The 72,089-nt window shown below is 41.2% G+C and overlaps 1 protein-coding gene across 1 annotated transcript; it reads right to left on the reverse strand.

The window, feature by feature from the left end:
• Positions 1-23,444: 23,444 nt before the first annotated feature.
• TBX18 (T-box transcription factor 18) lies at positions 23,445-54,597 on the reverse strand. The gene is made up of 8 exons (XM_022562360.2): positions 53,908-54,597; positions 52,489-52,693; positions 50,204-50,305; positions 47,011-47,182; positions 39,443-39,610; positions 36,147-36,211; positions 30,478-30,572; positions 23,445-28,397 (listed from the first exon to the last, which is right to left on the reverse strand). Exons 1-8 carry the CDS (start codon positions 54,212-54,214, stop codon positions 27,673-27,675), a joined length of 1,839 nt encoding a protein of 612 aa, XP_022418068.1. The 5' UTR covers positions 54,215-54,597; the 3' UTR covers positions 23,445-27,672.
• Between the last annotated feature and the right edge of the window lie 17,492 nt (positions 54,598-72,089).

The following is a 72,089-nucleotide window of genomic DNA, read 5'->3' on the forward strand; positions in this document are numbered from 1 at the left end:
TTGGAACTGCCTTCTACACAATATACTTCCTATTTGTTACTTAAATGTTCTTGTTTCTTCAAACAAAATGTAAAAGTAAAGGAGTTTGATCAGCAGGGCAAAGTTGCTCTCTGCAAAAGGGCCCAAAACACACAGTCTTGAAATCGGAAACTTCCAAGTCTTTTCCTCCACTGGCCCTGGAGTTAACCATTTTTTGGACCCAGCTGCTTCGGGAGGAATGAGGACTGAAGGAATCAGAGTTGGCAGAAAAATGTCTCTTCTCTGCTACTTCCAGCTGCACATTCACTAAAGATGGGACATTTGAAGTAAGAGCATAATCTACCTGTCAGAAACACTTTGATTTTGCTTAAACACCAGGCAAACCGACAACCACTTTTCCCATAACTGAGAAGAATCTCCTAACATGAGAGGCACTTGAAGACGTGTTAAAATTTTTGCAGCTATTAACACATTCCTAAGAAAAATACTGCTGGAGACACAAGAAAGCCAAGGATAACAACCTCCTCTTTCCCATGAAAATGTTCTGTCTGTTTGATTAAAGGAGGATAAATGATGAAGGGGCTAGGCAAGCTCACCTCACGTTTTGTACTACAGTTTGGTTCGCCTTGAGACCAAGTGGCCTAGCTTAGGAAACATACAGTCTGTCCTCACGTCCCTGCATTCCTGGAGTGGAGGATCTCACAAGGAGCCACTTACCTTCAGCAGAAGAGCCCAACATTCCCTGGCAACCTCTGCCAGGGGAGGCGGGAGAGAGAAGGCAGAGCAGAGCCGTAAGTGTATGTGTCCTTACACTCATCCCTGTTTCAAGGGATTCAAAGTGAGCCGCAAATTGTCCTAAGAGAACATGACCCTCTGGACCAAGAGAGCTGAGCTCTGACCCCAGCTCTGCAATAACAGTGACTTCGGACAACTCTTTTCTTGTCTCTGAGCTTCAGTGTTCTCTTCTAGTAAACAGAGGGGTTGTTCTAAAATAGTATTTTTCAAGCTGTGAGTTGTAGCCATTAGTGGGACATGAAATCAGTTTAGTGGATTGCAACAGGCAATTTTTAGGAAGAAAGGGATAGGATAGGATAGGATAGGATAAAAAAATTATACTGTATCACATATTGTTTCATTAGACTTTTGTTTCAGTTATTTGGTTGTGTGTGTTGTTAAATATAGTTCTCACTATGTATTGTGTTCTTTAAAAAGTTTTGACTGTTTTTTGTTGTATGCTCATCTTTATAATTGCTTCCTTTTTAAAAAAAAAACATTTAAAGTTTAGTATTCCATGGAGGTCCAAATCTATTATTTGTTCTTTCTACCACCTCTGCTTCATCCTGGTCTTCCTTCTAGTGTGTTTGGTAATCCTTGCATGTGACTTTATGGCTTGATTGTATTCTGTGGAACTCCTACAGCCCTAATTTGGGGAAACATTCCTTCAGAGAAAGTTTTGTTCTGCCTCAACTGGTCATCAATGAGTACCTATGGCCTGGAACTACTTCAGCCTTTCTAAACAGTTTTAGCTCAGAGCCAGAGATCCAGTTCAACTTCTCCTCAGTCCTATTCCAGTGTTCCTCATTACAGAGTTGCTGTAGTAACACAGCCTCAAAGGTATAGGGATTCTTCCCTCCAAGCTACTTGCAGGATCTGGTATACTCCCTACTACTCTGACACCCTGTTGTTCCAATGCCCCCATTGCTTTGGCCCAAGTCCCCACCTCTGCAGTGTTGGTCTTAGTCACCCATGCTCAGCCCAGCTCACCAAGTCTTCTGGCTGCCTTGAACCAAGATCAGGGATGCTCATGCCACATGTTTCAGGTAAGGCAGAGAAAGTAGCATACAAATAAAATGCACTCAATTGGGCAAAGGGCAACTCCCTCTGCCTGAAATGGTCTCCTGCCCCAGCTCCATGCCTGACTCTCATCTACTTGGAAGCTTTCAAAACTCAGCTTAAACTTCACTTTTAGAAAGACTTTGATGACCATATTCTATTTGTTCCCCTACCTACCCCAGTAGGATTTAGGATTGAATCCTTCCTTGCTCCCAGGTGGTATCCTTTCTGTTTTTGTTTGTCTGTTTGTTTAATTTTTAATTTGTTTTAAAAGAGGAAATGCTCACAAAATTATGGGCAACTATGCCTAAGATTAATAACAAATTTGAAAAACTGCTCCCATATGCAACAAAATTACCAATAACATAAAAAGAAGTAATTGGGAATCTTAACTTCTGACCAATTCATTATTTTACTAAATATACCCTTAATTTATTTCCTACCAAATTGTTTTGGATAGAATCATCACCTACTCTCTCGTGACTCTACTGGATCCCACATGTATTTTAATCATAGCACCTTCAACCTTTAATTTCTGTATTTGTTTCCTAAAATACTAAATTATAAATTTCTTGGAGGCAGTCACCATTTACCTCTATTCCCAGCACGTAGTAGAATGTTTAGTATTTATTTCTCACTTAATATGATTAAAGTAATGAATGAATTATGTCCAGAATGATCCCTTTCTGTCTAAATAAAGTACACTAACTCTGTAAGAAAATAGTACATACATTTTGTACACTCTGTTTATGACATAAATTTGGGTGCATGTATTAATGTTAAGTAATTGCTTATGTATAAAATGTCTTTGGACTATTGTGAAATGATGATCTTGAAGCTTAGAATCGTGATCCTGTGTATAGTTCATAGATTTTACAAAAGAGAGCATCCAAGGAAGAGAAAGCTGGTTTCTCTTCACCCAGATTTGCCCTCTTGAGGACCACAATTCTCTTAATTATTTATTATAAAAGTATCTATACCCTGCCAACTATCAGAACTTGTGAGATGAACCTAACAGTGACTGGTCAAGTTCCAAAAAGATGAAAATGAATTCTAAAGCTCAGAATTTATAGTATTTCACTTGCTTTGCTAAATCCTCCTTTAATCTATTTGTTGCCAATTTTCTTAATTGAATGCTTTTTTCAGATGGAGGGAATAGGGAAGGCTGTCGTTTTTCCCAGAATGTACCTCAATAAATGTTTACTGAATTAATTATTATTCATCTTATTCATCTTCTTTCATATTGATTTTTTTGAGCAACTGAAAGGAATAATTTAACCTATGCATTCTATTAAAAGCCATTAAAAGCTGAACCTAATATACAGGACTCTCCAAGTATTGTCTATCACATCCTATAGTGATGGATTTCGATTTGTGATACTGCAAAGTCTCTGTATTTGATTTCAACATCTTGATAAGCATGGTTCATGACTTTGTCTGGATGTATTTCTTTAAAATATGTGTAACCCTTTCTACACTGAAATGTCCAACTCATTAAGCAGAGGAAACTTAATTTCATTATTATCGATCCCATTTTTAAAAATAAGTACGGTGGTCAAATAAATTTTGAAATAAAAAACTGAAGCCGTCTTAGACTGTATACTAATGTTCGCAAACACAACGGAACATTCAGATACAAATCCATTTGGGAAGCAACTGCCAAACATTTTTTCAATTCATTGATTTTCTATTTTGAAAACACAGTTTCCATTTTGATGTTATATAGTGGGGAGCAGAGTGATAAATGGTGACAGGTCACCTTTCCTGGGGATTCTCAACTGGATTCAAGGGGAAGGGGTAGGAGATGATGAGGGAGGGGCTTATCAGGTTGATCTGTGGAGGATTTTTTCACAATATACCTGTTGGACCCCAGGAAAATCTGACTATGGGACATGTAAGAGAGATGGCTACCTGTGTGTTTATCTCCACCTCCCAAGTTTGAGAGCTGCCTATGTTCAAAATCTAAGCTATCCTGGGTAATATTTATGCACACTCCATATTTTAAAGGCCCTCTGGGAGATTGAGATTGACATATACACACTACTATATATAAAATAGATAACTAATAAGGACCTACTGTATAGCACAGGGAACTCTACTCAATACTCTGTAATGACCTATATGGGAAAGAAATCTAAAAAAAAGTGGATATATGTATAACTGATTCACTTTGCTGTACAGCAGAAATTAACACAACATTGTAAATCAACTATACTACAAAAAAATTTTTAATATAAATAAAGGCCCAAAAGAAAATTTATATGCAAAGGAATACCCCTTTACAATGAAGATACAATGGTCTCAAACATAATAGTTTCCATACTGTATATTGTATAGTTGATATAATGTCAACTTTTCCCCTGACCAACTCTAGTTGGTCAAAAACAGCCTAGACACAGCAGAAACTAACACAACATTGTAAAGCAACCATACTCTAGTAAAAATTAATTTAAAAAATAGCCTAGAAAACTTGATAGTCATTTTTCATGTCTATTGGCAACCAAACTTCTTTATAGAAATTCTGTTAGTTGGTAAATATACTTAAGTTAGTGATGCTGTGATTACATAATGCTGATTTCGTACAGGCACTGTTCTAACTGCTTTACATATATGAGATGATTTTACCCGACAACATCTCAGTGAAGTAGACACTATTATTATCCTCTTTTTTAAAATAAATTTATTTATTTATGTATTTAGTTTTGGTTGCGTTGGGTCTTCGTTGTTGCGTGTGGGCTTTCTCTAGTTGTGGTGAGCAGGGGCTACTCTTTGTTGCGGTGCACGGGCTTCTCATTGTGGTGGCTTCTCTTGTTATGGAGCACAGGCGCTAGGCACATGGGCTTCAGTAGCTGTGGCAATCGGGCTCAGTAGTTGTGGCTCGTGGGCTCTAGAGCACAGGCTCAGTAGTTGTGGAGCACAGGCTTAGTTGCCCCACGGCATGTGAGATCTTCCTGGACCAGGGATGGAACCCGTGTCCTCTGCATTGGCAGGCGGATTCTCAACCAGTACAACCAGGGAAGTCCCTATCTCCTTTTTTACAGATAAAGAAACTCAGAGGAGTTATGGAACCTGTGCAAGGTCTCAAAGGTAGAAAGTGTAAGGATCTGAACGTGCACTTGCAAATTTAGCACAAAGTCCCTTTCATAAGAATGTGATACAGAAACCAAATGATTTTTTCTGTACCTATAGAACCCAAAGAACTATCCAAGAATGTCAGATGAAAAACATGATAATTGAGGTCATTTTAAAAACAGGTAAGGAAGTCAAAGCTCAGGAGAATTTAAGTTATGTGGACTATCAACTTTCCTTGATTTTCTTTCTCTTACGGGGTCTTCCATTCTCTATTTATAAGAATAGGAAAGCTGAAAGTATCCATACAAAATTAAAAACAAAATACACATTCCTTGTTGAAAGTTGGGGTGAAATCAGGTATCTTATATCATCATTATTCTTCCCACAGAGCTATTTCAGAATGGGTCCTGAATAATTGCATGTGAATAGCATAGAGTAGTTCAGGAGCCATTAACCTAATTGTAGGTATACTTTAGGATTTTCAGAGATGAAACAATGTAACTCCATACAATTGGACAATAGCTTCCACATACCAGGTAAACCTCTGTCCCACAATAGTTTTATGCAAGAGGAAAGAGACAGGGAGGGGATGCTTAAGGACAATTCAAATACCATCAAAATATGTTATATATATATATACATACATATTTTTTAGCCAAATATTATCATTATTATTGCTAATGTTATATTGTCTTGCCCCCTTCTTTCCTCACCCAATGTGAACATGAAATCCTTGCCACCAAGAGGATTGGCTGGAAAGGAAAGGCTAGACTGATGACACAAAATCACTCATCTTCACAAGTGTGGACCTGTTCTATAGAAGCATCATTGTTGGAATATGAGTACAAAAATCACCTTAGAGGCAACATGGGTGACAATGCCTGGTAAACAGCCTGTGATGTTGAATTTCTGTATCAGTCAAAGTGTATATTCAAGATGCCAAAGCTATAAAAGAAAACATGTTTTTGGATCTCAGCCACAGATTGATCATGAGGGAGAGAGGAAGGGCAAACACTCTTTAGACAAGACAAAAAGTAATGAAAAAGTATTTCTAGCTTAACAATATTTTGAGGGAATTGAGGTGGGAACTGGATTTCTGATGGACAAGCATTTGGGTCAGCCAAACAATCAACAAGACGTAATCCGGGGAGGCCACTTTGTCCTTCATTCCATTGGAGGCAAAACTGTGTTGATGTATAAATGTGTCTCCTGGCTTCCAACTGTTGTTCTCACTCAGCAGTGAGGCATGAAGCCTGGGAAACCACACATATTTGGATCTAAGAAGGTATTTTATTTCCCTTCTCCAGGGCTGTAGAGTGGAAAATACACAAGGGTACTTTATCTTAGTCCTGTGAGTTCTCATAGACCTATAGCTCTCTTCATCTGAGCTTCAAGGTTATTAACTTGACCTGTATGTAATTTCATTATCAAGTGGGCTCCCTCATACACACATCCTGGGCCAGGAAGAAGATGAGTGAATTTCTTCCCTCGTCAAAGGCCACACACCTTATCCTTCTAGCTTTTCAGGTGCCAGAAACAAACCACCGTAAAGCAAAGCAGGAACAATCTCTTTGCCTAGTTATTTACCCTCCATAGGCTTTGTTTGAGTAAGCTTCTCACTGAAAAGGAGAAAAATGGTCCTCAGCCCTCCCAACACACACACACACGTGCACACACGCACACTTCTTTTCCTGAAATCTCCATATCATCTTAATCCCTTCAGGACCTAGTCAACCCCAGTGTCTTCTATGGGGGGGTTGTGGGGGGTGGGCGGAGGGGAGACAGAGCAGTGGATTCAGGGCTTCCCAGCATGGTTTTTATTTTCCTGAATCCATAGAGACTTCCCTCCACAACTTTTTCCCAGCTGTACTTGGAAGCAGTAACAGATCCAGAGACCATTTTAGAACCTCATTTGCATTATCCTGACACTTAGGAATCCAGTTTCTCTTACAGGGATGTCATCAAAGTTGGTGGGCTCAAAACATGACCTACTTTTTAAAGCCCATCTGTTAGGAGCCTATAGATTTTCTTGGTTTGTTTGTTTCTGACTGTCTACAGAAAGGGCAACAAAAATGTTCTCACTTTCCAAGCCCACCCCCAAATAGCAATCAACTAAATGCTCACCATGAAGGGGATGAATGCCTTCCAAATATGCAGCAGGACAAAAAAAAATCCAGAAAACAGTGATTTTCCTTAATCTGGAGGGAAAAGGGTGAGGGCAGGAAGTAGTATTCAGTTTAATTTATGCACATGTAGGCTACTTCCCGTCAAAAATTCACTCCAGACCAAAGAGCAGTATTTGAAAGTAGAGCACGAGATCTACCAGTTAGCTTGCCAAGCTTTCACCACCGTGGTGTCATGAGGTTATGGTTCCAGCTAACAGTGAAGTTCCGAACATCATGGTGCCAAAGAAGGAAGATTTGGGGACTGTAAATTGATGTTAATGAACGTAACATAACATAAACCACTAATGACCTTGGATAGTATCTCTTTGGTGTGTCCTATCAATCGATTTTTACCCTAGTTCGATGGCTAAATGTACGCATGTGTGAATACACACACACACACACACACACACACACACGCACGTGCATGCAATGAAATCTCTAAGTTCCCCAAAGTGATCATTCCTGGATTCGAATAAAGCTACAAATAAGGAGGGTAAAGAGGAAGTAGGGAGGGAGACAGAGAAGGAGGGGGAACACAAGAAGGAAAAACAGGACTTTCATATATAGTGACTATTCAGCTAAATTGTTCATCTCTACCTAAAAGTCAGGTTCCAGATTCTATTAACAATCAATTTTACATCAAGGGCACCCCAACCCAGTTTTAGTGATTCAGGCGTTCACCGTAATATGGTTCAGGATCCTAGTTTAGAGCCTTTTGATTAAAGCCCAGCCTCCTCACGTTCCTACCTCCGACCTGCAATTCTGTAGCATCTCCCCTCTCTACAGCTGACCCTACACGCCACTTTACCCTTACGACTCTTATGCTTAAAGCTGTCAGTGGTTCTGTCTGGCCCTCTGGGAAATGTCTGCAGTTCATGGTCTGACATACAAGACCTCTGCATCTTGCTCAGATCTTCCATTTTAAACTTATTTTTAGTATGCCTTGATTTTGATGTTCACAAAATGTCTCTTCCACCTCTGTGATTATATCTGTGTTTTAAGTGAGCAGAAGAATAAAAGTGGAAGGGAATAAGAAATCAAAGGTGGTACTTGTGGCACAAAGGAAAGCAAAACTTTTTCAAGTTTTTTCAAGCACATCAATTTATATCTTACTGTCTTAAAGTCTTCACATAGTCAGTAACAGCTGCAAAGGAGTCTGGCAAAGCAAATAATTCCCAAAAGAAAACTGAAGTTCTGATAGTGAGGAAGAAAGACAGAATGGTTACTGGGTAGGCAACTTGCAATGTCTCCCAAAGAGCCCAAAGCCAATAGTGCAAAGAGGTTACAATATATTTTGGTAACAGAAATTAGACAAATACATCAATCGAGCAGGGATAAGCTCTGCATAGCAGCCTGCAAAGTGACATAGGATTTTGTTATAACCAGTCAACTCTAGACAGATGGGATGTAAAAAAAATTTTTACATCCAGATATAAATATTTTTACAATCTTTTTGTTCTCTTTTCTGAATTCTGAGACCAAATCGTGAATTGCTAAGAAACAGAAGGTGGTATACCCAATGAGCTAAGTTACCAGAACATTGACTACTCAACTATTCTTTCTAATTAAAAGAAACCTAGTCCAGGAATAAAAATGAATATCAAAATCACTCAGCATTGTAGCAAACTGCTTGAGCTCAGGCACATTGAGGTGATGGATATTTTTGCATTGAGCCAAGCAAAAATTGTATATTTACATAGCATCAGTCTGAAGGAAAAGAATCAGAACGACAATAAATCAGTTTCTATATGAGAATTTGCATTAAAATGGAAAATAAATGCAAGTGTGGTATTAAAAAAAAAAGTATCCTCCATCACTTTCAGATAGGTCAACCCTAGATGTGACGATGGGCAGAAGCAATTGTTTTTGTGATCTGGCCTGCAAGCTCAAGTGAGTCACATTCTCTAAGAACTCTGGTAGACGATGCTGAAATGTGACCTGGAGGGAAAAAAAAAATGGAGTTTTTTCATGACCACCTTGAACTATGCGTAAGCATTCCTTAAAGGAACTCTGGAGAAGTCTTTCCTGGGTGTGGCAACAGCAGGAAACCTTCCCATCCTTCTTCCATTCTGTCACCAGTATCTGCTAATTTGGGCTGGGCTTTCTTGCTGGTACTCTTATTTTGGCCTCTGCACTATCTTCTCTTTAAAATATAAGCGCCCAGATGTCAGGGTTTTTTGGTTTTCATTTCAGCAAGCTTCTCAACCAAACCCCAAAGATAAGTGTTCAATGCTCAGATCTGAAGAAACGCAGGCACAGCCCAGGGACTCAGCTTCCAAGCTGCACTTTGCGACTGACTCACCGTGTGGGCTTCAGGCAATTCATCTCTTTCCTTCCATTCACTCATCTTTGCAGTGGGAATAATAGCAGCCGTCCTCACTTACAGCGCTGTTTCCTTTGTCATTAAATATTTATTAAGTATCCACATGCGTGACACAAAGTTGGAGCTGTACAGGCTATACCAGACAGACCCCGTCCCTGGCTTTAAAGAGCTTTCGTGATGCAAAACACAGGCGGAATCTGAGCACTTAAGTACAGGGCAGGAGTGTGCAGATTTGTGTGTGTGTGTGTGCACACGCGCGCATGCTTGTGCACTAAAGAACAATACCTTTAGCTACGTCTCATTGGCCATCTTTCTAACTCCATGTGCTTGCCTTGATTTTAGGTTATCTTTGACCATTAATATATGGAAATATATTTGAATTTCCAAAGCCCTGGAGTTCACAGGAGAGCATAACCAGATTCTGCCTCCTTTTCTATTTGCCCAAAGGGCATTCCCAAAGATGTTCCCAGAAGGTATTCACATAGCAAGTTCGCAAGGTGACCCTCACAGAAGAATAAGGACAGACATTCACAGCACCAACGAGATTTCTCACGTGTTGGTGGCAACTAAGTGCCTATGACCACAAGGGCATTATTCTGTATGATAGATGTCAACATGAGACTGAACTATAACAGCCGTTTCTGCTAAGAAAATACTGTCTCTGGGCAGAAGTGGGCATTTAGGGGAGTGGAAACCAAGAGGGTGCAGAATGGTTGTTGCTATGTTAATATGTCTCCAGCTACGAAGCTCCAGTCCTTCCCATTAACCTTGGGTCCATCTGTGTTAGCAAGAGACAGTCAATTACACGAGGTACGCTATCATTCTTTTTTTAAGCAAGTAGTTGGAAGTCTTCATCCGGGCCCTAGCTGCGTTTCCCCTGTTTGCTTAATCTAGGCTTCCGCTCTTCCCGAAAGATGAAAGCCTGCCATTTTAGCCTCCATGCCTCCTAATATGTGCGTTAAACCCAGCACCGCCTCATTATTTATTAATGTCAAGTTATGATACTTGAATGGAGGATGGGAGCTGAAGCCGCAATGGTGACAGATGTTCCAACAGATCAGCTTATATAATGAGAAGTTGGGCCAAATCTGAGGAAAGGGGTGTTTTTTAAAAAAACACACTGACTTCAAAGAAATGAGTTGTGGCATCTGTAACATCTAGGGCGCAGCGCCAGCGGAGGCGAACGGGGCTGCAGCCGGGGGGAGCAACTAGTGCGCTGATTGGAGCTTGCGGCAGGGCTGGAACAACATCTGGGCTGCAGCACGCCGGCCAGGACGTTTTAAAAGAGCTCCTGTGGTGCCTCAAACTTTGATTTTACAGAGCTGCCAGGAAAGAAACAGGCTGCGTTCAAGAGCTCGTGTGTTTTGGCTCACACGTTTGTCCTCGGACACTGGGACAGGCCAGTCCGCTGGGGAATCAGGGACGGGCTTGGACCGTCGTTCTCTGTCCACTCTGCTTGCTCTGCGGGTCTATGCCTGGGCCTGGGCAAGTGATCCCTGCAAAGGGTATAAAATAAGAAATACCTCTTGCCAATCCATGAAAATTACACTTATTCTTTCTCAGCAAGAAACTGCTCAAGGGATGCATTTGTGCAGGAACTTGACACCTATAGCTGGTTTTGGGTAGTGCGCCAGTTGGCAACGAAATAGGGTATTGTCTGCTTGTGTGTGTAGTGAGGGAATGAGGACCGTGTCCTACAGCTGGGAATTAAGAATATCCATCCATTCCCACAGTATACCTGTATCTATTCCCAGCAACACAATGTTCAAAAAAAACTTTTTCCCTGCCTCCTTTCTAGAATATTCATTTATTCAACACATATTACTGTGAAAACAACCCAGTGTGACATAAAGTACACAGAGTCCTGGACAGGGACAAGACCTGGGACTGAATCGCAGCCTTGCAGCCCCCCCTGCTCTGTGAGCCTCAATCACTGCTCAGATGCTTTGGAAACCCTGACGTTCTCTAACACAGCACAGGTGGTGGGATAGCACGGTGATGAAAAGCATCATTTCTGGGCTTCTCTAGTGGCGCAGTGGTTGAGAGTCCGCCTGCCAATGCAGGGGACACGGGTTCGTGTCCCGGTCCGGGAAGATCCCACATGCCGCGGAGCGGCTGGGTCCGTGAGCCATGGCCGCTGAGCCTGCGCGTCCAGAGCCTGTGCTCCGCAACAGGAGAGGCCACAACAGTGAGAGACCCGCGTAACGCAAAAAAAAAAAAGCATCATTTCTGGAGCCAGAGTCCTTGGGTGCAAAACTTACAGGTTGTGTGACCTTGGGCACATTATTTGATCTCTCCTTGATACTCAGTGCACATCTATAAGATGCGGGTCATAGTGATAGTAATAACAGTAACCTATTACAGAGGTTTATTCTTATGACCAAATGTGTTAATACATATGATGCATTTTACTTGGCACGTAGAAAGCCTTATATAAGTGATTGCTCCTTTAAAACACACATCTGCGCGCTCCTGTGCGCACACACACACATACATACACACGCAAAAGAGAGGTGTTATTTCAGAGCTGAAGCCATCAGTTGAGAACATCAAAACTTCCCTTTCTTGTTTCTGCATCCTTCTCTTTTCACCCCTCACTTGGCCCAATTCTGTCCTGGATTTCCTGATTCCCTTGTTTTTACAACTTCGTGTGTGTGTCTTTTAATCAATGTAAGTTTCCTTTGCCAACTTTTTATGCATTATAAATTTTGGAAGCTTTCAATTCCCAAAACACAAGCAGGATCAGAACCCAAAGGGCAGGTTGTACGTATAAATTAGAGATGGAAAAGGAAGCACAGGAGCCTGGAGACAAGGCAGTAGGTAGAGGAAGGGGCTGGGGCCAAGGAGACTGAAGTTTAAGACTCTCACTTACTATTCCCTCCTACATTTAAGAACCCTTGATAAAGTGGGCTTTGGAAAGAATCAGACCTGGTATGAGTCTTGTCTTGAATAGTCACTAGCTGTGTAACCTTGGTAAATTTTTTAATCTGGTTGAGTCTTAGTTTCCTCATCTGTAAAATGAGGGTAATGATATTTCCTCCCTCCTAGCACAGTTACATAGGTTATATGATATAAAGTAGTGGAAGGACTTAAGAAAGTATCTGAAACATAGAAAGTATACAATTAAGAGCAGCTATGACTATTGCCCCTGGCTACCCCTTAGTAAGGGAGGAGCTTAGGGTAGGAATTGCCTCCACCAGAAAAAGAAAGAGAAAGGAAACCTCCCAGGTCTCTGCCTTTCTTCCTTTCAGATACTGTTAAGCATCTGAAAAAGCCTTCTCCTCATGCTTGATAGAAAAGAAATGGGCTAAGGAGAAACCCCAGGCTGTTTGCTCAGGAAAAGAGACTTACGTTTAATAGAATCAACATGAAGACCAAATTTCAAAGAACTTAGGAAGAAAATCTTGTTTTGTAAAGGCCAGTGACCTCAGTTCTTTGTGCCTGAAACAAACAAGCAAGCAAAAAACCCAAGCCAAATCGCCAATAGAGCAGCAGAGCAGGGGGAATTAAAGAATGACTTTAATAGGATCATAATCTTCACGAGCTATTGCATTTGTTCCATTCTCAAAAAGTGACACTCATCAGGGTTGAATGGTTCAGCTTCACATGCTTCAAGGACTTACAGAATCATCCCACTGTGGAAGCCCATAAATGAGTCACTTTGGGAACAGCACATTTTTCTCTTCTTCCTACAAATTCAGCAACAGCAGAAAGAGATCATAGTCTCTAGAAGCTACAGTGATAATCCTCCTTATCCAACCTATTTTCACTTCAGGAGGAAAGATGGTGTTGAGACCCAGCAGATTTTTCTTGAAGTTTATAATGGTTCAGCTAAACAGACATAAAGTCCAGCTTCCTCTATGATAGCTGCCTTTCCCCCCTTATCTAATGCCAACTCTACTTTTTATTGGCTTTCCATTACTTCAGTGATCTTCATGGAGACTCAGCTCCTGTAACTGTTACAGCTGAGGGTATTTTAGGACTTTAAACGTCATTAATTAACTCGCTGCATCGTGCAGGCTGGACACATTTCCATCAAAAGTTATCATCTTGTCCTCCAGGCTTGTCTTGGCATGGTGCCCTCTCAGAAAGCCTGGATTACATCTAAAACCATGTGGCAGAGAGAGAAGCCAAAGATGGGCTATCCTGGGAAGATTCAGGCTGGGAACAAACCTCTACTGTCCAAACAATAGGGAATCAGAATCAACCACACTCAAAACAGCTCCACTGGCCAGCCCACAAATTTCCACATTTCTTTGAGCAATTTTACTTGCTTCCATACCAACTGCCCCATCGTGACCCCCTCCACTTCTATTATAGTGGCAAATAAATCCAAAATCCAGTTTCAACTATGTCTTCTTTCCAAAATACATACCACTTTAGCATACCAGGTATACCTAACACTTGTCATAAGCCAATAATCATTTTCATGGAGTATAAAAGAAATTCCTCTTTTCTGCAACAATCTTCCAATGGTTGTCTTTATGAGAATCTATCCTGAGTCACAGCCATTAGCCACCCATTGGGATAAATAAGCTTGTTTCTATCCTTTTACTGATTAAGTTATGCATGGCTACTACAATGGATATGAGAAAAGAAGTAAAGGGTATTAACACTTAGTAAGTACCTATTATGTGTCAGTCCCATTCTGTGACTTTAAGGATCTTACATTCATACTATTTATATAAGGCTAACAAATTCACAGTAATGGCTACTGCCTTTTTTTTTTTTTTTTGCGGTACACGGGCCTCTCACTGTTGGGGCCTCTCCCGTTGCGGAGCACAGGCTCCGGATGCGCAGGCTCAGCGGCCATGGCTCACGGGCCCAGCCGCTCCGCGGCATGTGGGATCTTCCTGGACCGGGGTACGAACCCGTGTCCCCTGCATCTACAGGCGGACTCTCAACCACTGCGCCACCAGGGAAGCCCGGCTACTGCTTTTTAAGCCATCACTTGCAGTGATCCTGTTGTCTGCTTCTATGAGTTTCCCTTTTCAGCCTTTACTTCCTAAAGAAAAGATGCCCTTTTAGCTCCAAGTCCCATTCAAGCCCTCCTGGGGATCACAATGCTCATACTTCTCATTTTTCCAATAACTTGGGTATAAGACTGCATATGTTCAAGTGTTTAATAGAATGAAATTAAATTCCCAAATCACAGAGATCTGGCTCTCACTGAAGCTTGAGGATTATGCTGTCCAATATGGTAGCCACTAAACGCTTGTGACTATTGAGCTCTTGAAATACTGCTCATGTAATTACAGAACTAGATTTTAAATTTTACTCAATCTTAATTAATTTAAGCTTCAATTTCAAAACAGAAGCAATGTAAAATATTTTTCCATTAAACAAAAATTTAGTTTTGGAAGGGCTACCCTGAAAATTTAGCATCCAAATTGAGATACACTGTTAGTGTAAAATAGATACTGGTGTTCAAAGACTTAGTCCAAAAAAGACAGAATGTAAAATATCCCATTAATTGTTTTTATATTAATTCCATTTTAAATGATAATATTTAGAATATATTGGGCTAAATAGAATACTTAATTAAAATTAATTTCATCTGTTGATTTTTTAATGTGTTCGCTAGAAAATTTAAATATACACATGTGGCTCGTTTTATATTTCTATTGGGTAGTGGTGCTCTAGAAAAGAATTATAAGGAGAATTGAAAGAGTAGTTTCTACACTGAAATGTAGGGGGAGAAAGATAGAGGAGGGAAAAATGAGTAACTATTAATTTAGCCCATCTAACTTTATGAAAGGAAAGTAATTTTATTTGAGACAACACCACTGGCTCATAGTTCCCTGTAGGGTTAATTTTCCGTTCCATGTTCCTAACCAAAACCCTTCACTGGCCACTTCTGAGTGGTGAGATTGTTCTGTGTAACACTGACTAAATGCCTGGACATGACATGTCCCCTCCTCTTATCAAAGTGCTTCAAATGGTATAATAAACACACAGCTTACAGTAATGGCATGAAATGTTTCCCTACAGGGTATCTGTGTGGAGCTTGATTAGATGGAAGGATTACAGGAAGAGTTTGTGTCATAACGATTCTTTAAAGTGAAACCGTAGATCAAAGTTCACCACTGCCAAATATACAACTTGAGAACAAACTCAAGAGCTGCTATTAATCATGGTTTCTAGGGATTTGATGACACAGATTAAACTGCTGTAAAGAATACTGCTGTGCATCACGTTCTTGCAACTGTCATCAACGCTTCTGCCAAGTGTTCACAGAGCAGGAAGAAAAGCTGTTCAGCCTTTGCTGTAGGGGCCTCTCTCACTGAGATTAGTCAAAAATCGGCAGCAGGTTTAAGCTCATGACAACACCTCAAGGGTATCTGCAAAGCCTCTGCTTTCCTAGAAGGAGAGAAAAGTCTTGGACAGATTGAGAGACAAAGTGGAGGTGGAACATAGGGGGACAAGTCAATTGAGATCAGATAACACAGTTAATTTCACTTTCATTGAACTTCCAGTTGGATATAAGACTTTCCACAGAGATTCTATAACATGTTTTAAGTAACTTATAGTAGATCATATTTCAAAGATCTGAGGATATGTAACTTTTTTTTCCACATTTTGAACATCTTCCAAACAAATACTTCTTCGAATTGATGGCATCTTATAGTCGCTGTAACCAGGCAGCAGCTACGATGAAATCATTGTTGCCTGCACGCCGTGGGCCCATTCAGTCATACTGGTCTTATTTTAATCACTTTCTTTGAGTTCTTTTTTTTTAAGAATTATTTTTTAAAATATTTATTTATTTATTTGGCTGCACCAGGTCTTTGTTGCGGCATGTGAGATGCTTCGTTGTGGCACACGGGATCTTGCAGTTGCAGCATGCAGGCTGTTAGTTCTAGCATGTGGGATCTAGTTCCCTGTCCAGGGATCGAACCCAGGCCCCCGGCATTGGGAGCACAGAGTCTTAACCACTGGACCACCAGGGAAGTCCCCCTTTGAGTTCTTTGCACTGTTAGTACAACAAGGGCTGAGTTTAACTGCAAAATAAAACGTCTCTAAGAAGGCTACGTAAGGATACTGTGTTGAAACAAAAGGCTATTGCCTTTTTGTTGCCTCGCATTATGTTTTGTAACACGGGGATTACTGCGAAAACAAATCTGGGATCAGATGAATTTGAGTTCAAATCCTGATTTTGTTCCTTTCCAGCTGGGTGGCCCTGACTAGGTGAGACCCTTATTTTGCTTCAGTTTGCTTATTTATAAAATTGTACTAAATAATACTTGTTATGATTTTAAAAATTAAAACACGTAAAGGAGCTTTGGGATCACAACTCATGTTAAAAGATTTTCAGGCAATGACACCAACCATCATAATATTTAAATTTGAAGCTGGTGCAGTTTTCCTTGAGCCAATACAGCAAGATCAGTGAACTTTGGCATGAGGTCAACTTTTCCATCAAGAAACGAATTGATACAATTCTCCTCCACTCTATCTTCACTATCTCCACATATTTGCTCCCTTTTTTAAGAGGCGTAGAAAAAAGACTTTTCTCAGATGAAGGCTTGACTTCAGAAATAATTTCCCATAGCATTTTGACATTTTGTACACATATTTCCAGGGGTATCATAAGAGGAAAAGCTGACCATTTCAGTTTTCCTCTTTTCAATCCCTTAAATTCAAGTAAACTTAAATTAATTACACAATGAGGCCATTAGGCTGCTGTGGCTCTAAGTTCACCTATGTAAGCAAACCCAAATCTAAGCCTGCAAATGCTTCAAGGTTCCAAAATCAAACTCCTAGGGACAGCCAATCAAACAGCTGACTATGCTAGGCTGTGAGCTAATAGTCAAGCCATAATTCCCTCCCTTTGCTTTGCTTTGGAGTTTATAAATGTCTGACCCCAAGGTCCTGTCTGTGGAGTTCTCCTAACCACTTCGGTTTAGCACTGCCAGGTTAGAACTGATTTTCGCTCAGATAAACTCTTAAAACACTTAATATGCCTCAGTTTATCTTTTAACAACTCTAAATTTAACCAAGACTTTCCCACTGGCTTCGAGCCAGCTCTGAATCCCTTAGCTACCCATCCAAGGTAGGGGCTGTTCCCGGGAAGCTGGTGAAAAGAGGGAGGAAAGCTGTGGTGAAGGGTTTGTTTTGGGGATTATTCCTGCCAACCAATTGCTTCCCCTGGCAGGAGTTTCGGTCATGCGGAATCAGCAAGGAGCACTTTCTTTCCCTTTTTTCTCTTCCCTTCCCTCCCAGTCAGGCTTTCCCCTCAGTCATTATTTTTGCCCCAATCTCCTTCCTTCCACGCTGTCAGACGCTCTTTAGGCAACAGCAAACAGGCTGAACCCCAGTTTGTCACCTGATGGCCCAGTGATTGTGGGCAAGTCCTTAACTTTTGTGAGCTCCAGTTTCCTCACTTATAAATTGCAGATCGAAACATCTCACAGGAGTGTTGTAAAGACTAAATGGAATAATGTATGTGATTATGCAGTATGTTCTATAAAATGCTATGCAAACGCTAGTCATTTTTTAATATCTCCTATGAGGAACATTTTGCATTAATTTTTCCCCATCTTCCGCTAGGAGGAATTGTCTTCTTAATTCATTTAATGGGGGTAAGGCGAGAGAAAGTATCACATTCACTAATAAATGATTATCTGGGCTTTAATCAAGGGAAGAGGATGACAACCTTTCATCCTGTAATTCACCAGTGGGTACTGCACAGAGAGAGTAAAGAGCAGAGCAAGGAGAAAGGGGCCAGGGCATCCAAGTCTCCTCAGCCAGGAAGAGAACCACTGATACCAGAAACTGTCTTTCCTGCTTCAGAATTAATAACCGCTCTTCCCAAAACAAGCCTTGTCAAAGAGAATTACAATGTGTAAATGCCCCCAAAAGGACTCTCTTGGCTTCTTCCTGATAGAAGGGAAATGACCTGAGGCCTGGGTTGTCACCAAATGACTGTGCAACCAGCCCAGCCATGTGGAGGACAGAGGAGAACTGTATAGGTGCTCAATAAACATGTACATCATGGATGGGTTGCCAGGCAGAGTCTTGTAGCCTACTCAGTTTTCAGTGATGGTACAGTCACCACCTACTGGTAGTAACCCTCCAGAAGTATCATCCACACAGTGGGGTGAACTGCGTATTGAGGAAGATTTACTCTCTCCATTGTCCAATATCCACACTTCTCTTAGGACGTGCATTGCTTTCTGTTTCACAGATTTTTCTAGAGCTTCGCTGTTCAATGTGGTAGCCACTAGCCACATGTGGTTTTTTTTTTAATTTAAATTTGAAATAACTAATATTCAATAAAGTTAAAAATTCATTCCCTGAATCACACTAACCTCATTTTGAAGTACTCAGTAGCCACAGGTGGCTACTGTATTGGTTGGTGCAGCCAGAGAATATTGTCACTGTTGCAGAAAGTTCTTTTGGACTATTGGAGTATTCTGTTCCAGAATACTCACTCCTCACTTCCACCACCCTTCCCTGGCCTTTATCAAATACTGCCTCATCTTCACGGCTTTTCTTGATCACTTCCTTGTGCCCCGTATAACCTTAGCCACACCCTCCAATGTTCCCACAGCTCTTGGTACTACCTCTATTTTAACATTTACCACGTTGTGTCAGGACTCCGTGTTTAACATGTGGGACCCTCTGATGAGGCTCTGAGCATCCCCCCAAAGAGCAAATTCTTCTTGCTAATCACATCTCCAGCAACAGAATCTGGCATGTGGCAAGTGTTCAACAAACACTAAATGCAGGGATGAATTAATGATTGAACCACATGTAAATAAGCAAACACATGTATTAGGAGGGCAGGATGTCATTCACAGCCTTCTCCCTGGGGTTCTGACAGATGCATCACACACACAGGAAATTAGAAAAAACACAGAAACAAAGTACAATTTTATCAATCTGGGCAGATAGCTGGTACCCCCAAAGCACAGCTATGGTAGAAGTTACTTTGTGGACACAGTGGGGCTGCCTGCTTTATGGATGCTCCCTTCCCCTAGTCTCTGCTTATGTCACCCCCAACCTCTTAGATAGATCTTACTACTAGAATCAGAAGAAATACTAAGCCAAGTTCTCTCCTGTATACCAGAGAAAAAGGAACGGGCAGAGAGCAAGAAGGGGCATGTGTGCCCCGATATGCAGTGCCTCGCTCATCTAAGCTGTTCACCCCAAAGATGGCACCAGCTATTAGGTCAACAGTCATTGTTACAGGTTTCCTCACAGCAAAGAAGTTTTTCTCCAAGGTGTCTTGGGTCTCCACCAACAGAGAAAACGTTTTTATCCTGACAGAGCACCCCCTAATCCATGTGAGCTGGAGAGATCTCTAGGTACTCTTCTGTAATTTTATTTTTTAATCTTACAAAATAGGTGCTTTTTCTACATGAAATGATATTTATTGTAATACCAACTCACTTGCACAGATGTACAACTAATAACCTACAAGTAACTATGTTAATAACCTCATATGGCAATCCCTTTAGAGCCACTGGGCCTATAGCTCCCAGGATACAATACATCCATCACCTGTGAAGCTTGGACTTCTCTACCCATCTCACTTCAATCAACAACACATCTGTGTCCAGCTGGGTGTCCTAGGATGTAGAAAGCCCCACTTTCCTCCTCTTATTGCTAGACTAGACTCTAGGGATGCCTGCAACAGAAACAGTCAATTCCTGAAACTATAGCTTTGCCTGCTGAAGCTCCCTAGAATGAATGATCTCCATGCTGCATATAATACATTCTCCCCTTAGGAGTATTTCCCCTTTGAATTCATATAGTATCCTAATAGCTTTTGAAGACAGTCATGATAAAATACGTAGAATATGGGGAGGAGTATCTTATGTAGGTGTCAGCCACAATGCTAACAAGAAGGAAGGAACAAAGGAACGAAGAAAGGAAGCAACAAAGGAAGGAACGAAGAAACGAAGGAAGAAACGAAGGAATGAAGGAAGGAAAGAAGAGAGAAAGTCTTTCCTTTCCTGTCCTTTTGTGAGGAACTACTGACCTCTGTGTCTCTGCTGATAATGGCAAATTGGCAGCTCACCAAGCAAAACCTGCAGACCTATCAAATTTTAGGTTCCTTTGTAGGCCTACAAAATTTATTCAATTTTTTATTAATTTATTCACACATTTACTCATGTATCCACTCCTTCATTAATCACTTTTTTATCTTCATTGTACGCTGTGGCAAAAACAAACAAGATACAGCTCTCTCCCTTATGGATCTCCCATTGTAGCTGGGCTGGTTGGCCTACATGAAGAGCATATATTGAGTTATTTTCTTTTAAGAGAGGTATGCATGGAGTGCTGTGGTGACATTCTAGAGGGCGAGTTTATTTCTCCTGGGGAAAGGAATATGGAAAGAATGGTAATTGGGAAAGGCTTCACTGAAGAAAGAGTAAGTAATTCCTTAAAAAATGAGCATGTAGGCTTGAAGGACATTCAGGGCTGAGGGAAAACCATGAAGAAAGACAAGGAAGCTTGAAAGTGTTTAATGTCATTGATGGAGGCTATCACTGAAATTTTCTGAATATCTTGTCTGAAGCTTGTAGATGGTCAACATTGTTACCTCTGAAGGTCAGTTGCTTCTCCACATACAACTCTCTTACTTGACCACTCAGGCTCTTCTAGCTCTAATTTTTATATTTCTGTCTCCCCATCGTGCCCTCCCAAGGTAAAATTGAGTGAACAGCAGACATTTAAACATAGGCAATTGCTATTTCCTCTCTTCTCCACACACCAAGGTCATCAAATTCAGAAAAAAAAAAAATGAGCAGAAGCTACAAGGGACCTGCCATGATGTTCATTCATTCCTTAGTCCCTAAAGCCAGGGACTACTGGAACTTTGTAACATTCCTTGATAGAAATGACTTTTGAAACTGTCTTTATCATTGATGAGTAAGAGCTTCTATTCTCTTTGAAAAACATACGGTTCAACTAATTTTCCCTTGAAATTCATTTAGGCAAATTAAGAAAAAGAAATCTGCAAATCTCTGCAATCCATTTCACCAAACACCTTTAAGAACAATATGCAGGAGTTTTCCAAAATGCTAAACAAGTAAGTTTTCCCCTTCCTGTTATTAATAGGGAAATATTTACTACAGTCCTGTAAACAGAGCCAAACTGAAACAATTACATTTAAATGATGTTAGGGTTTCCAAAGAAAACCACGGAACAAACTCAGAATTAAGGCGATAATGCATCCCTGTTGTACCTTGGCATAGGAGCAAGCATTTTGCAGTGACCATCTGGGATATGTAATATCATGATAAGGGCAAGGGCACCAGGTCACAGAGCAGCCAAGAGGCAACATTTTTTTCCTGCCAACTGTGATATGTTACAGTATGAAGTTTTCTTCCATAGGAAACCAGCATTTCAACTTTTACAGGGCATTTGAAGACACCAAAATTTTTTTTCACTGCAATACGTCAAATGTCTAAAATAATGCCAATGTAGATGCTCAATAAATATTTATTGATTGAATAAATACTGAAAGTGCCAGCCTTTTTCTATGGTAATAAAACTTCATGATGCTTTGGGATCTTTTCACTCTCCTTTTAAGGCACTTAAGGATGTAAAATTATTTACCCAGTGACAACATTTCAGGTGTGTTGGGAGGAGGTGTAATTTATCGAGTACTATTAAGTTTATACACCCAAAAAGCATGCTAAAATGCACTTCTGTTACTACTACTTCTACTAAGAATGTGAAAAGGCAGATCTTAAAAGTTCATCAAAATGTCTTGGCCCACATAACAAAAGTACAAGCAACAAAAGAAAGAAATAGATAAATTGAGTCTCTTCAAAATTAACAACTTTTGTGAGGCAAAGGACATGAACAATAAAGTTAAAACACAGCCCACCAAATGGGAGAAAATATTTGCAAGAAATATATCTGATGAGACTTGTATCCAGAATATATAAAGAACTCTTACACCTCAATAATGAAAGGACAACCCAATTAAAGATGGGTGACGGGTCTGAACAGACATTTCTGTAAGAAGATATACAGGAAAAGATGCTCAACATCTTCAGTCATCAGGGAAATGAAAATCAAAACCACAATGAGATATCACTCACACCCACCAGGATGGCTATACCCAAAAAGACTGATAATAACAACTGTTAGTAAGGATATGGAAAAATCAGAATCTTCACACATTGCTGGTAAAAATGTGTAATGGTGCAATGACTTGGGAAGACAGTCTGGAAGTTCCACAAAATATTACGACAGGATCCAGTAATTTCGTTCCTAGGCATATACTCAACAGAAATGAAAACATATGTCCACACAAAAACATGTACGCCAGTGTTTTTACCAACATTATTCCTAACAACCAAAAAATGAAAACAATCCAAATGTCCATCAATGAGTGGATAAATAAAATGTAGTGTATACCTACAATGGACTATTATTCAGAAAGAAAATGAAATTAAATACCGATACATGCTACAACATGAATGAACCTTGAAAGCATTATGCTAAGTGAAAGAAGCCAGTCACAAATGACCACATATTGTATGATTCCACTTACATGAGAAACACAAAATAGGCAAATCTATAGACAGAAAGTAGATTAGTGGTTGCCTAGGACTTTGGGTTAAAGAAAGAGTAGAGGGAAAAGGGGTGACTTAATGGGCATGGAGTTTTCTGCAGGGTGATGAAAGTACTCTAAAATTGATTGTGGTGATGGTTACACAACTCTTATTACACTAAAAACCACTCAATTGTTCACTTTAAACAGGTGAATTGTATGGTTTGTGAATTATATCTCAATAAAGCTGTTATTTAGAAAAATGTTTTTGCTTTATTATTAAGTTATTCTAGTGACCTGATTAATATAATTTTAAAATTATCAAATATTTTAAAATTAATATAGTTTTAAAATATTATTTTAAAATTAATATAATTTTTTAAATGAACAAAGGATTGGTATGTTGATCCAGCCTTGTGCAAACTCAATGAATTGCAGAGTAATCAACTTTTTAATATTTTGTATCTGAGTCTCAGCATGAATAAAACCCTTCAAAAAGACAAATTCATGTTTTTTTCTCAGTGAAGATTTAAATGAATTTTGAATGGCTTGGAATGCTCTCTAAATATTTTACTAGATTCCGTAATTATTTCACTTATTTCCAAAGTGAAACAATTTTATGCCATGCCACTAAGAGCATCATGAAAAGGAAATTTTATTAACATCTTTTTCTGTTCACTATAAAGTAGCAAATACATAATTAAGTGCGGCTTCCTTCAAATACTAATATACAAAAGTATGTCTTATATATTATAACTAAATAAAGCACAGTTCCATTTTTTAAAAACTCTAAGTAATCCAATAAATTTTAAATAATCCTGGTGGTGTAATGTTCTTTATAAAGATAGATATATATCTAAAATAGTTTTATAAAAACATACCTTTTGGAAATATATATATCCAAATATATGTACATATCTCCCAAAGATATATTTTTATAAAGCTATTTTCCTACTATCAAGCTGAATATTATTTATGCACTAAGGTCATATGAATTTGAAACTGAAAGGAATAGTACAGATTCTCATCCCAGACACTTCCTTCACATATAAAAAAACTGAGATCTAAAGTGGTTAACTTTTGTCCAAAATCATGATTGGGAAACCCATTGTTTGAAACCAAGTTCCCTATTCTCAAGGAAGTGATGATCTCACCATAGCAAAATTCCAAAAACAGAAAATTCACCATTTGAAAATCTATCAGCATGCAGATGGATACTAAGGTTATAAACATCTGTTGGACGTTTCTATACTTGAAAAAAATATATACATATATATATTTGTTCATTTCCATCACTGATACTGTTTTCAAGTTTTAAGCTCCTAGAAGGCTGTAATCACATATGTCTACTTAACTGTTGACATGTTCAACCTCACCTACTGTTTATCTGAGCACATATTTTAAGGAATGATGATCAATGAGATTAAAACACAATATGGTAATAATTTAATAAAATGACTTAATTACCAATGGAAGGCTTAAGAAAATCTCCATGCAGATGAGTCAGTAAACTCCCCATGAGGAAACCCAGCAGAGTTACACTTTGAAATAAAGGATTCTTTACAAACCTGTCTAATTAAAGACAGCATTGGCATAGCATCCACCAACTCTACCATGACCCCTGAAAGAAACTCATGAAATTAAATAATGGCTGGTATAATGGCTTTACATCAGGCTTGGTTAGTGATCACTTTTCTTGCACCTTCTTCTTCGCATTCATATTTTCCCAGAACTTCCCTACTCCAAAAATTACTCCTTTCTCTTAATCAAACCTCCAGCTATCTCTAAAACGTCTGTTTATCTATTTCATACTAAGGTGTGAGTTGCTAATAGGTTTAAATCTAGGGAGTGAGGTCTCAAGAGGAATTCACATTTCAAAAGTGAGGTGCATTTTGCTCAAAATTCCACTAATATAAAGAGTGAGTGTGATCCTTTGCTATATCAGCAACACTGTGCCCCAACCTTCTCTGGGGGCCACCAAAGTCTCCTGACCCCCTACATTCCAGAAATCAGGGGTCAGCAAGTGGGTGCCCTGCTTGTGAAAAGCTGGTGACCTCTGGGAGGGAGCTTGTATGGAAGCAAGTGTTAATTTTCAAAATGTGACTGGTTGTGATAGCAGCAACCTCACCTCATCACAATGTCCCTTGGAATGTTTTCTGAGTAAGGGGTCTAAAAGTGATCTGTCATCACTGGTCAGTGGTACAAGCAGCTCATTCTTATATCCTTGCCCTTCCCCCCCACCCCGGACCCGAAACAAAACATCCCACTCTGCCCTCCTCTTCTCACATGTGAATTTTCATGTGTTCAACATTTGTCAGGTCTTCACCTTCAATGAAATGGTCAAGGCACCAAGAAATTATATTGAACACATAAAAAATGAATACCAGGCCCATTTCCCCATGCTTTGTAATCATAAGCCACAAAATTTGTGTTTGGAGCATGCATGTGTGGGCCTGTTCTTGGAACAACATTTATAGACACTTCAAATGATTCCCCTCCAAAGCCATAAAAGGGTTTAGTAACACACTTTAATATATAATTTCTTAAGCATTTTTTAATAAAATACAGATATATAATTATAATTATCAATGCCTGTATGTCATTTAATATAATGATAAAAGGCTAGTCTTTGAAGTGACATGATGATTAATATTTACAGTAAAGCCTAAAGGAAACAGCATTTGTACAATATTGCTAAATCGGAAAGAAAAGGTTAATTAAAAATGCTACTTGTATTGTGGTGTCATCTCAAATCACAAAGAGCAAAAAGGAAAATTCTCATCTTATTAATGCATATAGGTATAGATCATTACTTTCTATGTTTTCTCCAGATGGAAAACTCTCTTTTTCTCTTTAAATTATACCAAGCACTGAGGCTGGGATGTACTCATAATAAGGACGTTTCCCAAATCTTTGTCAAGTTATTAATACCATACACAAACATCTTATGTAGATCTACCTATTGGATATATGTCATGTGCCTTCATGCTAATTTTAAATTTAAAGATCAATACTAATTGGACAAACTGTTAGAGAACCCATGAGGAAATTTATCAGTATATATAAACAGAGTCACATTCTGTGCAAATACTGTTTAAATAGTAATCTCCCTCAATATGTAACAGCCATGCTGTTTTAAAGTAAAGAAGCAAGCCAGGAGCTTCGCCCTAGCCCCATCTAACCTAGGGATCGGTTAAAGCCATTCTGTTTGGCACTGAAACACACTGCTTTTGCTTGGCAAATATATGAAATGTAGTGAGTCAATGAACAGACACATGATTTTATCCTCAATAGACATACGGTAATCCTCTTCACCTTGCATTCTTAGCCTTTCCTATTCATCTCATTATGTGCTATCAAAGTTACTACATGCTTCGAAACCCTGTATACATTGTTTTAGGGGTTTTTAAAAAATAATACTGCTTTCATTTTCTTTTTTTCAGTTTTGAGGTTAAAAATGATGTTGAGGTTAAAAGTTTTACAGCTCCTTTATCATAATTGGTATCTTCCTCCTTAGTCTTCCAAGAGGAACTTTATAGTAATGGGCTTTGGCCTTTGCACTGCAACCCCCAAAAGACAGATTGCTGGAGATAACCCCCTGAAATTCCTTACAGTGTTATTTAACACCATGAAGGCCTAGAATCTATCTGTTTTGAGAAAGACTTCAGACAAAGGGACAAGGTTCAGGAGGGGGGAAGGTTTCAATTTGTAGGAGTTATGAGATATAAATAAGTAGCATAAATGCCTTTTTCCCTTACTTATAGACCCTGGGTCAGGAATCTCAAAGCAAGGTGGAAAAAAATCCTGAATTAAAAAAAAACAAAACACTATAAAAACCTAAGGGATAGCTAAAATATTATTCTTCTTGATTTAAAAAGCTAGACATTTCTCATTGGAATCAAAGAATTTGAGGTGGATTTATTTTCTTTTTGCCATTCCAGTCATATCATATATTCCTTCCCTGGTGAAAACTGGAATTTAAAAATGTCTATAGGACATTCTTTAATAGTCTACTTGATACTAAATAAAATGAGCAAAAAATCCAAAATACTGGAAATTTATTCTCTGCAGATGAATAAATACCTCTTACATGTCCAATAGAAAGTGAAAAAAATCACAAGCCTTTCCATTTTCCTTAAGAAAGTAATTATTATGGATTATGAATTTTTATAGGACCAAAGTCACCTAATACCTGTGATAAATAAGAGCAAGTAGGAACACAAAAGCTAATCCTTCATGATTACAGATACCTCAGTACTATTACTAAGACTTCTACTGACTTAGGTTCTCACATTGTGCCCAAGAATAACAGAAATCACAAGACTCTGTGTGCTGGTTACTGCTGGTTATCAACCCTCAAGTAGGAAACTGTGTAGAGCATTTTCCTGATAAATTAAGTTATATGTCTTAGTCTGGTTAGTGTCATTGCCAACTTTTAAGTTTGCTGTTTGGTTTTTTAAAAAGTATGAGAACTTTGGTTAAACATACTACATTTATGCCAATACTCTGTGTAACTGGGGGGAAAATAGAGGGAGGATGTGGTTTTGTAGGCTGCAAAACCCCACATACCATATACAGTATACATATGTACCAAAGATAATTACAATCTCACCATGAGAAAGTCAAAAAAACTCAGTGAGCCTTCATTTTCTATTATATGTACATTTTACAAGCTACTGATAAGTTTCTTTTCATATTGCTTTCCAAAAAGAAAAGACAAGGAAAACGAAGAAAGAATATACATTAGCCAGATTCCAATGTAGTTTAACTTAAAGGCTTCATCAGACCATATGTGCAGACACTTGAGATGATGAGAGAGTTAAGCTTCCTAGGGTCCTAGAATCAAAGAAACTCTGCTGACCCCCACTGCTAAGCAGGTGCACTCCTTCCACGGGGGGCAACATCTGCCGATCCGTCATGGTCCCACTCGGTGAGGACCCCAAGAAACTTCCTTGGGAAGAGACAATTTTCTCAGGACTGGCAGCCAGTTTGGGGGATGTGGAGAAGTTATATCCATACAAGGCACAGGGGCTGTGTAACCTGAACGTGTTATAGGAACCCTGGTGTGTCTGGTTAGCAGCAAAGGCGTTGCTGGGGGGTGAAGGCATGATGTACTGGAGCTGGGGGGACATCCCGGAAATCTGCATGGACAAGCTGGTCTGTGGGCAGCTGAAGGTGTCCCCATCCGTGCCGCCCATGGACATGTTCACCGAGGCGCTGCCGCTCACGCCCACGTAGGAAGGAGTCCTGGGCGGGGCGAAGGTCTCGCCCGTCTGATTGGTGAGCCTGTTGTAGGTCTCGGCCAAGGACGTGCTGTATCGGTTGAGGGTTAGGCTAGAGCGGGCGCATGCGGAGTAGTCAGCCGGGGCCAGACTACACAGCTGGCTGGTGTTGGGTCCCAGGTGGAAGGCTGGAGACGAGCAAGGGGAGCCGGACAGAAGATGAGGGTGGGTGGCCGCAACGCCATTCCCAGAACCTTGGAGTAAGGTGGAGGAACCTGCATTTCCTACAAAAGAAATTGAAATGTAAAGAGCATCTTTTCCTTTCAACTGTGTACACGTGAGCTAGACGGACTTGTTACAAGGGGCGGGTACAAAGACGAAAAGGAGATGGTCTCCGCTCTCAGGAATTGTAATTTAATTGAATTCAGACTGAAATATTTTAAACATAGATCCTCTCAATATTTTCAAGGAAATTATCTCCCCAAGGAGTGACTTTTTTTTTTTCCAAAAGATATTAGGACACTATCATATAGAATTTTCACATTTTCTCCCTCAATTAGCTTTCTCAAACTTTTCTCATTTTTTAATAATAAACACTACAAATACTGACTTTCCTGGCAACTTTAGAAAATATAAATTTCATCTTACTCCAAAAGTTCCATCACCTCACTTCTACCCAACCTTTTTTTTTTTTTTTTTTTTGCTGTACGCGGGCCTCTCACCGTTGTGGCATCTCCCGTGGCGGAGCACAGGCTCTAGACATGCAGGCTCAGCGGCCATGGCTCACGGGCCCAGCCGCTCCGTGGCATGTGGGATCTTCCCGGACCGGGGCACGAACCCGTGTCCCCCGCATCGGCAGGCGGACTCTCAACCACTGCGCCACCAGGGAAGCCCCTATCCAACTTTTACTCTTTCTTTCAGCAGAGCTTCCTCTGGAGCAATATATTTTCTTGCCAAAAAAGAAGGAATTCAAAGAAAAGAGCCAAATTGGTCAAAGACACATCCTGCCTCAAACAAACTTGCAACTTCCCACTGCAAGCTTGTGTGCATCAATGACTGTACCACTCAGGGCTACTGAAATAAGGCAACCGTCTAGAACTTTATTTTCTTTTTAATTGGAGTATAGTTGCTTTACAATGTTGTGTTAGTTTCTGCTGTACAACGAAGTGAATCAGCTACATGTATACATATCTCATTTCCAAACAGAAAATGGTTTGGTGAATCACATGCTAACACAAGAGCAGAGGTCCAGCAAGTAAACAGCCCTGTGAAACAGAGAGGGGGGTTAACCCTGCATCCAATCAATAACAGTGGTGGCGGCTGACTCCTCCCTCTGGATTTGCTGACAGATTGATGTTTGCAACTTGACGGAACTTAGGGAGAGAAGAGAATTCCAATGGGCTGGATAGGTTGTAAAACCTTCATTGCTCTAGTGACAGTGTTTTATACAGCTTCTTAAAATAATCTAAAAGCCCAATCTGCCCAATGATAATTATCTAAAACCCAGCAATGCTAAATTCTCAACGGGGTGCTGGGCAGGATCAGACGTAAAATGCCTGAGTGCAGGAGTGAGCCGTGAGTCCTACCTACCAAGTAGAGAAGGAAGTGTCATCCCTCTCCATGCTGCTCCCTCTGAGGAAACACCAGCCCTGGGCTCGTAGGAAATACTCAAAGGGGAGCTGAGGGAAGGTTGCCTCAGTGTGCCTGACCTTCTCATCATAAATACAAGAGAACCCTGCCTAGAGGCAATTCTGCTGAAGGAAGAGGAAGCTGGCAAGAAAGGGTAAACCGGGACCAGCATCGGCAATTATCTGTGAAGTACCAATTAGAGTTGTACCAACTCTACCAATTAGAGGCCAACTAGTCTACCTCTAATTTTAAGAAGAGATTTAGGGTAAAGTAAAGGTTATGAAATATATAAAGAGCCTAAAATATCCAAGACTTAACCTTTGACCACAACGGCCATTTTCCTGGCCCATCCCCATACCAGACAGAAAAGAGAGGGATCCTGTAATGGGAGGATGTTGGTAATGAGGTCGCCATTATAGCGGACAAGCAATGACTTGTGCAGTTTTCAGTGCCTGAGCATCTAGGCAGGACCTGGCTGTATACATGACCCAGGAGACTTTTTTTTTTTCGTTTTTTGTTTTTAAGTCTTTTTTTTTGATGTGGACCATTTTTAAAGTCTTTATTGAATTTGTTACACTATTGCTTCTGTTTTATGTTTTGGTTTTTTGGCCGGGAGGCATGTGGAATCTTAGCTCCCAGACCAGGGATCGAACCTGCACCCCCTGCATTGGAAGGTGAAGTCTTAGCCACTGGACCACCAGGGAAGTCCCTGACCCAGGACACGTTGTGATTTACCTTGCTTGGGAATTCCAGGGATATCTTCAAAGGTGAGGGTCCGTAGTGAAGGTCTCCAGAATGCATATGACTCCACAAGGGCTTCCAAACCCATTCTAAATGGAAGGGTCAGGATGGGGGTGAACACAAGAAGCTCAGTTAGGAGCAGTTGGAGTTTGCAGCCATAATAAGCAGCTCAGAAAACACGGCTGGTGTTGACAGTGGCCCCCCACATTGGCAGGTGAGGAGCTTGGCACAAACAGAAAAAGAAATAGTTCAGAGATGAGCTACCATTCTGTCACCAGGAGCACAAGAGGATGGAATCCACCCAGGATGTCCTGTTAATGTTCTCAGAAAACTTAGCTGATCTCAGGGGATAAAAAGCTGTACCCTTGTACCAGGAAGTTGGGGTGGAGAGAGTCCACCCTAGCTGCTGTGAGTCCAAGGCTTTGCTCTGATCTGGAGCTCATCCTCTCTCCCTGTTACACCACTCTCCCTCTGATGCGGAGAGCTCTGCCACAAAAGCACGCCCTGTAAAGAGGCATTTCTATCCAGCATTCGGTGCCTCGGCAGCCAGCTGAGAAGAGCACTCATCCTAAGAAAACTGACTTCTCTCTCATAGGCATGATCACCACACGCAGGGCAGCCAGGGTGGGCTCTGGGGAAGAGGGGGCAGCCCTGGCTTCTCAGCCCAGCCTGTAGGATGATCACAGGAAGGTGATCTCACAGGGCACTACGGTATATGGAGCTAGTATCAGCACCAGACATTATTTTAAAGCCCCTACATACACTTAATGAATGGACACGTAGAGAGACAGGATAACTTCATTATGGGCTACTTACATGGATATATGTATGTTTTAAAACAAGGGTGACTACTCTAAATACATAATAAATGTATGTATCTCCTACCGTAAGTGATTCAGATATCACTTCCATACATCAGATAACTAAGTCCTCCAGGTCATAGAAATGAGGCCCTTCACTCAACTAGCACATTCTCAAGGCCTCACCACTATTTCCTCAACCATCTCAGTGCTAAGCAATTTGTTAATCTAGGTAACATTGTGCTTTTCATGAAATATATAGCTCCACTGTAGGAAATGTCTGATTCCTGAGTGTCAAACAGCACACGAACACCTCTTGTGATTGTCAGATACAGTTTTATTTAATACAGATAATCTGTATTTAATGCTGATATTAAAGACAGGGTCTATCTTTAATAGCTTAGACTCCACGTGCTACTTTCCCTCCATCCCCAAGTCATGAGCTGTGAACTAAGACTACAGAAAACCCCCTCACAGAGTCACACCCCCTATACAACATGGCGAGAGCTCTCTAAAGACCCATGATAAGTGACCTGTGCGTGCAGCTAAAACCATCTTCCGCTGCTTGCCCTGGGCTGCCCTGAGCACGAAGGACAGAGTCTGGCTTCGGATGGAATCGGTGTGCCCCAGAGAGAGGACTATTTTGTGGTAAGGACACTGGATTGGAGATCAGGAGAACTGGGTTGTGACTACAACCCACTAACCTTGAGTAAATGTTTGAAGCTCCCTGGACTGCAGTTTCCCACAAAGTGAGGATTGGAATACAAAGCTTTAAACCCTCTCCTAGCTCTAAAGTTGTTTACCACGAAGTGATTTTTTTCCAAACGAGACATGCTATCTGTGGCTGACTACAAACCAGATCCAAGACCACTCTACTCAGCAATATTTTATGTACATTAAAGTATTGACTGGGGAGAAGGTTGGCAGCCTGGTCAGTCCCAAAGCCCCACATAACCTGCAGGTTTCATTTAATACTCAACTTATGAACGCTGGGTGCTGTTTAGCTGATTACTCTATTTTCAGCTTGTACTAATACTCAATTTTTATGACTTTCTAGAAACAAGCTTTTTTAAGCTAAAGAAGTTAGGACACAGTTTTGTATAAACTGCTTTGTTAAACCGCATAGATGAGTTTTCGTAATTGTAGTTTTAAATATTCAGGATACCAAAGTAGTCCTGGAGTGATCTCAAGGGGAATTTACAAAGAGGTAAGTCCTGAACATCTATGGGACCTAGAAATTTATTAGCTGTGGAGATGACCATCAGTGCATTATTTGCTTTAGCAGTGTAAACTGTATGATGCTTCAAATACAAACCCACAGACCAAATTTTTAGGGAGAAGTTATTGATCCTCACAAATATATAACCCTAAGCTTTAAAGGGATGCTCTGAAGGTGACAGATCTACATGTGATCTGATTTGGACCTATTGATATTTTTCTTGAAGCTGTTGTTTCACACTGCAAGTTCTAGAAAGGATTTCAGATATTTTGCAGGAAACAGTTATAAAATATTTATTAGCTGAATCTGGACTTTTTTTTAAAAAAAGCCTTCATTTTCTCCAGTAATGGAGACTTTTTCCCATCTAGTTAAAGATAAAAGACACCTCCTGCAGGAGTGTAGCCAAGACGGTAATTTATACAAGATGCTTTTGAACAATTTCCACATTTTATCACCTCGCTAATTTATGCTATCAAATGGCCAAGTTTATTTAGTAAAATGGTTATGTTTTTCCTGAAGTATTTAAAGAGAAGAAATTTTTGTACCTTCCTGAGTAAAACATTTTATAGGGTCAACCGTAAGGCCTAACTGAAGAATGAAACTATTCTCAGCACATAAATTCTCCTTCACGTAACAAATGTCTTGCAGGAGAGCTTTTAAGGGCTGAAGCTACTGATTCCTATAAAATAGGCTGCAGAACCATAAATAGCCAAGAAGGTATAATTTTTAATTCAATTGTTTTATAAAGTTTAAAAAAATCACAAGTCCAAGTTTCTTTCTTGTCCTGCATAATTTGTTTATTTCATGTCTAGGGAAAAATAAAAACAGAATGTGTATTAAAAAGCAGTAACAACAGTGCAAGAAAACTGGGGGTATTAAAGAAATATTTTGAATTTTTTCTCATGGGCTCTTTTCTCTATTAATATATGAAAACATATCACCCCTCCCCCAAGTCCTCAGCACCAACACACCTTCCTGGTCTTACAGATAACTTTTTTATTAAAGGAAAATAATACATAAGTTAGAAATCTTTAAAGCTGACCAAATTCTCTCTTTTCATTATAAGTGTCTTTTGCATTTATCAGTGGAAAATGTTAAAATCAGATTTTTTTAAAACTGGGAATACTGATTCATAGATATTTAGCATTCCAAACTGGGCACTGAAGAGCTTTTCTATGATAAGCAGAAGTCATTTAAATGAGAAAAAAAGTGAAACTATTCATTTCACTAACAAGAAAGCTATGTATAAGTTCAACATGTTTTTCCTATACTAAGATATTGTTTAAACATTTGGAGTAAAATAAAAATTTAAAATTTTAACAACCTTTAAAAAGTGTTAGAACATAATTTATTATTTTTTGCATGTCCATTAAAAACTTTAAAAGGTTTAGAGTCAGGCAATAAACAGTAGCAAGCACCATGGATGCCATGCTTATATACTCCTGAAACAGCCAAAGGGAAGAAAAAATTTCTATCAAACCTAGCATTTGACCTCATGGTACCAAACAAGAGACTTAGTGGTTTATTTTCACCAATGCCTCTGACTTTTTTTCACTGATCAAATTTTTAAAAACTAACGTCTTTTCATTGTGCTGACTTATCTAGAATTCTTCCTGAAACCTTGTAATATGTATCTTATCATCTCACTTCTACTTATAGGCTTATCCGCCATGACTACTACCCAAAATACACCTTTAAAAATATGTTTAAAGTTATTGCTTCAAAAACGAACTGACAGTAATGTGCAACATGATAAATGTAATGAACACTGCTGTATGTTATAGAGGAAAGCTATTAAGAGAGGAAATCTTAAGTGTTCTCATCACAAGGAAAACAATTGTTTTTCTATGTCTTTAATTTTGTATCTATACGAGATGACGGATGTTCACTAAACTTATTGAGGTCATCATTTCATGAATCAAATCATTATGCAGTACACCTTAAACTTAGGCATGCTGTATGTCAATTGCATCTCAATAAAAATGGAAGAAAAAAAAAGACTGCGGCCATGTGAACCCCCAATGTCAACAGCAGTGAGGTCTTTGCTAGAGCCATCCTACAGGAGAGCCTGGACTTAGTTCCTGGATGTATGTGGCCTCAAGCCTAAATGCTGCCCTCCTGGAGTTTCAGTGAGTTTTAATAAATTTATTCTCTGCTTTAAAAAAAAAAAAAAAGAACTGAAAGAAATGCAAGAGTCATAAATAGATAAATACTCTTCGGCTATAGCCAAAACCACAAGAAGATTCCATCAAAGTATTTGGCAAGGTAGAAAAGGAGTCATCCCAGGGGCTTCCTTCAGTCACCTTACCAGTGACCACCCCAGTTACTAGATTATTCAACTTTCAGAAACTCCTCTGAAAAGCAAAGTTAACCACAAGCTAAAGCAACATAACAAAAGCCAAGCAAAGTTTTTCTGCACATGGAAAGAGACATCTAAAATGACAGAATAATCTCAATACAGCAGACAATGTATAGTAGGAATACCTGCAAATCTTCCTACAGAGTGAAGCCCTGTTATTAGTCAGTCTTGTTGATCTGCCTGCGCTAAGTTTAAGGCTTAGGGCAGGTGTTTAAATGAATCATTGCATATGAAGATGAAATCAAGTCTTTCTGCAAGCATTTGAGTTTATTCTGAGATAAGGTCTCTGTCTATACTACCTTGCCCAGCTAATCAGCTGAAAGAACTAAAAGTCTGCACTACTGCTTGATTGTTTTCTCTCTACAATTTTAAGTGAAATTGTTCCTAAAATAAGATAATCGGGGATTCTGACCTCATGTAGACACCGCCTATCAATACCAAGTTTTCAAGAAGTATTTCTGGAGTAAAGTGATAAAAAATGTCTCAAATACTTTTTAAAAACAAAGTGCTTTTAGAAACATTTAAGTCAAAGTCTTACCCTGAAAGGGCATCTGGAGAACGTTAGTCTATTATTACTATCAACAGTTATTTTAGAAAATGTTGCACTGAACTGTATTGGGATAGAATCATATCAATAAATTCAAAAACTCTTGGCACACAGACTAGGGTGGTCTGCTTTTTGATAAAAAGTAATAGAGTGGAATTCATTATTGTAGCTCTCCCACTTAGTACAAACACCATAAAACACGAAACAGAAAAAATAAACAAGTGTGTGGCTGTCAGTAGAGCCAAGACAAATTTGGAAACCAAAGAACATCAGCTGTCTTGGCAGTGAGGAGTAGTCTCATATTCTAGTTGGAAATCTGAGTGAACAAGAGTCTCTGTCCTATTTCGAAGACAGATCAATACATAATTGTGACATCACTAAGCAAATTCTAAACCAAGAGCAGATGCAGAGAGTATTTTGATTTGGGATATTAAAGCCCCTGGATCTTGAGGGGCAGGTTTCCACAAGGCCCCTTCAGAGGCAGCATGCACTGTACACCCTGAGAACTTCCATTTTCACCCCAGCATTTCACATCAACATTAACCTTAGAAATGGGCAAAATGCCACACCCAAAATAAGTTACATCCAAGGCTCAATGATATTAGTAAATTTAAATCCTCATCAGAAGTGATTTCAAAACCATGTCAGTAAATTTAACTGTTTACTTTGTAATGGAAAATTCACAATAAAAAATCAAATATATTTATCACAGTCAGAATGTTTTTCACTAAGGCTCACCTGTTACGCCCAGAGTCTCGGAAGCCTTTGGCAAAGGGATTCCTATCTATCTTCAGGCGAGTAATCTGCAGAGCAGAAAAAAAATCACATCAAGCCTTATTATAAATGACAAGGAAGGTTATTAAAAATGGAAATGATGGAAGAACTATAAGTAACTCCAAAATTAACTGTCAGAGGATGTACTGTGTTCTTCTTCCCTGTTTCTCAGGTATTTTATTATATTAGTAACAAAGCTACATGAAAATTTCAGAAATCATCTAAGACATTCATTTGCTATGAAAAGGACATTCCCCCGCCTCTGTTCAAGCTCTGTAATAGATAAAGTTTGCTTTGCTTTTAATATCCCTGGAGAAGGAGATTCTGAATCATCTGTTGATAATTTGCCCTTTGTTTGACAATCTCTCTCAACTAAAGTTCTTCCCTTTATTAACGCTGTGACATGTGTCTGTTTCTCTTGCAGTAGTGGTGATGCGGAGCAGCTAATATCCAGCTTCTATTTAACAGCCATTTATACGCTCGAATGTTGTTAACCTTCTTCAGAAATAGGCAATATACTTTCCTTTAATTTTGCCTCTCCTTGAATCACCTTTATGGCTCTCATCTCCTCTTTTATCTACGGATTCGTGACCTGGTCAGAGCACTACAGTGAATGTCTAACCAGAGGTAACCATGACTTGAAGGTTCTAATGGGATTCAATCTTATATATGTAGGAGAAATAAATAATGGCTTCATTTTAACTACAGTTGTAATTTGTTGACTCACAACCAGATTTTTGCCCAGGAAGACCCCAAGATTTGAGGGAAACATTTTTGCAAGTGGTCTAATCGTCTCCATTAAAAACAACTTTTTGTAGTCATACCATCCTGAAATTGACACTAATAAACAACGTCCCATTTGTTTCTTACCAGATCTCCACTTTGCCCAAAGGAGTTAACAGCCTATTTTCTAAGAAGCACATCGTGCTTTGTTTTCTGTGTTCCCTGGTTTAGTGGAATCTCCAAAGTTAATGAACATCCTTCTTTCTTATTGTGCCATTTTGGCCAAGGACAAATGAACACTGCTGGACGACACTAAGGCAAAGAAAGGCACCCTTGGAAAGTCGTCTGCAATCCCCCTATATTATGCTGTGTATGCTCTCAACCATCTGCCAATCAGCCATGCAACACCTGAGGTAGGTGTACTCCATATGCTACTGTTTTAGTTTGTGGATAAAACTACATTATAAATGAGATAATGTAAGAGTCTGCTAAGTAATTCACCATGTCTGCCACTCTGCCATTGAAAGAATTCTTTATAATTCATTATAGCTCAATTATCTGTTCATTTAAATCATTTTTAAAGAACATTTAATAACTTAGGTGTTCATTTAAAATAGTATTTTTAAAAAGAGTACATATTTATATAATGGTGCCTTGTCTAAATATAGGTTTTTCACAATTACTATTATAATGATTTTTATTGCTGACATCACATCTGTTGAGTGCATACCATGTATGCTGTAATATGAGTTTTGTGCATATTATTTTATTGAATTCTCATAGCAACTTAGATGTAGTTATTATCCCAATTTTATGTTTCTTTTATACTGGGTTAAGTTTCCTATGATCATAAGGTTAACTGGCCGTAGAACTGGGCTAGCACCCCAGGCTTTAGAGCCCACGCTGGTAGCCACCAAGCACGGGCTGCTTACCAATTTTCCAAAAGTTCTTCAAAATAGCAGCCAGGAAGTTTAAACAAATGAACATGGTTTTTCATCATCAATTTTCTTTTCTTCTAATTTTTCCATCCTCTTAATTGATTTGTCAACATTTGTGAATTGGTGTTAGTCACCAACATGTACCAAAAGCCCACTGCAGCTCGTTTATTGTATCACAGAGGCTAGTAGAAAATACACTTTTAACACAGTTAATTGGGTGCGTTGGAGAGAGACTGACAGACAGAGAAAAAAGATGAACTGGGTAACAAATGCCTCTGCTCTTTTCTCCCCATGCATTATATTTTTCCTTTAATAAAAAACATTTTCTACACCTGACATATTTTAAGAATATCTTCCTAATTATCTCCAGCCCTTGCGGGCCTCTCACTGTTGCGGCCTCTCCCATTGCGGAGCACAGGCTCCGGACGCACAGGCTCAGCGGCCATGGCTCACGGGCCCAGCTGCCCCGCAGCATGTGGGATCTTCCCGGACCAGGGCACGAACCCGTGTCCCCTGCATCGGCAGGCAGACTCTCAACCACTGCGCCACCAGGGAAGCCCTCTCCAGCCCTTTTAAAGGTTAATTTCATGTTCCCTCCCAAAAACCTGTATAGAAGTGTGACAACGTGAATATGAGAGGACAGGACAGCCTGGGCTGTGGGACAGGTGTCGCCACATGGACGAGAACAGATGAGCCTCTCAGCCCTAAAGGAGGACGCACAGGACAGGGTCCAAATCTCCTAAGAAGCTTTAAAACAACAGAAAACACAACAGAGAGTTTATAAAGCCTAAAATTGTTAACTGAGATGTATATAAATGTAAAGAGAAGTGGAAACCTAAAATAATTCTGCTGACCATTGAAATTTTTAAAAAAATCTACCACAGACCACATCAGCCTCAACTCCATCGCTATTTCTTATGAAAACTGGCCAGAATTGCATGGATCAAATAATTGCCTCAATTCAGTTATCCACCTGCTTGACACAGCCTTAAAGAAGTACATATACTTACTCATATAGAAAAGAAGTATTTCACTTTTCAAATCATTTCCAATTTTATGAAAGGATTACTCCACAATCGCTCATCTCTCAGACTATATAAGCATATGCATCACCCTCTATCACAATTAAAGCATATCTTGAAAGAAATAGCCCTTTTGTATATATATACTAAAATGACTGCATAGGATAAATGTTTCTGAAATATTTCCCATAATATATGGATGGTAGCTTTAAAATAAAGTGAGCTGTCAAATCCCATGCCCTGTGACGCAACTCACTTTCATATCCTACATGTCTATTTCCTAGTCAATACACATGCTTTCTAATTTTAATTATGACATCAGGATTCAATGTCTCAAAATGGAAAGTAAACCTACACTGCCAGTCATGAGACACACTCTGGTCTAAAGAAATCCTCACTAGAGTAGCTTTACATGGGGAATAATGGATAAATAATTGTTATTACAATACATATATATTCTGGATGGCAAATGCTTTATGACAATTCATAACATTTAGATACAGTGAAAAGAAGAGCTAGCTTTCAATCTGCACATGAAATTAAACGGGTAGAAAGATCCCAATTCTGAGAACAGTACCTGCTGGTTCTGATAGGCGGTGACAGTGGTGAAAACAGTTTCTGGAAAGGAGAATGCCTTCACTCCCTCCCCAGATGGAACAGGCTTGATGGGAGAAAGATCATCCCCACAGTCTTTACGGATGACATGGACTCGCGGTTGGTATTTGTGCATAGAATGAAGAATAATCTATGTCAAGGAAAGAGAAGCCAAATTTGTCAGCAACTTCTGCCTTGACTAAATATTTAACGTGCAAAAAGAATCCCAGTTGGAAATAAAAATATCCAAGACTCTGAAAGTGCCAATTTAATAAAGTATATCAAAATTGGACTGAGACTGCTAAGAAGCTGTTTGCAAAGTGTGCATAAAAATACAAACGAAAAAAAGTAATCACTATTTTGGCAGAACCCTGAGTATAACCATACGAATGTAACATCAAATTTTCTGTTTCTGAAAACACAAGAATAAATTCATAAGCCTTTTATTTATAATGAGCCTAATGGAACAGAGTCCAAAACAATAAAACTAAGAGTGAGACTGAAATGATTATTTGAATTCTACCACACCCATCCCCTAAAAATAAGTATTTGCACACCAAGGTTTTCTTCAGAAACATTTTTTCCCTTGTTGGTGACCACAACATGTCTATTCAAGGGCAAAGGGATTTTAAGGATACCCCAGGGTGTGACTTATGCGTGGCTCACAAAGTCTCTGGTTTGCCTGGAGAGCCCAGCGTCCGTGCTCCCATCATAACAAGGCTTCCAAAACCCAGATGCCTGGCGATGCAAAAGCTCTCAGACTCAGCTAGGGGAATCTGATGATATGGTTCAACTGCCTTCTGCCCAAAGACTCCACTTCTGAGAATTTATCCTAAGGAAATATTCCAAATCCAGAAAAGCGTTTCATATACAAAGATGTGCAGCGCACCATTTATAACAGTGGAAAAACTATAAACCACTGACATGAGTAGACTGGTTAGGTAAATGAAAGTCCACACAGTGGGATACAACATTATTCAGCCATTACTAACGCTTTTAGGACATTTTTAACCACATAATGAAACGCTTCTTTTTAAATCTTAAATTAGAATAAAGGATCCAAGTTGTTTTTCAACTTATCATAACTACATAAAAGTAGACAGTAAAAAGGACCCATACAAAGATATGAAGAGTGGTCACAGCTCTGGATGATGGAATTGTGTGTGAATGTTTTCTTCTTCTTTATACGTTTTATACTGTCAAGGTTGAGGAGGTGGGGTAAAGAAATAGCCCTAACCCTCTACGCCTACTTTCTGGAGATCAGCTTGGTGCTTTGTGACCACCTAGAGGGGTGTGATAGGGAGGGTGGGAGGGAGACACAAGAGGGAGGGGATATGGGTATATATGTATACATTTAGCTGATTCACTTTGTTATACAGCAGAAAGTAACACAACATTGTAAAGCAATTATACTCCAATAAAGACGTTAATAAATAAATAAATAAATAAATAAATGCAATGTGTGATTCTGGATTGGAACCCAGACAGGAAAAAACAGAGCAGACTAAAAATTGGAAAAAGCCACTTTACATTAAACAAACAAAAATACAGTGCATGGCCAAGAAGACGAGAGTGAACTGGCTTGTAGTGAAGGAAAAAAAATTCATTTGGGTTTCTGTTTACTAGTCAATGAAAAGTGGGTTCTTGTTTTATGAAGTCTTTGTTCTCTCAAGCAGATTTCTCTATATAGCTATATACATTTTAATTTCATTTATTTGTTTATATCCTTATGGAATCTCCAAAATGACTTAAGGTGGGGTATACTGGGGTAGGGTACAGAAATAGATGAGGCATGCCTATGTTTGCACATTAAAGGGTAACTGCCAATAGTAACCTGAAAATTATTCAAGAAAAATAATATACTTTCAATATGATTTATAGGAGTGTAGTATATCGCTGGAAATTTTAAGAGAATGCTAAACGAGCCTTAGTTATTCTCATAAAATAGCATTATTTGCTTTTTTTATCCATTATTTGCTTTTTAATGAACTATCAGAGTTATAATGACAAGTGTTCAAGAATATTTTTTTAACATCTTTATTGGAATATAATTGCTTTACAATGGTGTGTTAGTTTCTGCTTTATAACAAAATGAATCAGTTATACATATACATATGTTCCCATATCTCTTCCCTCTTGCGTCTCCCTCCCTCCCACCCTCCCTGTCCCACCCCTCTAGGTGGTCACAAACCACCTAGCTGATCTCCCTGTGTTATGCGGCTACTTCCCACTAGCTATCTATTTTATGTTTGGTAGTGTATATATGTCCATGCCTCTCTCTCGCTTTGTCAGAGCTTACCCTTCCCCCTCCCCATATCCTCAAGTCCATGCTCTAGTAGGTCTGTGTCTTTATTCCTGTCTTACCCCTAGGATCTTCATGACCTTTTTTTTATTCTTAGACTCCATATATATGCGTTAGCATACGGTATTTGTTTTTCTCTTTCTGACTTACTTCACTCTGTATGACAGACTCCAGGTCCATCCACCTCACTACAAATCACTCAATTTTGTTTCTTTTTATGGCTGAGTAATATTCCATTGTATATGTGTGCCACATCTTCTTTATCCATTCATCAAGAATATTTTGCTTATTTAATAGAACAAGTAGAATAAGGAGAACCACTGGCCTTATAAACAAGGAGACCACAATGATAATGCCCATTTCTGAAACTCAAATAATTATATTTGATCTGCATGTTCCGTGCTCTCTGTTCTGTTCACATGGAGGATGTTTTTTCTTTGGGGCATTACCTAGTAGCATAGATAGTCACATGGACCTCTGTCCATAAACACGGGGTGCTTTCCCATGTGAAGGTTAATACAGTTTTTTCCCACATTAAAGGTACTAGGTTTGAGACAAAAGAAGCACGATGTTACGTATTTCTGATCTGATGGGCGTAAAGTGCCTGTAGTTTGACAGATACACCACCTGTCCCTTACAAAACAGCTCAATAGGGAAACACTACCTGCTGACTCTGGAAGTTTTCTACATGACCTATATGCCAGTGTTGGAACAAGTCAAGCAAAGGACCAAGAAGGAGCAGATAACAAAAGCCTGGCTCCCTGCATTTTTGGTGATACCAGTTGCAGACTTGCTTTCAATGGTAGGGGTCAGGGTAGTTACACAGGGTCGCAAGCTCCATAGCAAAGTGGCCTGGGTTTTGTTTCAAGTGTGACGCTGTGTATGAAGCACCCCTTACAAATATGGACTTTCAAATTCATCAGCTCATTTGAGTCACTCAAAATTCTCTAGTTCCAATATAACCCATGAGAGAACCAAGGCCCAGAGAGTCAAAGTTTTTTGCTTATGAACCTTAGGCCTCTAAGCCATGGCAAGTTCCTTCCATCAGGGAGATCTAGCAATCTCCCCTGTGACTTCTTGCTTCCCCATCTGATTCTCGAGCAGAAATGGGAAGAGGGTGAGGACAAACTCAGAGCTAGGGTGACTGTATCAGTGAATCCACAGCAGCTGGAAGAACAGACCCTCCGACAAGTTTCCTGGCTGTAGATGCCTGACTGTGCTTCCTTCCAAAGTACACCAGCACTGTGGGTACAAGTCCTGCCCTGGTTAAAGGTGCACCATCACCTTAGATATAGAATTACCTTAGATATAGAATTATCTAATTCTGCAGGGAAATGTTCACCTGAATGTTTCCCTCCAGACAGCAAATTCCAAGTGAAACATGCACATGATGAGAAGGAAATACCCCACCCAAGCATGCTGACCATCTGCTCCCAGGTAATCCAAGGACCAGTCTTGGTTTGTATACAATCCAAGACAAAGCTGACTACGGTCTCCCCAAAGGGCAAGTAGGGATTATAAAGTGTTCACAACATTCAAGATTAGCTGTGGAGATTGAAGTAAGTCAGAAAGAGAAAAACAAATACCGTATGTTAACACATATATATGGAATCTAAAAAAAAAAAAAAAAAAGGTCTGAAGAACCTAGGGGCAGGACAGGAATAAAGACGCAGACCTACTAGAGAATGGACTTGAGGACACGGGGCAGGGGAAGGGTAAGCTAGGAAGAAGTGAGAGAGTGGCATGGACATATATACACTACCAAACGTAAAATAGATAACTAGTGGGAAGCAGCCACATAGCACAGGGAGACCAGCTCGGTGCTTTGTGACCACCTAGAGGGGTGGGATAGGGAGGGTGGGAGGGAGATGCAAGAGGGAGGAGATATGGGGAGATATGTATATGAATAGCTGATTTACTTTGTCATAAAGCAGAAACTAACAGATTGTAATGCAATTATACTCCAATAAAGACGTTAAAAAATAAGACATACATGTGTAGTCCTAAAAATTATAAGATTAATTTTTCTTAACTTTAATAAAAAGTTGACACGCTAAACAGAAAAAAAAAAAACAGATTAGCTGTGGAGTGGTGGGACGTTTCTACATCTCTAAATTCTCACCAGTATTCCTCTCTAAACAATTCTTGGTGTTTGGAAAGATGAAAAATCACTTTGGGGAAAATCACAATGGCACATAATCTCATGTTTTGTGCAGCCCTAGGTCCACTCACAGCCCGTGACAATTTGTTTCCTCCAATCTCTCTGTGTTTAATAAAAGTCCCAGGTCTACATGGAGTTCTCAAGTCACCATGTTGAACACTTGTACACCTTTAGCAGAATAAAACTGGGAACTGAGAGGACAAAAAGTAGGAAACTAATTTAGAAAGCAAATTAGAAAATTACCTCGCATTTGAATCTACAGCTTGATTGGTTAGAGATTAGTGTCACTTCCTTTAGAATTGGGGTGTGGGGAGGCTCAACTGTATGAGGGCAGAGAGGTGAGAGTCCCTGAGAGGTCTCTGCATCAGGAAAGGGACTGCTGAGTTAGTCCCATCACAATGGTACTGCTGTCTTCTCAGACGCTGAATCACATCAGCAATAGAATAAGAAATGACTTCCTAATCTCTAATCTAGCCTTATTTAGGGTCACCAAACCGAGCAAAGAAACACAACAGACACCTTCTTCACAGAGCCTTCCCAATGTCTCCTGGCTGGAACAATATGGCAGCTGCACTGCTGTGCACTGACATCACGATCACCTGTGTTCTTGTCCTCTCCCCCCATCTAGGCTAGAAGATCACTGAAGGCAGAGACTATGGCTTCTTATCTCTTACTACATTTTACAAAGTCTTCAAAACTTTGTTTTTAAATAAAGAACAGAAAAGAGCATTTTCCCTCCTACCTTCTCCTCTAGTATCAAGCAATATGTACATTTTTACTATTTGCAAAAGCAATTTCCTCGCTTCCAAAATGCACAGGTACATATTATTCTCTCCCTATTCCCTGCGCACACTAATTACTTTCCTTTTTTAAAGTATTACATCCTGTCACAACCTTAAAAGAATTTTACTGGAAAATGACACACTTCTATGGATTGTGTCTGTTTTCTGCTATGTTTTTATTTTTTTTAAGAGTGAAATGTTATAATTATTTAGGTATAAACAATTGTGGCTCAAGTTGCAATCTATTCTTTTGTATTTAAAACAAATGCTGTGTGATAATTAACGTTATGTGTCAACTTGGCTAGACCATGGTACCTAGATGTTTGGCCAAACACCAGTCTTGATGTCGTTGTGAAGGTACTTTTCAGTTGAGATTAACATTTAAATCAGTAGAGTAAAGCAGATACCCTCCATAATGTGGGTGGGCCTTACCCAATCAGTTGAAAGACTTAAGAGAAAAAACGTGGAGGTCCCCTGAGGAAGACGAGATTCTGCTTCCAAACTGCCTCCAGGCTCAAGCTGCAACATTAGCTCTTCCCTGGGCCTTCAGCCTGCCCAGCCATCCTGCAAATTTCACACCTGCCAGCCACCACAATTGTGTGAGCCAGTTCCCTAAAATAAACCCCTCCTCTATCTCTATCTCTATTTCTATCTATATCTATCTATATACCCATAACTATATCTATACAGTCTGTTGGTTCTGTTTCTCTAGAGAATGCTCTTTTAAATAAAGTCTAGTGAAATTATGAAGTTAAAATCAGATGGATAAATTACTAGATCTATATCTAATTTTGTAGATATGGTAGATATTAGATATAAAGCCAGTAATTTGATCTGAAAGAATTTGAATTATAGAATGACTATATTTATTTAAATTATTTAAAGCAGTTTGTCCCTTATATATGACAGTGTATAGCTTTTAGACCCACCTATCTCTTTAAAAGATATATTCTCAAACTATAGAACTCAGAAAAGCAGGGTATGTTTAAGCTTTGAAAACAGGTAACAGTGCCATTTATTTTTAAAATTTTTACTGTAAAAAAAATTAAAGACTCCTCAGTGGATGCACTGGCAAAATTTCACAGTTGGCTCCCTCAATGAGACAGAAGAAACTAGTGTTCTTTCATTGAAATCAAATGAAAAATAACTGTTACAACCTGACTGTGTATATACAGAAAAAAAAGAAGAGAAGCAAAGTAATGCACTAAAGTACAGGGCATGAAGTGGGATTCAGAAATAAACTGTACACTGTTACTTTTCTGATTCTGGTTTAGAATATGAAAGGCAACAAATAAACAAAAGTACTGGCAGTTTGAGAGAGATGAGTCTTAAAACTCCAGATGCTGCATCTGTACCACAATGAAATTTGTACTCGAATGTCTTCATTAAGGTCAATTTGCTTAAGATATTATCTAGCAACTTACAAATCACATCCTGTCATCGCTGTATTACTAGCTTATGACAGTTTGCATTTTTGTTTGAAAAGATTGGCCCATAAATATGCTATCTTCATGTCACCCCTTTGAGAAATGAACTAGTTGGTATACCTTTTACGTACCATATATGCTCTTAAAAAGGCATTTCAATCCTGCTTCAGTCAAAACCCTCTCAAATAACAGAAACCTAATAGAAATGCTAGCATTGAGTGGAAATCAGCATGTATCCAGAGTTACTTATTTATTAAAATAATAAGGGTAGTCTTGCCTAGGAACAATACTGTGTAAAAATTAACAAGGTGTTAAAAATGACTATATTATTGAAATGGCTGGCTTTAGCATATATATCATTTTTCAGCAGTTTTAAGACGAAAAGGAATTATTACAAAGTATTTGACACCTTAGATGTCATTACAAAACAATTGGGAGCTTGCAGGTGGAACACACAAACAGCATAAGCCTGGGCTGTTATTGAGAAGCATGAGCTTCACTGGAGAAAGAACTGGATGCAGGCAGGACACAATAAATCATTATCACCCAAGTGCCAAGAATTCATATTCAGAGTATAATAATTGGCACCTCACGGGATTTCAAACAAATGTTTTGGCTAAAAATGGCTGCCTGAAGTTCTTTCATTCCAATACAAATGCAATATCTAGTTTTCCCTATTAAATGTTTCATAGAATACTCCGGCCACAGGCATAATCTCTGATGCAACTATAACCTAGATTTTGCGCAGACTGTGCACAGGCTAGTCAATCAGGAGAGGAATTTCATGATCTTAGAAAAGTTCATTTCCTTCAGGCAGGAACAGTACAGATACAGCCCACGCCATCCAATGGAGGCAAATTAGGGAGGCCATGTACTTACATGGCCTTGGTCATCCAGTTCGTTGTTGGTGAGCTTCAGCTTGTCGAAACTGATCACTTGTCTCATCCAAGTCTCCCCTGAGGCAGGCGAGTCTGGATGAATGTACACCCGGGGTGGCACAGGGGAATCAGCGTTGCCCGCCACCATCCATTTAGAGCTGTGGTAAACATACCTAGAAGGCAATGACAAGGCTCAGTTTGTGAACTGTTGCTTTCTTGGAATTTCCAACTCAGTAGACTCAGACAAAATCTGCACCCTTTAAAAAGTCTAAAATTTGACGATTTGCTCTTTACATTCAATGCATATAAAATAAGAATTCAAGCACTTTTTAAAAACTCTCTGAAGCAGTGGTAACCTACTGACCACTCAAAGTGGTATGTTAAGGATTTAGTGAAAAATATGCACACTATTCCCACCATAAATGCAAGTGTTTTAATTTGGATGAATCACACTTAAACACATTAGACATTCTGTCTGTATTCTGATGTTTTCCATTTTTCATCTGGATGTTCAATTGACATGAAGAAACTAAGTTCTCAATCTCCCCTTTAACGAAATCTCAAAAATACTTGAGAGTTATACCTTAAAGTGTCCCACTTTCTTTATCACTTCCCATTTTACGCTTATGTTCAAACTGATGAGATAGATGGTAGAAAGGCAAGGGGAAATTGTCAGAACTTTCAGTAAATTTATTTTCATAGGGAAAAAAGTTCTATCTATTATCATTTATAATTATTTTTTCTAACTCTATTACACTATAAACTGAGGATATTCTGTTTAATTTTAAAAGTTTGTAAAATCATAAAACATAGGCCTTTATCTCCTATATTTCTCTTTGTTTTGACTATTGTAAGAAAATTCTTTAAGTTTTTTATACCACTAATTAAAATACACATCAAACTTTAAAAATTATGATATATCTAATTAACATTACCTTTCTAACTAAGAGACAAAACATCTTATTCTATTTGTGTATGTCAACTATATTGACTCTATAAAAATAATCATTTAAATAACAATGTTTCAAGTAGTATATAAGACAATAATGTTTAATCTTATATTCAGACCATCATTTATTAATGTTAATTTAAAATACACTAATTCAAAAAATAGAAACTAGTATATGGATGATTGACTTAGAAAAGGGTAGAAAATGAAATTATATACTTCGATGTTTTTCTTCCATTTGTTTCAAAATATGGCATACAATTTAAAGCAACAATTTACAAATAGTCTCAGAGAATTCTACCAGTATATATGCAAATTTCTTTTTAAAATAGCATGAAACAGTTTCATAATATCTCTGGTGAGGCTCACTGTTTCAATATGGTCACACATTTCATTCTCTTTTGAGTTCAATATGCCTTCTATTCTTTAATTCCTTTTCTTGGGAAAAAATACATTATCACAAAATAAAGAATAATAATAAAAACAATTCCCCTTAATTGATATAGTGCAATTTCAATAAATAAGCTCCTAAGTGCATGGCCTTTTGTGAATATTAATTTTACATTCTAATAAATCACAATCACTTTTCATTTCACCAAATACCATTCTTTGATAGCAGAGAATACGCCAAAAATATTTGTTTCTACCATTGTTGAAAAAGTTGGAAAATAAAATGCAAATCTTAGAAATGCAAGAAAAGCAGCACAATGAATATAGAGCTATTGCCAAACTAAATAGAGTGATATGCTCTGTCAAAATCTTGAAAAAGTATGCATATTGAATAGTTCAAAAATCCACACCCACTAAGAGAATAAATGCTACATGTTACATATTCTTTGTGAAACATTCTCAACACAAATGCTAAAAACAATTTTTTTCTTGAGAAGCAATATAAGTGAAAGCAAATTTATGTTTTATAATTTGATCTTTTATAATATGGCATCTTAATACTTGAAATTTTTCTTGCTTTATGTGTGAATAATAAGGATCAGTTAAGTAAAATAAACCATCCAAAATATATGGAAGAGATCTGGAGAAAGAAATAGAAGACAAACTTAGAAGAAAAAGGAATAATTTCTAAGCTCATTAGAATTACATTGTCTTCCTAAGGGCAAAACCCAAATTAGAATATGGATTTTAAACCAAGTAAACTTAAAGAATAAACTTCAATGCCTTCTAGCTTCTATCATGTAGTAGATAATTTTAGCAAAGCTCCCTAATGAATTATTTAATTAAAATAAGGGATACAACTTTAAAGAGTAATAAAAACCAAACCTGATTTCATTTAAAAACTTACTAAATGCTCTAGCTGTTTATTTAAAAGACAGAAACAAAGAAATTTAAAGCAGCATCTTCCGATTTTCCACTCAGAATTTCCTTTTTTAAATGTTAGCATTTTTTTTTAAACATCTTTATTGGAGTATAATTGCTTTACAATGGCGTGTTAGTTTCTGCTTTATAACAAAGTGAATCAGTTCAGCTCCTCAGTAAAATAAAAAGAATTGCCATTGACGACTGTTGATTTGCTTACTTGCAGAAGGGAAAGCAAAGGTTGGTTTGATACTGAAGAAAGTATCTTTTCCAACTTTACTTGATATCTAGATAAATATATTCTCTCAAAATCCAAACACTACAAAACTTTTTAAAAATTACTGTGTTAACTACCAGCCAAAAAAATAACAGTAAGGTAACAAATTCATTGCCAGCTTAAAGATGTCTTAATATAGTAATGAATTGAGAATTTTTTTCTAAATTGTAAAATATCTTCAATAATTTTCTCAAATTAAAGGGAAAAAAGCCTGTGAAGAAGCCTATGATTTTGTGTGTAACACAATAAAGGGAAATTATTTAAATGTCCAAAAAATCACGAAGAAAATGAAACAATTTGTTAACTGTTATGTATATCTACAAACTTGACTCAACATTTTGTCTCAAAATCCTAATCAAAATGTGAATCAACATTAAAGTCACATTTAGTTTAGCAACACTAAACTGACCCCTTATTAAAATTCCTCAGCACTTAAAGACATTTCTGTATCTACTAAAAGCAAAACAAAATTTTTTTTTCACATTTATTGTAAGAGAAGGCACCATCTAGACTACTGGAAGTGACAGGGTTTGGATTATGGATCTGATAATTCTACAGGCTTCTGGAAACAAATATCATAATCAGCACAGATTAAATAGGCGTATCCTGTAAAATCCCAGCGTTTTCTTATCCTCTGTATCCATCTGATCACTGTACCTGTATCTTTTGTTGTCCACTGGCACAATATCCATGGCAATGTAATATTGCTGGTGAGGATCTAATCCTGATATCTTCACTCTCATTGCTGGAAACATGCGCCTATGTATAAGGGAGGGGAGGAAAGTTGGTTTGGGTTCTGTTTTTGTTTATGATTACACTTGGAGAATGAATAAGCAAAGAAAACTCTCGAATCTGTATTTTTCACATGGAAAAACTTATAACATTCACTTTGGTAATGTAATTCAAAGAATCTGAACACAGGATGTATCAAAACTGAATCATTTAAATGTAATTTGTCCCTGTACTTGCATTCCATGTTTACTGAAATGTCAGTATAGCTAAAAGCCAAAAAAAAAAAAATTGTACACTGAAGAAATAATGGTACAGAAAGCACTTTATTTTTTAAACAAAATTCGGTAAGCAGATTAACTTTAATAATACAAATAATAAAGTGTTCCAAATGGTAGAAATAGAAATTTTGAATTTCTAAAAGTGATAAAATATATTATAATGTGAAATTTTAAAAGGGTTATAAAAAAAAAAAAAAGCACAAGGAGCCAATGTGCCACGCCATAACCAAACAATATGTTCTTTATTGAGACAGGACTTCCTGTCTGCAGCATGGTAAAGGTGAAGTGCAAAAGTTGCTCTAAATTTGAAAGGTATAGTAAAACTTCCTTATTGAAAGCAGAAACTAAACACAATGTATATTTGCCAAATCATTCCTTCCCCCACCATACCCTGAAAATACTTTCTTATTTAACCACACTTACTCAAAATTTGCTAATTAAAATAAATGAAAATCCACATTTCTCTTGGCTTCCCAGAGATGCATATAAAAGGAGATGCTAAAATAAACACACCTATCTTTTAAAAAGGGCACGGCAGCAAGGAATACAGCAGCAAATTATTGTATATAAAAAAACAAATAAAGCAGTTCTCTTAAAAAAAACCCAACAACTTTCATCTAATGATTTATGTCTAGGACCCTTCCGGTTAATCTAATTTTTGCTAATTTAACCCTATAACACAAATTTTAGTACTGTTATTTACCAGAAATGTTTCCTATAACAATAAAGCCATTAAAGACCACTTCCAGAGAAAAGAAAGTCCATTATTCCTAACTAGGCATGAGAACAGTTTAATACACTGGCTGTTTTAGTGTTATTTCAGTGCACCTGTAAGATAGAGTAAAGGTCTTTAACTACATCCTTTATAAGACAACTGTTGCTTTGTGTTGTTGAAGACTGAATTTGGATCATTAATAAAAAGCTCTGTGAAAATGTAGAAGGTAGCATATGGATTCAATAAAATGTTTTTGTAATTTCTAATAAGTTTGGATACTTTTATGCTATCCAGGTTTTTGCCATGTGTGTTTGTGCCCTGAAAGAGTTGTGTGTGCTTTTTAAAGTTTCTTTTAAGGAAGATAGTATTCACCGATTTCACTGCACTAAATGAACTGAAAACTCTAAAACGCAAATATTTCTGTCCCTCCCTCACATTAACATGATTTGTGCAACAAATCAATTTATTTTACTAACTGACGGATGTGCAAATTTCACACTTTCAAAAAAACAGATATAACTTACAAATTTTTTTGGTATTCCTCAGCAAATTTAGGCTAATTTGTTGGATTTCATTTAGAAAAAAAATAATCACGTAGCTGTGAATCTATAAAAAGAATGGTTTTTAAAAATCGGGGCAATTGTTTTTGCAGGGATTAAGCATGTATTACTGGTGATTCCACTAATTTTCATCCTAATCTAATATCAAAATAGCATAACACATCACGTTCTCATACTGCCAGCAAATCTTTTGATAAAGATCCAACTGGAAGTTTCGAATCTAAAAAAGCAAACGATAGTTTGCTAAAGAAAAAACTGCGTTTTTTTAAAAACGGGGGGAGGGGTGGATAATCTGTTCCTTAATTTCAGAAACATAACTAAAGCCTAAATAAATGCCTGCACAGATATGAAGTATGATCACGAATCTATAACTACCCTGCATGCGGATTATCAACAGTAACCGTTACCGCCTCCGCGGCGACAGCGATTTTCTCCTTAGCATCCAACGAGAGGACAGCCGGGCTGTGTCCCTCGCCGGCCGACTGCACTCCAGGTTAGGTAGGCAAAGCCAGTCTCAAAAATGAACCACTACCCGGGGCCTTGTCTGCAGAAACTGTTAACGAGAGACCCCACCGCTCTGGCAGGTCCTTCTTCCCAACCCACCAAGAGGTGGGGTGAGGCCAGAGCCGGGGCCGTTCGCGCCAGCGTGCCCTTTACCTGCCGGCCTTGGTGATGATCATCTCCGTGCCAATCTCGTGAAAGCGCTTCCAGAGCTCAGCTCCCTGCAGATCCACCCGCGGGGCCTGCGGCGAGGGCAGCGGGGTCCCGGGCCGGGCCAGGGCGGGCACCGGGGACCCCTTCGGGGAGTCTCCTGGGGATGCCAGTGGGGAAGCGCCCTGCAGGAAGCCGTCCTCACAGCCGCCTGGGCAGCAAAGCGCAGAGAGGGGTAACCGGTGAGGGCTCGAAATGGGAAACCTGGTGGGGAGATGAACCCCCGAGGGCGGCTGGGGAGAGGAAAAGGACCGCGAGGAAAGGGGAAGCTTTCTTGCCATCCGGCCCTTAAAACAAACAGGCCCATGGGTGGGTAAATACGCGCTCCGCCAGCCAAAGGGACGGACACTCGACTTTCAAGTAGGGCCCTCTCGGCCCCCAAGTCTCAAGTCCCGCAGAGGCGTGCGGCCAGCGTCCAAAGCACCCTCCCTGCTTCCGCCCGGTCAAGGCCCCAAAATAAGTTTTGTGCCGCATCCGGAGTCTGGGATGCATGCCCAACGGAGCCTGAGATGGGTTCCCGAGTCCAGATCCGCAGTGCAGGCCCCGACACACCCCACGCCATGGAGAGCACGGAGCAAAAGCGCCTGGCGCCCCGGCTCCTGGTCCCAAGCGCTTGGGCCTCCCTTCGTAATAGGCGTCCGAGGCGCCTTGCTTCGGGCCCGGCCGGAGGCATCCTCTAGAAAGCTCTTCAAACACCGCTCTCGCCAAACTCCCCGGCCGCCCGGAGCTTCTTAGCAAAGCAGCAGCGGGAAGAGAAGAGCACGAAAAACAAGCCCACGATCGCCGTCGGCCTCGGCAGCGGGAATCAAGAGAGGAAGGCAAGGGAACCGCTCAGCTACCCCTCGGGAAACCACGTTTGCAAATATGCCGCCCTCTTCCTGGTTTGCCCAAACCGTTTAGGCATTCGTTTCGGTTTGGGGGGTGTGGGTATGCCGTCGCTCCCCCCACTCCCATGCTTTTAAAAGTTAGGAAAGAAAAAAGAGCACCCAGGGGCTGGAAGCCCAAGGGAGGCAGATGCGGAAAGCACAGATCTGCACCGCCGAGCGCCGCAAACTGCAGCTGCTGAGGGCGCGGCGTGAGTGGGCGGTGGTGGCAGCAGCAGCCTGAGAAACCAGGCTGAAAGGGGCATTTTACTGTCTGGAGGGTGACCCGAGTTGCGCGGCGAGAGCGTCCAGGGCAGCGCGAGCTTTGCGCCCTGACACCCAGGCTAGCGCTCTGATGGCTGGGTTGCCCCGGGCGCACAGGGACACCGCGCGCGCGCACGCCCACAACTCGCAGTAGTTCAGGTTCTCCGCGGCAGTACTGGCCCGTGGGACCGGGAGAGGACGTCTAAGGAAGAAGTTAGGCGGGAAGGGGCTGACTCACCCGCGGCTCCGCGGGAACCGCAGCTCCGCTCCAGGTCTGCACAGCTCCGGATGGGCCCGGATGCCGCCCCAGCCGGCGGCGAGAGCGCAGTGCCTTCGTCTCCCTCAGAGGAGCCCTTTTCTCCGGCGGCGCCGCCGCGGCTGCAGCCTCCGTCATCTAAGGCCCCGGCCGCCTCCTCTGCGCCCAGCTTTCGCCTCTTCTTCTGAAGCTGTTGCTGCTTCTCGGCGCCGATCAGTGCCTCCACGGAGAAGGCGTGCGCCTTAAGGCTTAGCATGCTGCACGGCGAGCCCCTCCGCTTCTCGGCCATCCCCGCCGCCCGGCGCCCGCCCCTCGCTCATATACACAAGCGCAGGCACACGCACACACTCGCTCTCCTTCCCCTACCAAAATCTGAACGACTCTCGGGGCCTCCCGCAGGCCCAGATCTGCCCTTTTCCCCGCCCGGGCAAAAACAAATTTGGCGTTTCCTCTCTCGCGCTTGTGTTGGGATCCCAGGAACCAGCGACGCGCCCGCCAAGTTTCCTTCCCTCGGTCTCTCGCGCGCTCTCTCAGTGATGGACTCTTTCGCTCCCACCCCCTCCACCTCTTCCAGCAGCTCCAAGATCTGCCTCGACTGATGCGCCAGAGAGGACTAACATGGGTAAAAAACACTCTGCGGACACAAATTAGGGATTGTAATTGAAATTTGTTGCCTTGATCTGTCAGCACTTCCAGGCAGGAGAGCGGTGGGAAGAACTTGCTCATTAGTGTCAATAAAGGGGCGGGGGCGGAGTCCGGGGCCCTGTCAATCACCGAGACGGCCAGCCAATCAGGAGGCGCCGACTCCGCTCCGCCCGCGCCCACTTCCTTACAAGGTCACAAAAAACCTAAAGTGGAAAGCGCCGCCGTCTGGCTTGGAAGTGCCAGCCCGGGCCCTGAACCGGGTCAGTCTCCCTGCCTCCCACAGCCAGTCCAGTCCGGGAGTCTCCAGCTTTCCCCACCGGGACCTGGAAAGGCTGAGGCTCCTGGCTTTAAACCGAAATGATCACCACATTAGAATATCAAGAATTTTTCAAGAAACCTTAAGTTCCAGTCCCATTCCCTTATCACTTAATATTGCTACAACTCAGAACATTTTGAGGAGTGGGGAGAATTCACATCCACCAGGCCCGTCTTTTCTCTTGGACACATTCTGCATTTAGTAACACCCACTCTGCGCCGGGCGTGGCACTAGACTTATTTGTTTTACTCCGTGGATTTTTCTTGGGGAGGGAGGGGGAATTCAAGATACGTTTAAATCCTTTATATTTAGGAGAGCAAAATTTTACCCCATTATTGCTCAGTCCTTTATATGAACCAGTCAGAAAAAGCACGCTCTTTCCGGAGTCTCCCATTTCTTTCGAACAATGATCGCTAATTTAAACCTGGTATTTTAATTTTTATGTCTTTAATGATAAGGACTTAGCTTTAAGACCCCTAAACACTTCGCAGAGTGAAATAAGTTTTAAGATGCAATAAAATTTCCATTGCAGTTTTAGAAAACGTCTCTGTGATTTAACGTAACTTCATGTTTGCCCTGTTTTTGCCAGGTAGCTACTTCTTTTCTCAGGCTTTTAAAGAGCCAACATGTTTCTTTAAAACAATTTTTTTAAACCTCTTTTTAATTGAATAACACTTAACATGTATCTGTACAGTTTGTTTTGTAGTTTCAACTCGACTTTTGCTCTGGATTAACAAAAATAATGGATGTGATGTAAATAGAGCAAGTCTCTTTGTAGAATAAAACTCATCATGGATATTACTATTAAATCTCTGGTATAAAATACACGACAAAGGATTGAGGGTTTTTTTGTTTGTTTTTTGTTTTCTCTCCCTCGCTCTGTTTAACCTCCACACTGTTGGCTGCCCCATTATCTCTTACTTCTCTCTTAGTTTCCAGTACAGTGATTCAGGCAGTAGCTTCGCCACTGCGATCTTTTTACCGTAGCTCCAGGGGGAACTCGCAGTTCCTCCAAGGAAACCAGAAGAGCGGGAACCAGAGCGGGCGGTGCTCAGAGGCGTCTCCGCACGCGCCGCCCGGCGGGCCCAGCAGCCTCAGGGTCAAACACGACTCCCTAACAACCTGAAGAGGAGGCCTCTTTTAAAAGATTGAGAATCAGACTCAACTAGGAGGATGTGTTTTGCATTTGCAAGAAATGGCTTTGCGAACGGTCTGGAGCGGTCCGGACCTCGGTGGACCTCCAGAGTCCGCGGCGACCTAGGCGTGTAGTACAGCCTTAAAAGTTAAGCGCAAACCTGGTTTCTGAAGCCTGCCCGAAGACGGGCGCAAGCCCGGCAGAGCGAAGAGGCCGCCTGTAGGGCTGGGGCAGGGAGTGGGGAGGGATGCGCTGGAGGGAGGGCCGCAGACCTGGCAGGAGGCTGCCCACCGAGCTCCGCGCGTCTGGGGCATCTGAAGCCAGCAACCGCAGCCTGCGGGGACCGAGCGCCCCGCTCCACGCCCAGGCTTTCAGTGCCCCAAGGAGGAGCGACCCGAGGCTCCTCTGAGCTGCCCTTGCGGACTTGGAGAGGTGGAGGCGCTGAGGCCCAAGGGTGGAGTCGCCGGGGCCCTGAGGCCTACTCCGGGGGAACGGCTCCTCTGGAGAAACCCCAGGCCGCCAGGGACGAACGCGGTTTTCCAGACGCGAAGCCTGCTTTGTAGACGGGTTCTTGTCCGTTTACAGGCCCCGCTGCTCAAAACTGATTTAGAAGGGACTACCTGGGCCTGCAGGGCCCCAAGGCCTCCTATATCCCTACGCCGCTTCTTTCTCCTTTACCCCAGGCAGCGAGGGGCGCAGCCCTCGGGACGCCGGGGACTTGCGCCCCACAGACAAGCTGGAAAGCCGGGCCTCACACACATCCACTATGTCAGATAGAACGTGGCCCTTAAAAATAATCCAGATGTGCCCTGGGCGCCCGGGACAGGACCAACTCTGGTCTCCTTAGTCCAAATCCAGGCTGGGCTTTGGGAACCACAGCGACAGAGCCGCACCGCCGCTCTCCACCTTGGGCTCGCATGGAATCCGGCTCAGACTCCGGGACCCAGCGGGACCAGCTGCCCCCGACCCCACGAAGCAGAAGGTCGCAGACCTCAGCTCACCCCCGACCTTCGCTCCCGAGAGGGGAAGCCGAGCTTCTCCAGGAGCCTGAGGGAAGGAAGGCGGGTTTGGCAGGCTGGCGGAGTCTCGGCCTTCGAAGCGCTGGCGAAGCCACCACACTAATCGGGCGTTTTCTCAAAAGCGTGGCACGCGCGTGCCAGAGTAGAGCCAGGGCCTTGCACTTTGCCAGTCAAGAGAGCAAAGGAAGCGGGGACAGGGCGCAAACTGGCGGGAGAAAAACTCGACAGGGTGCGCCCGTGCACGTGCCTGTATGTGCGTGGATGCGCGTGTGTGCACCTGCGAGGGTGGAAACATGGGTGGGCATGTGTACCGGGGAGCGTGTGCCTCTCGTCACTTTAAGAGAGAAAATGTCTGTTCCCAGTATGAGCTATGGTAAAGAAACGATTAAAACTGAATTAAACTGTCAGGCCTCTGGCATGACTAGCACGGCTCTATTTCAAATAAAAGTCATCCAGGGAAGAACGTTATCAGAGTGGGCTTCTCTCAGGAACTTGGGCGGGGAGAGAGGGAAGGACACAAGAGCCTTGCGAATGGTACCTAGTGGAATCTGTGTCCAGCCAGTTAGCAAAACTATCGCGGGAGGGGGGTGGGCGTTGAAAAGCGTAGTCAGTTCCTCTTCCTTATTTTTCTCTGTGCATTTTTAAATTAGACAGTTCCAAAAGATTTTTTTAAACGCATTCTGTCGGTTTCCGCTGTGCTTTCTCAGCCTAGAGCCTGTTCACACTATATATAGTGTAACATATATATGTTTGGAGAGAGCTTGCTATTTCCACTTACCTGATGTAGCTACTTGTATTTATAAACAGTTACTTATTTTTAAATTCTGAATTTAAAAATTCTATGCGTTAGGATTTCATTCTCTAGATAGACTTCTTTTTTCTTTTACACTTGACGGTGGCCATAAGAGTTTCTAACCCTTACGATTAATTTCCCACGTTCAAGACATGACACAGGAGGTGAGCCCTGGCACACAAGACAGTCTGTTCTTGGCCCTTGAATGGGAGTTGCTTCAGGTGGTCCCCAAGTTTCCGAACAGGCGGGATCCGGACTTCCTTCCCATGCGCTAAAAAAAAAAAAAAAAAAAACAAAAAAACTTTATTATTAGCTAGAAGATTAACCTAGCGAGAAGTACAGAAATAGACGGGAGAGTGGGGGTGAGCAAGGGTCCAATCCTAGCACCAAGGGTGGTACTTATTTGGCTGCCTTAATTTGTAACAGTTTGGGAAGAAGGTACATCCTAATTGGGGGCGTGGACGTCAGAGCCGCCGAGTCACCAGGCAGCACCTTACTCGCTGGCTGGGGCTCCCTCTCTCCTCCCTTCCTTCCCTTACCGTCTTCCACTCTCTTCGTTATCTGCCCTGCTATTCTTCTCGCCTCTCCCTCTGATCTGGGTTAATAAAAACAATAAATTATAACCTGTATAAGTTTACAAAGAGTAATTTACGGGAGTAAATTCAGTCGGCCAGGGGCTGGACCGCTGCGCTCTCGAGGGCTTCCTTCCTGCCTGGTCTCCGGCTGCAGCTGCAAACCCAGGCCCCGTGGAGAAAGCGATCCCGAACCGCGATTCCTCGCGGCTTGCTTCTGTCGTGGATTTGCACACACACACACACACACACACACACAGCACTGTCCCACATGTTGGCGATTGTTTACCATTCTCCTCCTCCAACAAGTCTCTTAAGTATTCTCATCAGCTGAGACCGAGTCTCGATAGCAAAGAAATCGCGCAGCCCACCAAAGTGCTCTTCGGGGCTCCCGAGCGCCCAAACTCAGTTTGGGGTCCGGAGAGATTCCTTTTAGTGCTGGTTTTTCAATCAATGCTCAATTCTCGGTGAGGTTTAGGGGAGGTGCGCTGTTTGGAGAGAGCAAAAGGCGTGTACTCTAAGGGTAAGCTTGTCGTCATTACTCCTTCCCTCCCTCCACTTCCAGTTCTCCAGGGAAAGGTAAAGGAAGGGAGAAGTGAGGCCCCTGACCCACCAAGTCGAGGGGCTGTGAGGACGTAATAAACCTGTAATGTATCCGGAAGAAAACTCACTCGGCTGGACGAATGAGCTTCGCCACTCATGTCCAATTTCCAGCAGTATCTGCTCTACCTCCAGATGATGCGAATTATTTTTCACCCTGTGCATGAAAAACCGCCCCCTTCACTTCCTCATTCATTGACCTACACTCCTCTGACGACACTACTACAGTAAGGGGTTAGTAACAGAAATGTCCAAGAAGGAAACACTTGTCTCTATCACTAATGCCTGATCCAAATACAAGCTGGCTTCAAGGAGGTAATGAAATTAACACCTAGATGTAAATGGATACCCAAAGATGGGTAGATGGACATTGCTGAATTGCAACAGGTCAATTTGGACATAAATCAAACTGAGACAATGAATGGGGAAATTAATATTCTCTAAATAGTTAATGGGCATTTTAATAGTTTATGCTTTATAAAATGATGTTTAAATTGATATTTAAGATATGCAGCTTCATATTCTTTGAATTAAATATTTAATGCTATTTTTCCCCATAAACAAAGATTTTCTTGAGTTTGCTGGTTTAATTAAATGAATTGAAAAGGGAACTGACTGCCTGTTTAGGCTCCAATAAGTAGGTAGGATGTTTAGCTTTTTATACAAATTATTACACCCTCTAATTGGCTGTAAATTGGGCCCTGTTCTCCTATTTCACATCTGTAGATACCCACAGTTATTAAACAGTGAAAATTCTGTGGGCTTTTATATAATCTGCTGAAAGTACGAACAATAAAGAATGTGGCTGAAATTTATTCATATTTTTGTACTGACAGATGAGGCATTTCAGTTTCAGCTGAATGAAAAGACTTTTAACAGATTAATTTAAGGCTAGCACTGGAACTGCACGAAAAGAAGTGAGCTATTGAAAAATTCTATTAAAACTGATCCCTGAATTTGAACACATGGGCAAAAAATTGGAGAACAAGCTTTGACTTTTCTACATTACTTTTGGTTTTGCTTTGTTTTCACTTTTAATTGTGTAAACTTCTCCATCCTTAAACGAGTGTAAGATGAACAATTAAGATAGCTGAAAAATGAACGAGTTTAAGGTTTTCCCCGTTTTTGATATAAAAATATTAAAATTTTTCTCAAACAAAATAATCTTACTGGAATACACTTCCAACCTGGGTGTTCAGGAAGAGCCAAATTAGAATCTTCAAGCAAAAGAACAGTAATAACAAGAGGATCTTTACCAAAACATTTAGAAATTTTGGAAATGTTGCTTGTAAAGAATTCTCAGCATATATAACACTGCATTTCCAAATTCAGTCTCAAGAAGAAAGAGAGGAAAAAAGCTATCCAGGCCAAGCACAATAGGTGATGTAAATTTTGAATAACTAGCATTTCTAGAGAGACTTGTGCTTTTTCCTGTTAACTTTTACTCTTTGGTGCAGGTTCCTTCTCAAATTACATAAAATGTACTTTAAGAAGCACTCACTACCTGCTACAGATGTCCAGGAAAAACTGAATTATGGAAGTCGGAAACATATGGCAGTTGCCTATTGCAAAAGGAAGGTACATATGAAAGTTATAAATTTCTTTCTTTAAGTCCGCATTGTAAATGCATTTTATAGGGTTCACAGTATGTATTACACCTGTAGATTTAATTTTTGAAATATACGTTTTTAGGAGAAATTTGTGGCTTGGGATTCTAAGAGAAAGAACTCGTCTTGATGTGTTAGAAATAAAGAAAAAACAACAAATAAAAATAAATATGTGGAGAGGCAAACATTTTTCTTTTAATTTCCCAGTTGGTTACAGTGAAAAGGACATCAGACCATCTATTGGCAAAGGATTACTCACAACACAGGAGTTGCCCGTCAGCAGAGCATGCTGCATTTACTGAGTTCCAGCTCTGAAGAAGCAGAGATGTCAACCTGAGCAAAACCAGTTTGGGGTTGATATAAAAAACACCAGATTAAGAATTGGATCACACAAATGTCAAAACCACACCAATATAATTTGTTTTTGAGAAAAATTTCCAACTACTTGATGATCTTTTTCCCCATCAAAATATTAGATTTAATTTTATTTAATGCCTTTGAAACGTTTTTTTGAAGTCATAATTTAATATTATATATTCGGTATGGATACCAAGCACTATCAACTACCAAGATATCTTCTCTTAAACCTTCAAAGTTATTTGAAAATAATCCCTCCAACTTTCTACCTGAAGCCCCCTTTGGTATCTTTAAATTTAATTTTAATTTGTGGATCTTAAGAGTCACAGTCTCCTGTTCCATTTTATTTGGAGAAATGTTAGAAGCATGTTGTGTGAATGGTCTTGGTCAAAAAGAAGTTTAAACAAATATATACTTGTTTAATACCCTAAGACTGGGGCAGGTGCCTACATTTAGGGTCGCTGTGGGTTCACGTCAAGAAAACCGTCTTCAGATTCCCCTTGTGGAAGCTAGGGAAACGCTCCTGCCTGATCTCCGTTTTGCTGTGTTAGAATGAAATTTACTTGCTGGGGTGCGGGTTGTGTGAAATAATGCCAAAATAATAGCAGATGCTCTCCACCCTGGCAGAACTTTTATTTGGTTGCGTTTTGAATTCCCCTAAGTGATCAATTGTTGAGTGGTCGCCTGAGTGGGTTTTCTCTTTTCCAGCTGCCTTACTGAAGGCCAGTCCTGCCCAGGCTTTAGAGCATTCGATCTATGTGCCGCGGTAAGATATCGAGCTTTCATTATTGGGGGCTTCCAGACAGGTGGAGGAGAAGAATGCCTGAGGCGCAGAAAAGACTATCAGATTCTTTTCTGCTTATTCACAGAAATTTGGGGACATGGAAAGTGCCAAGAAATTTCTGGTTTCCTTCTCCAAGTCTTAGGTCGTTTCCAGAGCTCCCACCCTGTCCTGCCCAGACGGTTCTCGTTAACTTTTACAATTGGAGCTCTTCAAGAGGACCCCCCCCAAGATAGCATATATTATTTAATAACAAAAACAGCAGTAACGGTAAAAAGAAATAAAGAAATCAGTCCAGTTTCCAGGGTACCCTAGAAACCCCAAGGCAGATCCGACTGGTAAAACATTTACGAATTCACATTCTCGATGAGGTTCCATGCCTAAAATTAAAATCCAGTCTGGGTGTCTGAAGCTCGTTTTGCTTTGGTCAATACCTGCGTTTTCTTTAATTTTGTTTCCGTTCCCTCCTGGGTTTCGTGCTTTCCCCCCCCCCCCATTTGCAAAGACAATCTGATTTACAGTTTGACTGAGAGTTGCATTTCTGTTTAGAAGCTGAAACGTCCAAGTCAGTTAGCCAAATTATTCCCCGACGGCTCCAATATTGCGCCAGAGTTTTTATGTCTGACTGTATTTCAAATGTGCAAGGTGATAAATAAAACACGCCTCAAGCTGCAAACTATCTCAGTGTGATGAGGAACAATTGACAAAAATTAACTCAGCCAAAGCGTTGGGGTTCTCGCGAGCGGCTGGAGCATAAATCAGTATCCTGGCAGCTTCGGGAAGCAGCGCGCTTGAAGCCGCGCGCCCGCTGCAGCCGCGATTTTTCCAACAGCCGCTGGGCTCGCCTAGCTTGAGTGAGCGAGGTTCGGCCACGGGGATCCGAGAGGGAATCGGATTCCACTCCGAGTTCAGAGTCATCCGAGGAAGGGACATGTTAGGGGAGAAAGGCATGGCCACGCCTAAGCGACTCCGTAATTTATCACTGAGACTTCTCCAGTGGGTTGTGTGCGAGTGAAGTCAAGAGGACTAGGAAGGCAAACTCGGGGGTGGGGGGTTGAGCAGGGAGTAACAACCCCCAACTTTCTCTGGATCCCAGAGGAGCGTCTTTGATTGCTCAAGTCGCTTGAAAAGGAGATTCGTCTCAGCTATTAATTAAACCTATTTTACGGAAAATCAAGGAAGGCGCCTGGAAAGCTCTCTGCGTTAGCGCTGTTACTGCTTGGAGTCCGGAGCCCGCCTGCATATTCACTCCCCAGTGCACACGCCGAGTCCTCGCCCCCTTCTCCAGAGCGAGGTGGCTGGCCGCGACACCCAGGAGACATGGGTCAGGCAGGGCGGAAGGTGTTCGGGTCGGTTGCCGCCGGCCCTCGCCACCTGTTGGAGAGACCAAGCCTAAGATCCCGCGCCCCCGGGCGGACTCGCGCTCAGCGGCCACAGGGAGTCAAGGCTGACGAGCCGCGGGTTTCTGTTGCTAAGAGCAAAGAACAGCCCTTTCGGTGCTAAGTGCACAGTAAGTGCGAAGAATAAATACATCATCTCCCGGGTCGGCTCTCTCGGAAAGGCCTCTCAGCCCCCTGCAGTTCAGAGCCCGCTGAGGGTTATTGATTAGAGCCGGCGCCCGCGCCGCGCCGCGCCTGCGCCTCTGCTCGCTGGTTGAGAAGGGCGCGCTGCCCCGGCCACTGCGCACCACTCGCCTGGCGCGGCGCTAGCTCCTCCGAGGGGAACTAAAAATAAGGATCATCAAAACCCTCAGAGACGTCCCCAGACCCAGGAGACCGCACAACCACGCTGACGACGTCCCAGGCCTCGCCCCACCCTGCCTGGGAAGCCTGAGCTGCACCGCAGAGCCCGGACACAGCGTGCGCGGCGTGTGCGCATGTGTGCATGCGTGAGCGTGCGTGTGCGTGCGGATTCGCCGCGGGCCGTCAGTCCCAGTGGCCGCGGGAGACGGGCAGTGTCTGGAGGAGGGGGGAGGAGGCCATTTTTGTCTTCTATAGCTTCGAATCAAGACTCTCCTTTTAAAAATGGGTTAAAGAACAAAGTGAGTGAAAACCTAAGCGCCCCCTCTCCCTCCGCAGGAAGCTCTAGTTCCGGGGCTGCGCGGGCCCCGTTTCTCCGGGAGTTAGCGCACGGGAGTTGGGCGCCCACCGCGTCCGCTGCTGAGGTCGGGCGGCCGCATCCCGGGGCACCTGGGCCTCTTCGTGGCTCCTGGACTCCACGGCGCAGGCCTCCTCTCGCGCTCGGCTCGGCAATCCCGGGCCCCTGACCTCTGTAGCCGAGCCGCCCACCTCTTCCTCCCCCGAGGGCGTAAACCCGAATCCACTCTGGCCTCGGGCCTCGGCCTGCGCCTTGGCCGGCGGACCGCCCGGCTCTGAGGATTCTAGGCGATGGGGAGGCGGGCTGAGCTCCCCTCCTGACGGGATTCCGCACGCATCTGTTTCGGGACCCTGGCCGTGTCCCGGCCTTAACCTCCTCAGCGTTACAACGGGGATAATAAACCTTGCTGGCTCGCCCGCCAGGTGGTGGCTGGATAATATATTCCGGTAGAGGACTGAGGAGGGTTGGCAAAGACTGTCGACTATTCCGCTGGGCGGCCGTTCACAGCCCTCCCAGATTGGAGGGTGGAGGGCGGGGGTAGTTCAGCCCCCGGCCTGCGACCTCCCGGAAGAAAGGGGCTCGTGGTCGTTTAGGTTGCGCAGAGCCCGCCACGCTTCCGCCTGGGGCACGTGGCGCCCTTGGGGACCTTCGGCCTCACTGTCCCGAGCTCGGCCTGGGGCGGAGCAGCCTTCTCGGCACCCTGTACTCGGCTCTGCGCGGACCCCACCGTCTCGCCGAGGGCAGCAGCCGTAGGAGACTCCGGAACTTCTGGCCAGAGCAGGAGCTGAGCGTCCCCGACTGAACTCAGGCAGAAAGGGAAGCCCTGTAGGTTGTCCTGATCTGCGGACGCAGTGGAGGCGACCCTGAGTCTTGCAGGAAAACCAACCCCAGAGAAGACATTGGCCTCTGATGGTCAGACCTCCGCGGAGAGTATCAAAGAAGGAAGTCCCACTAACTCTTCACAAAACTATAAAACCATCTAAAAAAAGTAAGCGTCCGTATGGATTGAGGGAAACAGTTGAGAATTAAAAGGTAAATAGAAGGAGAAACTTGAAAGGAGTATTAATGTACATTTTCTTTGCACCTGAGTTCAGGTTAACCCTCAAACAAAAAAGGACTTAAATTTCCCTAGGCCCTGGGCCTGCTAGCGCGTAGTTGCCAGGCCAATTCCCGTGACCTGTTACCATTATCAGTGCTACAGATAGTGGGCGAGGAATGAGCTTCTCGTTGTCATTTCCATTTATAACTGCAGGGCACGCTACTGATGAACTTTCTTGACTTTTCTCATTAGTGAGGTTCTCTTGGGTTTTTTGTTGCTGTTTGTTTTGTTGTTTAGAAAGGCACATTTCACAAGTTTGTAAGTAGGTCAACTGTTGCAAACTGTCCCATCTTGAATCATATAGCAGAGGAAAAAATGAATACAAAATAACCTGTATATGGGGGTAGTGAGCTAAGATGGCTATGGGCTTTCAGTTGCATAGTTATTTCTAAGAAGACTTCATTTGAAAAAATGAAAAACATTTTGGGGCAGTTACGGTTACGTTAGTACATGTTGTGGAAATAAGCTTGCAGTTAGAGAAAAATTATTAGAAACAGCTGTGATGTTAATGTTTCAAAACCCAAAGTGCTCAGTATGCTCAGTATCTACTTTTCATAATTTTTTCTTGTGCATCCAAATAGTGCACTACTCTGTGTGTAATATAAGACACTTGTTTAATAAAGCAAATGATTGTCTGTGTCAGGGAGATTTGGTCCTCTTTCCCTCTCCCAGTCCATGTGCAGAGCAGATCAAAGACCTGATTACCACTGTCTTTCCAAAGGCACCAGATGGTATCTTGATTTTTTTTTTCAGATATTTTAGCAATATAATTCAAAGCACTAAAGAATGTGTGTGATGCTACAGATGAAAGCTGTACCCAGGTAAATTATTTTTTAAATTAATGTCATGCCTACTAAATGTTATTCCACTAAAGTTTTGAGGAGTCTCATGAGAATATATATAATGAGTAAATATATAAATGGCAAGTAAAGGTTAGAACCAAGTAAAATAGCAATCACAATCCAGAATCAAGATAAGAAGACAATAACTCTGATATGCATGTGGAGTACTACACAGTTATTAAACAGGAACTTTGGATTTGTCTCCAAGCTTCCTAGCAGCAAGAGTAAAGAGCAAAACAAGATCCTTATAGTGCACAGGGAGAAATCTAATCAGTTCCTTATAGTAAGCAATAGTTCCCTAAAATGATAATGATGATGATAGTAACGATGCTAGCAGCAGCAGCTGTTCCATTTGGGAGATCAACTGCCCTTCCCCTCCCTGCCTCCCAAGTTCCAACACATTCAGATACTCTTCTTGGGTTGTTTTTACTTTGTTACAGTTAGGCTAAAAGCTGCTTCTCTGCATAGAGGCAGTTTAGCATCTGGAGGAACTTTGGAATCAGAGACAGCTGAATTCAGTACTGGCTTTTGCACTTAGGGTTCTGCTGTAACCCTTGGCAAGGCATTTAATGTCTCTCTCTGAGACCCAGTTTTCTTTATAAAGTGGAGACAGTTTATCCCATTGGCTTATAGGAGATAGTTTTCTACATCCTGACACTAAGAAACTCTTGGTGTGAGGCTGTTGCTGTTTTTATTTTCCTTCACATAACACAAATGTTAGTTTCCTTTCTCCTTTTCCACAGCTACACAGCATTCAATGCCACTTCTACCTTTGGGCCTCAGAGCAAATGAGAATGCCAGGCTTTAGACTTGAAGACCTGTCAGTACAGTTATATGAGCAAGGTCCCTGAGGTCCTTTACTCTCCCTACTTACCTGTAGTATTTTTCTGGGGAGAGAAGGGGGTATTGGTAAGATGGACCTTGTCTTAAATCAGCAAGTGTAAAAGGGCGTCAGTCCCTGAGGCTGCAGGTCCCCAGGTGGGTTCTATACAGCAGTGCCACTCCTAGTCACCAGTGGGGATGGCAACTGCCTGGATGACCTTGATAATGAGGTGAGTCATTCCATGAATGAGTTCCAGGAGAAGGCAGATAGATCTCTTGAGTATTTTTTTGGAGGGGAAAAGAGCACTACAGTTGTGCAGGCGACTATAGAAAGTCAGTAATCTCGTAAGTATTGAGGATTTGGGGCAGGAGCTAAATACAAGGTGAGCCTCCCCTTTCCCGCGTCCTCCCTCACCCTGCCTCTTACTGTGTAGAGCTTCTAAACTGAGTACTTGCGAAAAATCCAGTAGTGGCTCTAGGTTTTATGGAGACAGGTTCTCTGTCCTGGATCCACCACCTAAGACTATCCAAGCAGTTGGAAACTCTCACCTTTCTCCTGCTAAAGCTTGCAGGTTGATAACGGGTTAAATATCAATCTAGTGTATCTAAGTCTTTGTATTTTCCAAGTTAGTTGTATCTTAGAAAAGAATGAAGGTGTATATGTGCATGTGTGACCTGTTCTACAAGATTGTAAGCCTCCCAAGGTCAAAAACGTCATGGTGTTTGTGCATTGACTGAATTTGGAACAGCAGATCATTTGTTTCAGGTTGAGGTGGCCCCAAGACTAAGATGCCAAGAAGCACACTTGTGCTTGTTGTTTGTGGAGTACAGGCCAAATGATCCAGAATAAATCTCCAGCTTCTCTCCTTAGCAAATGCACAGAATATGGCAGAAGGGAAGCAGCCTTTAAGACGGCTTTTTGTGATGGATTTTTTCTCAGCTAATTAGGTGCATAGTGGGTATCGAGCAGTGTGGTGTGCAGCCAGCAGTGGGGTCCACCTGGCCCTGGGAAGGGGTTTAGAGAGGCCTACCTGTTCCTGTGGCATGGATTTCGTGGCCACGTTTGCCCACTCTCTGAAGCTCTCTCAGGGGAAGGGAAAGAAGGAGTGAGAAGACAGCTATACTCTGTTAAAGTATATGAATCTGAATTCCTCTGCTGGTTTTAATGGATTCCAGAATTAAGGCTGAAGGCAGAACCAGTAGACTGTTTTCTAGAACAATGCTGTGAGAGAAGGATACAGTAAATTCTCACAATAAGGCATTTCCTTGCTTCCTCTATCAATTGGGTCATTGAGCCTACAGCCCAGCCCATCCCTCCGTCCTCTATGCTTACCTTTAACTGGAGCTCCTCCAAGCAGCCCTTCATGCTGTGGCCCACCCAGAGCCTCAGCCTGGGCCAGCTGGTACAGCACTCCTGTATTTCCTCCCTGGAAAACTGGTGCTTCTAGAGCTTGTGCTACTATTGCTTGCAGCCACCAAGTTGCTAAACTTGCCTGTTGCCTTGGTTACTGATACTATCTCCACAGTCACCCCAGCTTCCCATCGCTGGGCCTGCATACATGCTTGGGTGTTAGATGTTTGAGGCCCTGCTAAAGTGCTTCCTTCTTGCCTGTGTCGGGTTGGGCTGGGATGGTCCAGATCACTTGTCTTTTCTTCCTGCTGTGGATTCTTCTGGTTCTTCCTTCTCTGCCTTCACGCACACAGCCGTAAAAGTGAGCTAATGCACTCTGGCCATTCCTTCTAAAAGTCCCCTCTTTGACTGGCAGGCCCAAAGGTATGGAATGGTACTTCCTGTGCACCTCTCCTTGTAGCTGCAGGAAGTACCCATGTACCCACATGTGAAGGCTGGTTGCTGGTCCCCTTCAGGCCAGTTAGGTTTCCTTGAGTTCACTTGAATGCACATTCATCCCCATCCGTTTGTGGTGCATTTATCATATAAGTTTCAGGCTTATTTATTTTAGAAAATTTCAACATTGTAGAAGTTACATATTAGTCATGGAAAGTAATGCTAACTGCTATATCATACAATCCTTGAATAACAGTGGAATAACCCAATACTAGTTTACTTCTCACTTACTTAAGAGGCCCACGTGGGTCAGGTGGCATCTTTCCTCCAGTTGGTGATTCAGGCACCCAGGCTGACTCCTTGTAGCTATGCCATTTGGAACTTGACTTCCAAGTTTGCCGTGGAAACAGAAGAATGTATGGGGGAAGCACACCTATTCTTAATGACCTCAGCTTTGAAGTGACACTTATGACCTCTGTTCACACCGGAAAGCAATCCCAAAGCCCCTTGTACCTGCAAAGGAATCTGGAGAATATAGTATTTTTTCCCCAGGAAAATAGAAGTAAATTTGATTTTTCTCTGTTACAAGTTTTGAAGGGAAACCCCACTCTTTTCTGTATAAGGTAATGTCCAAGGCTAGTATGCTCCAGACTCAAAAGGACAGAGAAAATAGAATGCACTGTTTAATCAGGTATAAAAACTAAGATGAGTACTATAGGCCAATATTTGGTTTTTGCTTTTACGGAGCTGATTCAAGGACAAAGTTCTCTTTGAGGTCAGGGAGAATTACATTCCATGGAATTGAAACAAGGTGTCTGGAGGAAAATGAGGATGTGACGAGCCAAAGGATCTCCACTTATTGTGGAAACAGCTGTATCAGTGTTAAAAGCCCTAAATCCATCTATTACAGATCTCCATAGTGTTTTTATTGCCAGAGTAGTTTCCAGTGACTTGGAACTTGGGAAGGTTTAGCCAACAAGCTATAGTGATATTCCAAAATCCAGGAATTAATCATGTCTTTTCTGGCCTTTTACTTTTAGTCCTAATAGATGCTATCAGCACTCTCCCTTCCTTCTCTGTCTTGGTTAACATTTTATTTGTACCTTTAATGATTTAACAGATGTCAAACTTTGTTATGGGTTTGACAAGGGTTGTGCTTGAACGTCCTTGCCCGGGGCCGGTTCGTTTATGAGGGGATAACAGACCACTGATGTCATTTTCATGTGCTTTGATGGAAGTTTTAGTGTCCCAACTCCCCTTTGGACAGAGTTTTACACTTCTAAAGTGGTTGCAGCCTTCTTGTTAAGTTCTTTTCCCAACACACTCTTGCATTTTACTTTCTCACTGAACAGTATATTGTAATACCATTTAGGATAGTTGGTTCAACACCAGTACGCTCAGATTTTCCAGATGAGAAGTATAGTTAAGAGAAGAAAACTCTAAATCTCCTCTTTTTTAAGAGAGATGATGGACATCACACATTGATCTGTAGTTCTGGTCTTCGAAGAGACTAGAAAAACCTTTGTGCTGTCTGTTCTTAGAATAGTTGCATTTATTGTTTAAAATAGCCTGACTTATTATTTTCATTCCTGAACTTGTGTGTGAGGAGGTCTTAGAAGTCCTGCCAGAACTTTAGAAGCCACTTGATTGGTTAATGCTCACTGGACAGATTCAAAGCACCTAAGGAAGGCTCTGGCCAAAGAGAGAAGCTAAATGGGGATCCCTTGAGTGCCAGGAGACATATGTCATGAGCTATACTGATCGTGGAGAAGACCTGGCCTTTACCTTCAGTAGTTTATAGCTAAATGAACTGTGTGAAAAATCAAAAATAAATTAACTGTATTAATAGGGCAGGAAAAGCATGGTCAGAGGCAAACCAATGATAATACCTAAAGGAAATGAAGGTGAAAATATTTGGCGGGTATTCTTTCATGCAGAAGTTTTTTAGAAAAATGCCCAAATAGGAGTCAGGGTCAAGTGAAGGAAAAAGAGTTGAGAGGTTGTTTCTGGTGCAGATCCTTTAACTTACTGCCTATATGACTTTGAGGGAAGTTCTTTAACTTTTAGGCGCCTCTGTTTCCTCATCCAAGAAATAGAGTAATGTGGACCCTGGCAAACACATTAACTGATTGTGGATCAGATGAGACAGTATATTTGAAAGTGCTTTAAAATGGTAAAGTGCTGTGCAGGTAGCTTCCCAACCCCACATCCACACACAAACTGTTGTGGCTCTTCATTGCGGCACAAGGAAAGAATCCCACAGGAAACAGCATTTCTGGGTGGAGGTGGTGTGGAGGTGATCGTTTTTTTGGTATGTTGTTTGGCACCATAAGTACATGTAAAAACAGTAATGTTGGTAGAGGCCATTTTTTCCCCCAAAGTTCACTTCCAGCTGCTAAAATCATCTGCTACGTGAATGGAAACATAAGTACGGTAGTATGTGGCACTTGGTGATGGCTCCAGATCAATTCTTTGACAATCAATTTGCCAAATTACCAATTGCAGGAAACCATCAGGTATATATCTTTTACCAGGGTGGAGAAGGTTTGTAAAGAGCCTTTTCACCAGCAGAAGTAGAGGCAGGGCCAGAGCATACGCCTGCAGAAATAGAAAAGGCTGTAAAGTGTGTTTAAAGGAAAGCTCATCCATCCACATCTTAAATGCTGAGTGCTGGAGAATTGTTTCAGCATCTGAAATGTGAATCACATGGGAAATTGATAACTGAGCTGCCCTCTCCAGTCATTTGTGAAAACTGCTGGTGTGAACAATCACCAAAACTAATCTTTTGAAAAAATTCAACAATAACTCAGTGAATCGGTCATTCAGAAACTTTGTCAGACCAGTAAGGGGTGACCATTGATCACTGATTCAAATGAGAGTGGGTTGGATCTAAATTGCTTTCCGTATCCGTGTGTGTGTTTGTGTGTGTGTGTGTGTGTGTGTGTGTGTGTGTTGAGGAAGCGGGAGCACTGCAGTAGTGGCATTTAGGTAATGGAGATTTTCAGAGCTCGATGAGAGATAGACTCATAGTTTTCTATAGTTTATTCAGTTCGGAGCAGGATCCAGAATAGTATTGAGGGTAAGGTAGGAGCGGAGGCAAATGCTGGGGGTGAAACGGCCCTTGGAACCCATGTGTACAGGGCCCGTCCCATGAACACTGGAGTTCAGACACAAAGAAGCTAATCAGATTTCAGAAGCACCTACAGTTGGTTTAGAGCTGTGGTTAGGGAATGGCTCTGGAGCCCTTCAGGTGGTCAGAGATGTGGGCTGGTGACATCAGTGTCAGCATCTGAGAGCAACAAAGGACCAAAGCAGCCAGTGCTGAGCCAGAGGTCAGGAACCCCAAGTTCTGGCCCCAGTGTTTCAAACTCTTTGTGCAGGATTATTTTTTTGAATGTCAACCCATTTCGGATTGACATATGGTCCTGGTGTACATGACATGCACTCAGCTTGTGCCACATGTGACTTACCAGGTGAATTAGATGACACCCAAACTGGTTTACACTCTGTTCAACGAGATGAGTATACTACTGATCGTGGGCTTGCATGTCACAGAAATATCAAATTACTGTAAGTTTTTAAGTGTTTATTTTGTTTTTGATCTTATTTTTGTGAACTGATAACAGACTTTCAGTGGAGTGCATGGTCTCAAAGTTGTTGTCTATTTTGACACTTTGTAAATGCAGATGTGGG

This window comes from Delphinapterus leucas, chromosome 12 (assembly GCF_059928025.1).
Source record: "Delphinapterus leucas isolate spDelLeu-1000000601 "Yukka" chromosome 12, BTC_Dleu_Yukka2, whole genome shotgun sequence".
Lineage (NCBI taxonomy): Eukaryota > Metazoa > Chordata > Mammalia > Artiodactyla > Monodontidae > Delphinapterus > Delphinapterus leucas.

Coding starts and splice junctions, on each gene's coding strand:
- TBX18 (XM_022562360.2), bottom strand. CDS start 54,214: ATGGCCGAGAAGCGGAGGGGCTCGCCGTGCAGCATGCTAAGCCTTAAG. Junction 52,694..53,907: donor CGGTTCCCGCGGAGCCGCGG/GTGAGTCAGCCC, acceptor TTTGCTGCCCAG/GCGGCTGTGAGGACGGCTTC. Junction 28,398..30,477: donor CCCTGGAATTCCCAAGCAAG/GTAAATCACAAC, acceptor TTTCTTTTGTAG/GAAATGCAGGTTCCTCCACC.